Source organism: Crotalus tigris, unplaced genomic scaffold (genome assembly GCF_016545835.1).
Source record: "Crotalus tigris isolate CLP2741 ecotype Arizona unplaced genomic scaffold, ASM1654583v1 scf7180000017658.5313226, whole genome shotgun sequence".
Lineage (NCBI taxonomy): Eukaryota > Metazoa > Chordata > Lepidosauria > Squamata > Viperidae > Crotalus > Crotalus tigris.
Genome location: NW_024096545.1, coordinates 2,654,305 through 2,715,252, shown reverse-complemented (window position 1 = coordinate 2,715,252; position 60,948 = coordinate 2,654,305). Strand labels below are relative to the sequence as shown.

General features: G+C 38.6%; 2 protein-coding genes across 4 annotated transcripts in view; one reads left to right on the top strand and one right to left on the bottom strand.

Annotated features, from left to right (window-relative positions):
- Window positions 1–15,533: 15,533 nt before the first annotated feature.
- On the bottom strand, window positions 15,534–48,120 carry G3BP1 (G3BP stress granule assembly factor 1). 2 transcript variants are annotated; one of them, XM_039335744.1, is made up of 12 exons: window positions 47,965–48,120; window positions 36,605–36,718; window positions 33,557–33,638; window positions 31,990–32,163; window positions 28,678–28,768; window positions 25,743–25,836; window positions 24,488–24,692; window positions 20,073–20,174; window positions 18,917–19,028; window positions 18,136–18,261; window positions 17,904–18,034; window positions 15,534–17,047 (listed from the first exon to the last, which is right to left on the bottom strand). In XM_039335744.1, exons 2-12 carry the CDS (start codon window positions 36,697–36,699, stop codon window positions 16,841–16,843), a joined length of 1,419 nt encoding a protein of 472 aa, XP_039191678.1. In that variant the 5' UTR covers window positions 36,700–36,718; window positions 47,965–48,120; the 3' UTR covers window positions 15,534–16,840. The 2 variants fall into 2 exon arrangements, with proteins under 2 accessions (XP_039191678.1, XP_039191679.1); XM_039335745.1 differs by having other exon boundaries at window positions 17,904–18,013.
- An 11,259-nt stretch (window positions 48,121–59,379) lies between these two features.
- The window catches only part of ATOX1 (antioxidant 1 copper chaperone), a 9,767-nt gene continuing 8,198 nt past the window's right edge, over window positions 59,380–60,948 (top strand). For both annotated transcript variants that reach the window (XM_039335747.1, XM_039335746.1), the window contains exon 1: window positions 59,380–59,538. In XM_039335747.1, coding sequence (XP_039191681.1) covers window positions 59,533–59,538 — 6 coding nt within the window. In that variant the 5' untranslated portion in view covers window positions 59,380–59,532. The remainder of the gene's footprint in view (window positions 59,539–60,948) is intronic.

Below are 60,948 nucleotides of genomic sequence, written 5' to 3'. Positions count from 1 at the left end.
TATAAATTTCTGTTAAATGTATATAGAAATATATTTATTCAACCATACATTCATGCCAATTCAAATTAAAAACAAAAATAAACATTTTCTGACATTTTGTTTTGGGTAGTGTGTTACTTATAAAGTATCTAAAGTTAGCTATGACAGTAGCTGTGACAATTCAGCTTGCTCTTTATTACACTCTTGTTGTGAAGTTCATAAATATTAGTATTAGTATTCATTTGTGCATCATTTGCCTAAAGAGATAATTAATATCTAATGTTGGCATCAGAAACTTTCATAAGTATGGGATTGTTTTCTTACAAAAGGTGACTAATTAAAAGTAATCACAAACAGGTGGAGAAATTTCCCTTATTAATGCGCTCCTTTTCATTTAAGCTCATCAGAGTATATTACATAAAAATCAGAGAAGAAAAAAGAAAAATGATCCCCTATATAAAATGTTTAAAATGCAGCAAGAAAGACAAAAGCAATAGAAATCTAGTGGATAGCAGATTTTAAAATGAATTTCCTAAAGATGAACACAAAAGAAGCCTGGCTTATTCCAATTTAAAAATCTCAAAAATTGCCCTTCAAATAAGCCACCAATATGCTAGGAGTTCAGTACTTTGATTTCCCCAACTCCAGAAAACATCATAGCAAATTGGAGCCAAGCACCATGCTAGAAACCAGGAAACATGTGTTCTAATCCCGTTTTAAGCATGAAAGCCAGCTCGGTGAGTCTCTCTCTCTCTCTCTCTCTCTCTCTCTCTCTCTCTCTCTCTCTCTCTCTCTCTCTCTCTCTCTCTCTCTCTCAGCCCAACCGACCTCACAGGATCCTTATTGTAGGGAAAGTAGAAGGAGGAAGGAGTACCAGATACGTTTGCAACCTTAAGATATTTATACAAATAATAAAGGTGAGTTATAAATACAGTAAAACCTCTGAAAATGGATCCCCTCCCAAGGGACTGAAGGAAAGCAGTCAACATATGGATATGGTCAACATACGGAACAACTGTACTGATATGTACACATGCCTCATTTTATTGTACAGCTTTTATTAGAGAATGTCAATCAGAAACACACCTAGTGAAAACACAGGAAAACACAGGAAAATCATTCACACAATACTGTAGCATACAAAACCAATGCACTTATGTATGTATTTTTTTCTCATGGTCTGATCATTCTTTCTGTAAAAAAAAAATCAATTTTAGCCTGTTTCTTATTCTTTTTATGAAGGTAAAGCGGGGAAAGTACTCTCAACGCTGGCTCTACCACGCAGCGTATCTGGGCATTTTTCCAGAGCAAATGACTTGAACTACATTGTCAAATGACTGACATCCTCTTCTTTTGGAATATCTGCAATTTCTGTGTCTTCTCATTCAATTCTGAAATGGTATAGGTTCTCCTGTTTGAGCAGGGGGCTGGACTAGAAGACTTCCAAAGTCCTATTCTACTCTACTCTACTCTACTCTACTCTACTCTACTCTATTCTACTCTACTCTACTCTACTCTACTCCTTCTGCTTCATCAATTGCTTCCAACACTTTTCCACTGGGTTGTACCAATACTGATTGGAAAATTGCTTCTGGGTTAGGTTCATTGCAAATTGCCACATTGTCATCCACTGCAACAAAATCTTCAAAATCAACTCCCTCAAATTCCGACACAGGAGATGGGCTGTCTAGGGGCTGTAACATCTTGCTCTTGGGTTGTAATAAATCCAGCTTTCTTGAAGCACTTCTGTATTGTTTCAGGCTTCTTCTTCTTCATTTCTCACTCAATACCTCTTGTCTACTCCTTAAATAGGGCACCAGTCATCCATGCAGATTTGTTAGATTTCCAGGTGATGGGAAGCTCTTTGGGCTGCAGGTTCTTGAATGAGCCTGGCTTTGCCGATTTACCCATCACCAAAGGTTTTGGCTTCTCTCCAGTTAAGCTAGCGCACAGCAGAACTATGAAACTTTCTTTAGAAAGTTTTCCACTCTTACATTTGTCATTCCCTCATAACGAGGCTGCTGTCAGTCATCGCTTTGGAAAAGAGTCCACACTCGTCAGCATTAAAGGTGTCCTCATATTTGAAGCCACTGGCGAAGTCTGGAAACTTTTCAAAGAACTCTTAAACAACTTCTACTGGAACTCCATTAGATTCACCACACAATACTTTCTGGCAGATCTCTTGTCGCAGTTTAAATTTCTTGAACCAACCACTTGATGCTTGGAAATCTGATACCCTGAGCTTCTTGCAAACTTTTTAGCAATTTCTTGAATCATTGGCCCAGAGATTCAAGTGTTAACAGCCCTCATTTGTTTGAACCAATGTAACATGGCTTCATTGACTTCATCCAGCAAAGTTTTTCTCCTTATCCATTGTAAATCTCCAGTTCCTTTATCGTATCTCTCCAGGTACTCATCCTTATGTTTTTTGGATATTGCTACTGTTGACCCCAGAATGTTCCATTGTCTTTCTTTGGATACTGTTTTCTAGAAAACGTAAAAGATCAACCTTCTCCTTTAGTGTCAGCTCTTTCAGTTCCTTCTTTTTTACCATCATGACTCAGCTTGCATAGAGAAAAGACAAAAGAGTAAAACCTGGTACTTTCTCATATGACTTCTTTGTAATTCTATCTAAACATTGTTTGTTACACTTTAAAACTGTGTTTTTCTTTCCTTCACAATGGTAAATCATACGCTGTTGTTGGCGCTTTACTTTAATGGCTGCCGCAGGGTAAAACAAGCAAAACACCTTGCATATGTCTGTGTTATGTATATATTTGTTTCATTTTATCATTGGCTATTTTTTATTGATCCTAAAAAAGGGAAAAGAAAAAAATTTTGAAGTGGAAAAAAAATTAAGTCTTTGTGCAATTTGTATTAAGAAATGAATCCATAATTATCATTGTTAAACTGCCAAATCAAAGTCAAAAATATTGTATTCTTTGATATTCTTCTTCAAAGAAATTCATTGCTACCAATTCTGCATTTCACTTTTTTTGCCCTTGATGCAGACTGGGCTCAACTGGTCAAGTTATAGAGTAGGGTTGTCAAACTACCAGCCTGCAGGCCAGATGTGTCACATGGAAGCCGCACCCACCCCAGCTCTGGGAAGGGGAAAAAAGTCACACTATGTCGTGACAGGTCATATGACATGGCAAGTTTGACACTCCTGTTATAGAGACTAAATTAATGTGTCAAGGTCCAGGTGATCAAGATACAACTTACAGAGGTGGTCAAGGTTGGCTTTCTTTTGTGTACATTTAGTGTATGTACTGTCTACAAAAATTAGGTCACTGAATGGAGGATGGTCAATGTAAAGAGGTGGTCAGCTATGGAGGTTTTACTGTAAATAGGTTATGCTGATTTAAAAGTAGCCATCAAAAAGGTGGTAGGGTTAAAATAAAAATTTATCACTGTAACATTCAAAAATGTCAGGGAAAATCTGAAGGGAACAGAATCGTATGTATCTTATAGAAGACTGTGGTTTAAGATTCCTACACCCATCTCAATTTGCCAGTGAAAAGATCTAGTCAAGACATGACACAGCTGCAGACTTTGATCAAACAATGGGCAGACCTTCTAACGCCCACAGGTAGTAGTGGGATTCAAATATGTAAACAACCAGTTTTCTATGTGGATGCCGCTTCCAGAAGTCCGTTCTGGGCCTGGGCAACAGAAAAATTAGCTAACTAATACATTAGCAAACTGGCTGAATCCCACCACTGCCCACAGGCTGGATCACTATATTGCTCCATTGGAAGCAGGTCCCCCCTTATTGAAAGATTAGCTTCATGAAGTCTTCTAAATGTGCTTCATTCCAAATAATCAAATCCAGACCTTCACAAGGGTTGAACTCTTTTGAAATGTATTGACATGTATTGTTAATCATCATCACATGTAAACCCTGAGGGTCTTCAACTGTGTCCTCTCACTAATTCTAATTACATCCCATTAGTTGAATGTATAGTATCTGATTTTCTGCAGTAACATGGTTAGTGTTTTGCATCATAATAAGTTTCTTCCTTTAATACAAGAATCCATTTTCAGTTCTACAAAGTCCTCAATGGATTTTCATTAGTTTCTAGAATAGCACAGTCAGATTACATGTGGAATATAAACAGATACAGACATTTCAAATGCTTAAGCCAGAAGTGATTAAGCAATTCATAAAAAGTGTATTCAGTTTAACTTTCAGAGGGTGATATGAAGGATAGAGTCTCTTGAATGTCACAATGACATCAGTAAAATCTGTGACCTGGGATTTGATATAGACTGCTCAACAAGTTCCTCAGGGGCATCGTATCATTCAATTAGCTCTTCCTAAATAAGATTCAGATCCAGCCTAAATGCAATTATTTTAGCCCTCTCAAGATTGTTTAAATTAATAAATCATATTAACTGGATTCTAATTACAGTATAAATCATATTACATTGCATTAGTATTACGTTACAAAGTCATCTTCAAAAGTATGAATATCAAAATATTGCTACCTGTATTTACAATGTTAATATGTTCTTTATTAGGATTCCCGTGTAATGCACAAAACAGTGAATAACAATTATTACCCTAGAATTCATCTAGATTCTCTTCAGCACAAGAGAAAACAAATCCTACAATAAAAGAAAATGCAACTGAAGAAACATTGTTCCTCTCAAGAATTTAACAAACTATTTATGAGACCGAAAACATTTTCTAAATTTTAAAATATAAATAAGCTCATATGATAGGCCTAGTGCAAATACAGAATTGATCTGTGCTGGAGTTTAGGAACGAAAACAATCTGATTCTTCTTCTCATTTCTAAGGCAACAAGATAAGAGTAAACAGGACAATCTGTTTCAGACATTTGTAAGTTATTTTTTATTTATTTATTTTTATTTATTTATTTTGCAAACGAACTTTATTTTTAATAAAGCTACATAATATCATTTTCCTTTATACAGTACATATTCAGCAGACTGTGTCATTTTTATATACTTTGGATCAACATTCTGTACCATATATATACACTCTGTACATTCGATATCTAACCCACAATAGCCTTATGTATATTTCCAATTTTTGTTTCTATTGTCTGTCCAAATATACCATTTTTCCCAAACCGCGTAAAATTCCGAATCATCTTTTTCATTTAATTCTAATGTGAGTTTGTCCATTTCGGCAGATTCATATATTTTCTGAATAATCAATCCCTCTGGTGGTATATTACGTTCCTTCCAGTATTGCGCAAACGCAATTCTTGCCGCAGTTAATATATGTAAAATCAGATATCTTATTTTCTTATTCAATTTCTTTTTAAATATTCCCAGGAGAAATGTTTCCGGGTTTAATTCGATTTGATATTTTGTTAAGTCTTGTAGCCACCCTTGTATCTTGGTCCAATATTTTTTCACTTCAGGGCACAGCCACCAAGCATGAAAGAAGGTACCTTGATGATGGTTATATTTCCAACATTTTGGGCTTTGATTCGGATACATTTTGGCCAATCTTGCAGGGACTAGGTGCCAACGGTATAGCATTTTATATTGATTTTCCTTATATGCAGCGGATTTTGTTATTTTGTAATTTTTATTCCAAATTCTTTCCCAATCTTCTAATTCTATATTGTGCCCTATATTTTTTGCCCATGCGATCATCGGTTCTTTCACTATCTCCTCTATTCTATCAAATTCTAATAAATAGTTATATATTTTGGATATTAATTTTCCCTCAGGGCCTATCAATAGTTTGTCTAATTGTTTTAGTTCCATGTCAATTCCATACTCTTCCACATATTTCTTATATCTAGATTGCAATTGTAAATATGGCCACCAATCAATAGTTATTCCCTGTTCTTTTAATAACTGACTGTTTTTGAGCTTCCCCTGTTTATCTAAAATTTCTGAGTATCTGGGCATTTTGCTTATATCCAACGTGTTAGGGTGGATCATTGCCTCCATGGTAGATAGCCAGCAAGGAATTTTCCTAGTGTTTTTTCCTTATATCCTCCCAAGTTCGTAACAGTGCATCTCTTATTTTATGTCTATAGAAATATGAGTGTATCCTATTTCCTTTATCCCACATGAAGGCAAGCCACCCCTTCTGTAAATCGTGCGCTTCCAGTATTAAGATTCTTCTTTTCTTTAAGTTAACCCAATCTCTTATCCAGACCAGAGTTGCTGCTTTGTAATAGATTTCTCATGCCAGAAGTCCAAAGCCACCTCTACTTCTGTTGGTGGCTTGGAGAAAGAGTAATTTTATCCTCGCCTTCTTTCCTAACCAAACATATTTTGTAATAATTTTATTAAGTTCTCCAAAAAAATTCTTATCTAATGATATGGGAATTGTCTGAAATAAGTATAATAATTTGGGTAGGATATTCATTTTGATAGTCGCGATCCTACCTAAAAGCGATAGTTATAACCTCCCCCACTTTTCCAAATCCTTCTTTATTTGTTGGACTAATACCATATAATTATCCTCCTTTAAGGACGAACATCTCGCAGTCAACCATATCCCTAAATATTTTTTTTTTTACAATTTGTAAATCCATTTCCTTTTCTAATTCTTTTTTTCTGATTTGTTGTTAAGTTTTTAACTATCATTTTGGTTTTCCTTTTGTTAATTTTAAGTCCAGATATTTTCCCATATTTTTCTATTTCTCGTATTAGAATGGGACCGGATTCCAAAGGTTCTTCAATGATAAATACCATATCGTCCGCGAAGGCCTGTGCTTTGTATTCTTCTTTTTTAATTTTCGTTCCCTTTATTTCTTGGTTTGCTCTAATTCTGATGAATTCTCTAATTCATCTAGATTCTCTTCAGCACAACAGAAAACAAATCCTACAATAAAAGAAAATGCAACGGAAGAGACATTGTTCCTCTCAAGAATTTAACCAACTATTTATGAGACCAAAAACATTTTCTAAGTTTTAAAATATGAATAAGCTCATATGATAGGCCTAGTGCAAAAACAGAATTGAAAACAGTCTGATTCTTCTTCTCATTTCTAAGGCAACAAGATAAGAGTAAACAGGACAATCTGTTTCAGACATTTATAAGTTAATTTTTAATGCTTATGTCATCTTTCTCAGGTTAGGTTTTAAAAATAAAACATGGTGGAATTGCAGCAAGACATGGGGCCAAAGCCATCCTGAGTAGGTAACGATGATCAGAGAAGGAGTCTGCCATAAGTATATGTTACAAGGTATGATTATGTTAGATTGAACATAAATTACATATGCATCACAATATTGCTAGGTAGAAGTAGAACTCTTAATTTTTTTTCATTCTTGCATCCTATCTTGTCTCTTCAGAATTTGAAATGGCATAGAGATTTCCCCCTATTTTATCCCCCCAAATAACTTTTTGCAAATAGGTTGCAAAAAAATGACTATTCCAAAATAAGCTCTATGAATAGTGATCCCAGTTGGCTCTAGTTTGGTTCTCAACACAAGAATTATTACTTTTTAAAGATTTAATTTTACACAAATCACTGCAAATCCCTCACTTCTGAAATCTAAAGAAGTGTTCCCATATCTGAATTCACATTTTGATATTAGGGTGTAATGTAATTGGTAATTGTTTTGTTAATTGCGGAGTCGTGTCCGACCCATCGCGACCCCATGGACAACGTTCCTCCAGGTCTTCCTGTCCTCTACCATCTTCTGGAGTCCATTTAAGATCACACCTACTGCTTCAGTGACTCCATCCAGCCATCTCATTCTCTGTCGTCCCCTTCTTCTATTGCCCTCAATCTTTCCCAGCATTAGGCCCTTCTCCAGTGAGTCCTTCCTTCTCATTAGGTGGCCAAAGTATTTGAGTTTCAACTTCAGGATCTGGCCTTCTAAAGAGCAGTCAATTATGCAAATGATTTTTGTGCAAGATCAGCCTTTCTCCTCTTCCATTTTTAAATACTTCTATTCCTGAAATTCTCAAGCAACATCTGGACATCTAAAGCTGTTAGCTAAAGCTTACTATCACTTAAAGAGAATCCACATGCTGCACTAACCAATGTACTGCTCTTTTCAGATAATTTAGCTAGATTGTGTTGGAAGCAAAAATGTTCACTAACTATAGCGTTCTGTTCTTCTATTCAACGATATCTGATTCTCGAAGTCTGCTTGCACAAGTCCCTGAAGTTTTCCTACCAAGGTTTTTCAGAAATGGTTTGCCATTGCCTTCTTCCATGAGCTGAGAGAAAGTGATTGACCCAAAGTTACATGGTTGGCTTTGTGCCTACAGTGAGAGTAGAACTCAGATCCCTTAGTTTATATCCTTAACCACTACACCAAATTGGCTGTTTACAACATTCATACTGAGGATCAAATCTAGAGCTTTAGAAATATTAGTCTAGACTGAACCACACATTTTCTAATTTGTCCCAGTGCCTGAATCTAAAATGTTGACATTTCCACTTTAATTAATAAGCATAAATGAATGTTTGAGTCAGCAGAAAAATATTCTGCCAAGCTCCATTCCCTCTCACTGATGAGGCTGCAAGTGCTCCTGTTCTTATTCTGTTAATGTTAAGGGCAGTAATTGGCAGATTCTCCTGGCTATTTCTCTTTCCATCACTAGCAATGGAAAAAGCAACCACTGTCCTTAATATATGGTGGGCAGGCTGGGACAATTATGGGAATGGGATGGAAGTTTTAGCCACCATTCAGAAAAATATGGGTTTGGTAGTTTTCTGAAAGATCACTAAACCTACAATGCATAAGATATCTTGAATCCGGAGCAGCAGGAAAAGAAGACAAATATTTTGATTAGGAAGGGGAAAAACTTGCTTTGCTTCATGTACCTTTGGGGGAATTTAACTGTATTGTACAGCAAATTAAGAATAATAGCTATTATTATCTTCAAGCAAAAAGGGATTATATTAAGGAAATTGCAATCAACTGCACATTTGTACAAAGAATTTGTGACTGAAAAACAATAACAAAATCAGCCATGTCTAGTAACAGCAGATATACGTTGATACTTATAAAAGAGGCCTCTTGCCACCTTCCTGGATTGGACCTTCTGAGGGAAGATATATGTCCATTTGTTAAAAAGTTGATCTGATAAATGTAACAGTCAGAATGAAGGAACTGAGCTCTGAAAGACAGATCCGAGGGTACATATTCCTGGAAGGGAGAGCCACATTTTCAATTTTTCGGAGACCACAATTTGATAAGTAATGAATGCTGAGCTTCCCTAAAGTGGCTTCATTTCCCACTTGTGAATGTGGATCTAGCTGGCAAGTCACTTTGGAACTGGAAGTGCAGATAGCCTGGTCTCTGTTCTGCTTCCATGGGACAGTTGTGTATTGGGACTAGCATTCCACAGATATTGGTGAAAAGACAAATCAGAATTGTAGCCAGAACCATGAGGGAGATGGAACCTGTAGGGGCCATGAAGAAGACAACATGTGCTGAGGATATGCCGATACCCAGTCATTTGTAGGAGAAGAACCAGACACCTTCCATTTTTGACAAAGCACTTTAAGCCTGCAACCCTATTTACATTTTCTTGGAAGTAAATCCTGTGGGATTTAATGAGGACCTTTCTAAGGAGACCTGCACACTTTGGAATTATCTTTGGAATGGATTGTGTATAATTTAGGCAAGGTTGATTCAGCATAAGTGAAATCTGAAGGGTTAACTGGAGTGACACCTAGCTTTGTTATCTATGTATATTTCTGGCCTGTGGTACTTCCATGGAATAGAGAGCATTCTATAGGATGACCATTGCATCTTGTAGACTGGACCTATATCCTTCTTATCTCCTATATGTCTTGAGGAGAAATGGTGATTGAGTCCAGGAAGTTGTCACTATAGTACCTTACTTTGGGAAGGGATAATCCCAATCACATTGAAATATATCTTACAGGGTCTTCCCTATTTCTATCTACTTGTGATAACTATGGAGGATGTTTTCAGAGAAGTGGAATATCCAGCGTTCATTCAAACCATGACAGGCACAGGACATAAAAAGCAGTGGTTTCTCTTGTCAACCTTTGTCAGGACTTTGGAAGGAATGTGGCCCTTCAGTTCCTCTTGGCACCATGTGATACCATCAGTCACAATATTCTCATGGACCATCTGTGATGCTGGGGATCCGAACAGTTCCATTTATTCTACTCCTTTCTCAGGGAACAGTTTTCTGTTAGTGATCGTCAGGAAGATGAACTTTATGGTCAGTCCCATATGCAGGGCACAGGGTTTGATCCTGGGCCCTATTTTTTTAACTTTTAGATCAAGCAGTCATCCATCAGTTCATAGCGCAATATACAGATGTTTTGTTTTATGCCACTACCTCAGGTGCCCAAATCAGAAGATTTCCTGCACTTATGGGTTCTATTGGATGGGCAGCTCCTGGCCAGGAAGACCTACTCCTATCTCAAGCAACATTGACAACAGTAACTTGTAACCTTGCCACTACGTGGTCGAAGTATTACAATGTATTCAACATGCTGCATTCCTTTATTCACAGAATAAATTTAGCAATATAGGTAGCCCTTGCCTTAACAACCATTCATTTAGTGACAGTTCAAAGTTAAAATGGCACAAAAAAAACCGTGCCTTATGACCGCTTTTCACTTATGATCATTGCAGCATCCCCATGGTCACACAATCAAAATTTGGGCACTTGACAATTGGCATTTATGACTATAGTTCCCAGGACCATGTCATAACCATTTGTAACCTTCCCAGCCAGCTTCCAACAAGGGTAGTCATATTCGCTTAATGACTGCAGTAATTTGCTTAGCAAATTTTTGTGGCAAAAAAAGGTAAGTTTCACTTAACTGCCTTGCTTAGCAACAGAAATTTTGGGCTCAATTATGGCCTTAGATCGCGGACTACCTGTGCCAGAGATTTTGTGCCTAGCCATTTATCTATGAACCATGGTTTTGTTTTCAAATTATTTCCCTATAAATGAATCCTTTTTCAAAATTAAACAATTTAAACAATCAAAATTATAATGCAATATATTTAAAAATGCCATCTTTGAAGGTAACCCCAAAGGAGCAGTTGATCTAAACTACAAAATATTAGCAAACCATATTCTTCCTGTGAGGTGACAGTAGTAACTCCAATTCCAAAAATGGAAGAGTTGAGGCCTGAAGGCAGATTTTTGGAGCTAGCACTTGTTCTCTGGAGCAGATTCTCAAGAGAGGTTAGACATGTGCTATTGCCAACATCTTTAGAAAATGCTGTAAGTCAAACTTTTCCAAAGAGCATTTGTTAAATGTATTGACATGATCTTGAATGTCTGCTGCATTTATTTTCATTTTTTAAAAATTCTGATTTTTAAATCCTTCTTGATTTTATTACTTACTACTCTTACTATCAATGTCTTGATATTGTTTTCAACTTTTGTGCTATTGTAAACTAGAAAGTTTGAAAATATTTTGATAGTATACTGCTCCCCTTTTCACCTATTTCTTTTTACCTATTTTCCAGTTTTAATTGTGACGGGAAAAAGTGGGGGGGGGGACTTTACTAGCCTTGACATATGCTTGGACTAGGAGAGTGGCTCAGTCTACAGCAGAAGCAAACAATCTTTTCCTGGTCAGAAATCCAACTCAGCTTCCAGACCAGACAGTAAATTTCAGGATACTTCAAGATGTGAAGACAAAGAAGACGGGGCCAAAACTGTTTTATGACTGCATATTTGTAGAGCTGCAAGGACAACCTGGACATCCACGTTCATCCTGTATTTGGGAGCTGTGCACCATAAGCTGTACTGACTCAAATCAGATATTTTGCCATCCAGCTCAGCAGCAGGTGATGGATCGCAAGTACCTTGAAAACTAACAGTGGGAAAGCTGGCCCTATCTATATGCTCATACATAAGCATTGACAGCTTCCAAAGATGTGACTGCTTTTCTTCTTTAAGGAGAAGCGCATCCCTTGTGCTGATGATGCTTTGTAGTCAAATGCTTTCCATTGCCCTGAGGCAAAGATAGCTGACAGAAGTTGATAGAGCCAGTGTTTCTCAACCTTGACAATTTTAAGGCATGTGGACTTCAACTCCCAGAATTCCACAGCCAGAAACACTGTGATAGACGGTGGCTGTATCTTAAACATGAAGACTGACTGTAGTTCTGCTATTACATGAAATGAAAGTTTAAACAGAAGACAATTGAGTCTATAAACAGCATGCCATGCTTCAGAAGACCACCAGCTAACATGGCTACAATTGCATGGCAAATGCTGATTTCCAGTTTTCTCCGAAACCTTATTCTGAAAAATATTAAAAAGTAAACCACAAATCCCAGTCCAATGCTTTCAAACATCCCACCACTCAGATAATGTCACAGCACCAAGTCTTCTGCATTCCTGTAGCCAGAATAAATTGTTATCTACATTTCAACAATCTTAAATTGTTCATTCCGGATTTAAAATATTTTGGAGATGCTGGGCTTATGAAAACAAACACAAGAATGGAACTAAAAGATTAGAGCCATGGAGGTGCAGTGGTTAGAATGCAGCAGTGCAGTGGTTAGAATAAGTCACTGCTCACTACAGGTGTTCTATTGAGTGGATCAAGGCTGACTCAGCCTTCCATCCTTGAGGTTGGTAAAACAAGGACCCAGATTGTTGGCAGCAATATGTAACTTTGTAAACCGTTTGGAGAAGGCTGTAAAGCACTATGAAGCGGTATTAGTGCTATTGCTATTACACCAGGGGGTCAATAACCTCAGGCCAGCGTGAAACCATCCCCTCTTCTCCCCCCAACCAGAAAAATTGGGGACCGCTGGATTACACTGCTAATGACTCATATAAAAAGACAGGTTTTAAGCTGATTTGGGGAGGAAAGTAGTTGTTGGGGAGCATCCAACTCAAATCTTTTAAAACAGCGATAAACAAGATTTAACTTGATAAATCTCCAATTATATCTTGTTAGAAACAGTTCAGGCATAATGCAAGCCAGCGACTGAGAAGGCTGCAGCAGTTTAGTAGAGGATCACTTATGAGCAATGCTGGAATTTGCAGCATAACTAACTGCAGAAGGGGAATACAGGTAATCTTCTACTACAGCCACAATTGGGACCAGAATTTATGTCATTAACAAGGCAGTTAAGTCACAACCAAATTCATGATGTTTTGCCATAGTTAAAGTGAATCACGAGGTTGTTAATTTCCCACATTGATTGTCAGAAGCAAGCTGGAAAAGTCACAAATGGTGATCAGTTGATCCTGGGATATTGCTGCCATCATAAATATATGCTCGTTGCCTGAATGTTGATCGCATGACTGTAGGGATGCTGGGAAAGTGGCTAGCATGAGGACAGGTCAGTCATATTTTTTGAATGGTCACCATATAAATGGTTGTTAAATCAAGGACTATCTCTAACTAGTGGATGTGGTAAACTAGAGTAAAACTAATACAAATTCAAAGAATGGATTATAGAAAGGAATTTCTTCTATACATACTATAAGACCTAGAAATCTGTAAAAATACATGCAAGTCTGAAGAAATATCGCAAGAGATATCATTAATCTCAAAATAATTTAGTACTGGGGATGTAGTTTCTTTCTCCTGACCTAAATACTCAGGATGATCTAAAACGAAATCAGGAAAAGAATCAAAAGAGCATTGCAGAAAGAAGTAACTTCAATTAACTTCACAAAGCACTGGATAAACATCAATGTACAACAAAGGAGTTTCTAAAACTCTTCAGAATAAAGATCATTTAAACTTTAAATTCCTAGTACAATTCTCAGCTACTATTAGATGCAAGTTATTGAACTATTGGAAAGAAAACAAAAATCACATTTCATTTATTTGTCCATAGAAAATTATCATAGCAGTTCACTAAACCACATTTTATTTCAAGAGGAAATTTCTGAAAACTTAGGGTCAGTAAAAAAAGAAATTTAAAGGGAAAGTTGTCAAGTCAAATAGTTCTAGAATCTTTAAAGAATAGTTAACATATAAATGCCTGCAAATGTATTAGTCCATGAAGCTATTAGCAGATAGTAAAAGCCTTCTTCAAAAACTGGAAGGCTTGTTGAAACCACAGAAAGAAATTAAATTTAACCAAATAAATGGAAATTTAGAATGGATGCAAAGTATGCCAAGAACAAGTAATCAGAACTTTAAACACACTGGAAGTCAGTAATCTGGCTAGAATGGTAATTAGAATATTGGATAAAGAATGACTTAATGAGATTGCAGAAAAATATTTTGTCTTCATTACTTACCAGGTAAGGTAGATGACTTTGTCAAAACTTGTTGGTTTCTAGTAAGGGTTTTAGGAACTTCTATAAACAATAAAAAACTGAGATATGGGGCTGGGTTTGGCTTTTTTAGAGAAATGATAAAACAAATCCGAAGGATAATGAAGCAATTAGTTTTGCTATTTTTTTACAAAATGTCTCTGTGATTGTTTGCAAGACAGGAAAGTAGGCAACCTAATTCAAAAGAATTTGAACAGGCATGCCTTTATATTCTGTTCTCAAATGATCTGAAGTTAGGGCTAAGCAATGAGTTTAGGAGTCGACTCCAACTTTAATACATTGGTTGGAAAAATAACCAGCAGTTCCAAGAAGTTATCTCCAAATTTTAAGAATGCATACTAATATTGCCCAAATGTAAGCAAAAACTAATTGTTCACACTTAATACAGCATTAGCTGAGATATATCAATAGTAAACATGTCTTGCGATGGGCAGCACAGTAAAAGGTAAAATAATTTGTGGCTTCAGGGAGAAAGACCAAATTGAACACACTGAACACATCTAGTTCATATAGATTACAATATTATTCAAGAATCAGTAAAGATGCAAAAAGGAGCAAGCAAAATGATCAAGGAAAGCACAAATACCATACAAGGAAATGTTAGAATGTGGAACTACTTGGGTGCAGAAACCAGATTTGTTTAAAATACTTCACTTGTAGAGTCCTTTTCACATGTAATTTGATACAAATATTCACATAACACACAATCATGGATCAGTGGAGAATAAAAGCCATCAATAGCTATTAATCTAAAGGCTTTTCTCTCAATTGTCATAAACCGTATTCTTCTACATGTTATTTGCTAGGGAATACTTAACACTTGTTTATGGCCTTCCCAAATGTTAATTGCTCATTGCAACAGAAGACTGGATAGAAGTTTGTTTTCCTTTATACTGCTGCCATGTCCTTAAATAAAATATCAAATGCAACTTACTTAACTGAAATGGACATTCAAGGAATGTATTTTCAGTCCAGAGCAAAATGCTGTAGCATGATTCGTGATAGCTACTAAATCAGCCTCTTAAGCTTAAATCATAGTTCTCCAAAGCCTCAAATTACAAATCTAAGTTTAAAACTATCAAAAGGTAATTTGTCCCCTTTATCAACTACAGAATACCAATAACTGAATTCGGCTACAGCATGTCAACAGGCGTGTCACCATCTCAATACAAATTGTAATTTTAAAATTTTCTAGTATGGTGGCCTATGAACAATGTTCAGCTGTATTCTAAATTAATATGATTACACCAGCCATACTGCTTTTAAATAGGTACTGCAGTTGGTTTTCTAGAGGCCATGCACAGTGTGATGGTCTTAATATATAGTGGAGAAGACTATCAGGCATTCCCACAGCTGCAATGTTGTTTTATTTTCTTTTATATACATTCAGCAAAGACAGATGTCTCATAGCTTATCCAATGCCATGAATATAATCACAGTGAAAAATGGGTATTATCAGAAATTGGACTTTATCGTTTCCCCCTTATTAGAGCGGCAATTTAAAGCCAATCTAAGTCTTAACACATAGCAACATACTTTGTAAATTGAACATGTGCATATTATAAAGATTTATGATTTCATTTCCCACAGTCATGTAATAGTGGAAGGCACTCACTTCACAGCTAATGACAGTGTCAATACATAGCTGGGCCTCTGAAACTCCTGAAAAGCATTACATAAATATATAAGGCTATTAAAAACAAAACTGTGCAACTATAAAACCATGTGACAGTGAGAAAGAGGTCAAAAATCTCATGAAAGATTTCAACATACTCCAAAACTGAATAAAGCAAATCTATACTTTTTTTTTATTTTTTTAACAATTTGCCAAGACTGGAATGAGAGATAAATAGAAGGCACAACAATTTTGTTTCGGTTTTAATACAAATACAAACTAAACATGAAAAAGTCCCTATTTCAATAAAAAAAATTTTTTTTTACAAGTTCAGGAAGAGTGTTTTAAAGAGTCAAGTTCTAGACATTTAAAACCTATCCCACAATCCTTGTAAGTGGTAAAACAGTAGTGAGAATTCCTTTTCGTGATCGTGTACCAAAAGAAAATATTCTATGAATACCCTTTATTCCACTTTTACAACGCCACAAAAAAAAAAAAAAAAGGGTAACGTCGATTTCCAAACAGCAACATCTCCAGACTGGGAATGAAGAGGTCCTATGACCCCCACCTCCCAAGGGGTGTACAGATTTCCCTGCCCTTGAAATGTTTGTCAGGTGCTAGATTTTCCTATAGGCTCCAGAACACATGCAGGTAAAAAGGGTAATTCCACTGACTAAAGCGCACCTCATGTCAGTAAGGAAAAAAAGAAGAAGAAAAGCGCCACACTTCCATTAGGAAAAAATCACTGGTACCAAAAAAATATATATATATATCCAGTCCATATGTCTGCAGCAAGCGAGCAAGGATTTGGTAATTCTTTCTAAAATCCATCTTTTCCTGAAATATTGTTCCACAAAGCTGGAATCTGGGACAAGGACTAGGAAGAAAAATCACAAAACCAAACACAAACAAAATGAGCCAAAATTGTATCAAACGTAGCAGTCTATAACAGGGTAGGACCACATTCCAAGATACCCAAGGCTGAAATTCACAAATCTGCAGGAAGAAGGGTTTGTCTCCTCTCATCATCCATTAATCACTGGCGTTGCCCGATGCCCCTTCCAGTGCCAAATCCTGGTTTCTGAGACATTCCCCCACGTGGAGGGCCTCGAATCCCACCTCCCAGCCCCCCACGGGTGCCACCAGGCCCACGGGGTCTGTTGTCTCGGCGATCACCCTCCCTGGCTGCTCGTGTTTTTTTCTCTTCAACATTCAAGCGCACTTCTCCTCTGAACATGATTGGCTATAAGAGAAACGAGACAAAAATCAAGAGACCAAAAAAAAAAAAAAAAAAAAAGCCATTCAGAAAAGTGAATAACAGAAGTACAATCCAAGTCTATTCAGAAGCAAGATTCACTAGATTCACCATGATCTCTTTCTGAGGAATACAGGATTGCAACCTAATTCATTTAATCTTCCAAAAGGCTAAAAGATAAGGCTGTGGATCCTACCACCTGTTTCGAAATAGGTATGTGTGTTTCTGTGAATTTAAACCATCCCGTATTCCTTTATTTTTTAACAAGTTGGGATTACTTATGAAGTTCCTGTACAAAGCCTAAGAACACTGGATGCTCCCCTGTCCATCATACTGGTCTCATTTCAACATATAATAGGGTATTGTTTAGGAGATAAGGGCTATTGCATTTCCTATTCTGTCCTTCAGAGCTTCCTGAAAATCCAAGGGAACAATTTCGTATGTGGGGTCCAAGCAATCCACAATTATTCACTAATCTGGCAAACCACCCTCACACATTTACTATTATGGTTTCAAAAAGTACCGAAGAATCCTAATATATAAGATTACACAATAGTGCTTTTAAAAAATCTTTCTGAATAACTAGAGTATGAAATTGATATTTAATAATTATTTTAAATGAATACTGCACATTAATTGCAGTAATAATCTAATTTGTAACTATGTAACACTCTTGTTAATTCCATTTTAACAATCATTTGCCAACATAAAAGCAGAAGCATTCCAGTGATTATTTTTTTGTTTTTAATACAAATATTTTCTGTTTTACTTCAAAGGGATAGATATTTAGCAAAGTTCAACATGGTCATATCACTTAAAGTTTATTAATTTCAATGTAATGTACCCTATTGCCGAGGATCTTCTGAACTGGTTCTGGATCATCAAATACCACAAATCCAAAGTTAGGGAGTTTTCCTCCACTGTTGATACGCAGTTCTACAACGTTTCCATAGCCTGCAAGAGAGTTTCCAAGTTCTTTGATCATACATTAGACTGTTCTGTGAAAATAAGCATGTACTTTTAAACGCCACCAATAGCAAACTCCAACCAATAGAAAAGCAATGTTCACAGCTTACTTTGAAAGAAGTCCTTTAGTTCCGATTTATCAACATCATGAGGAAGGTTCCCAACAAAGAGCTGGTGACTGTCTGGGTACCTCACAATCCGTCTGGTTTCCATGTCACCCTGTTCTCCTTCCCGTACTTAAATAAATGATAATTATGGCGTAAGAATATCATGAGGTTAAAGAAAATGAAACAGAATCTATCTTAACCTTTGTTTATAGTAAAAAAAATGCTAAAGTCATTAATTAGGCAAATGAAATTACAAACAGGATGCAACAATTGATCTAGTTATTCCTATTCAAGAGGCTTCATTATTGACATGTAAGTGGCATCTTACCAAAGCCTTCAAAGTAGAATAAAGTAAAGAGCCGTGGTGGTGCAGTGGTTAGAATGCAGTACCGCAGGCTACTTCTGCTGACTGCCTACTGCCAGCAGTTTGGCAGTTCGATTCTCACCGGCTCAAGGTCGACTCAGCCTTCCATCCTTCCGAGGTTGGTAAAATGAGGACCCAGATTGTTGGGGATGATATGCTGACCCTGTAAACCGCTTAAAGAGGTCTGTAAAGCACTGTGAAGCGGTATATAAGTCTAAGTGCTATTGCTATCCACATAAAATTAATTTGGACTCATTCTTTCCAACTCTTAAGCAATATTTTTGTATTTTTTTAGCCTAAGCACAGGAGTTGGGAAGTTTTAATTATTTTATTTAAATAATGAATTCCCTTTTAAAAACCATACAATATCACCACCATACAATTATTCTGTATGCCAAACACAGAATTTAGTTTTCTTACTTGTCCTAGGGCCTCTTTGTAGTGGGATGTTTGTCCGTTGCTCTCTCACCCTCTGGTCCCGCTGAGGTCTCTGGGGTGGAGTTTGGGATTCGGGCTTAGATTCAGGACGGGGCTGAAAATGTACCAGCACAAAATGAGAGACTACAAAAGACAAGTAAAATTAAATTTATTCTGTCTGCAACCATTAAGAACCTACGGAAAACAGGGAAAACAAGCTTAAAAGATGGAATGGAGAAAATGAAGCCCTTTCTTTCATTTAGCACACTTGAGCATTGAAGCCGGCAGAAGTCATACTGAATTGGAAGCACTGGTGATAAATGCTTCCTTTCCACAGTGTTTTTCATCCATTTCTGGTGATAATAGCAATATATGGTTGCATTTTATCTTTAATGTGGCAATGTCTCTTCAAAATGATGAGGAGAAAACAAGTCCAAATGATATGGCCAGGAGACAATTTTATAGTTAGAAGCAAATCCCTCTAGAGCACGGGTGTCGAACTGCCGGCCCGCGGGCCGGACGCATCACAACAAAACCACACCCACCCTATTGCCGACAATAGGGAAAAAGTTCCAATATGTCGCATGACGTCACGTGACATCGCAAGTTTGACATGTCTGCTCTAAAGCCTAGTGTTTTTAACTAAAAAAATACCCATTCCCATTCTTCTTAATCAAATTTTCTCTTCAGGAATTTTAGAAAGAGGCTACAGTTATTGGGAGTGGGAGAGCCAATAAAATTGATGTGAAACCTATTATTGCTACTTTTTCTTTTAATATTGTGTTTACTTGAAATCCCCAAGTTAAGAACATCCAACTTACAGATAACTTGCGTAGTCTGCCTCTTACTAAAAATGGCAGATGGCACTCTCCTTAAGCCAACGAACTGCTGAAGTTGTGCAATGTTTTCATGAATTGCTGAAGTTGCATATTTTTAATATATAGTCTGTTATCAGTGATTTTCAACATTCATTGAAACAGTGCGCAACTTCAGCAGTTTGCTGGTTTAAGGAAAGAGAGTGCCATTTGCCACCTATGCTGAACACGCCATAAACAACTGACTAATGCTAAAAATTCAAATTAATTCTAAATTCAAGGCATCTATAGATTGTATTAAATCTGTTGATTACTCTTGCATGCATTTGATGGGCGGTTCCTACCTGTGATGTAGGCAATTTAACAACATGGGGTGGTATGCCCGATACTGGAACTGCTCCACTGGGCGGTAAATTCTTACTGGTCACAGATGCCCATGAAGATGTCTGGGAGAAAGAAAAGCTTTATTAACGATAGAAGATACCTATTCTTCAAGGCTGCCCCTTTCAACTTCTAGCTTTTTTTTGCAATTCCACTAGTACAGTCTCATTTATTTACATGATTAAGTATATACTCAATATTTAGTATTTGTCACCATTTAAATTTTTCCTTCAAATTATCTCAGCAGTTAAGAATAAAACTTAAAAAATAATTGGTTCTAAGTACTGGCAATTAACAAGACCAAAGATCATTAATTTTGCCTACTAAAGTTGCCTTTCAATGCTTTGTTACTGCATAGCTCTGGGGTCTTCAAACTTGGCCCTTTTATGACTTGTGGACTTCAACTCCCCGAATTCCCCATCCAGGCACGCTGGCTGAGGAATTCTGGGAGTTGAAGTCCACGTGTCATAAAAGGGCCAAGTCTGAAGACCCCTGGCATAGCTAAACCATAAATCGGAAGATTTATAGACATCTGTTTCTTATATCATACTACATTTCGATGCAAATACTGATGCTTACATCGGAGTTCCTTCCCGCTATGGAGTGCTTTCCATAAGCGGAATGACTAAATCTAACAAAGGCACGATACGTTAAAACAGTTCTCTGTGTTGTATAACCATAATCTCTTAGCTGCAAATAGGACTTAGATAAATCTCATTATCACACTGTAGGTCACAGTAATGAATTGCAAGTGATTGTTTCAAATTTCCTCAACTGCTGGTTGGTTTCCAGAAATATGGTATATTTGTCACTGGGTGTCTATGGAGATATTGTCATTTTGTCGATAAGCTGTAAGTGAAACATCTTATAACTGTATAGCAGGAGTGTCAAACTGCCAGCCCATAGGCCGGACGCGTCACACGGAAGCCACACCCACCCCATTGCCGGCAATGGCAAAACTGTCCCGATACGTTGCACAACATCACGTGAGGTCACGAGTTTGACATGTCTGCTGTATAGGAAAAATGTGAGGATTTTGGTAGTGCTTTCAGTTCACACTCTATTTTAAGGGTATCTATTAGATTGGGTGACACAATAACTTTAAAAACAGATTTAACAGTAATTAATTTAGTGGTGCAATTTTAGGGAACTAAAAGTTCATGGAGAAGGAAATGGCAAACCACTCCAGTATCTTTGCCATGAAAACCCCATGGACAGTACTAAAAGGCAAAAAGATATGACGCTGGAAGATGAGCCCCTCAGGTCGGAAGGTGTCCAATATGCTACTGGGGAAGAGCAGAGGGCTAGTACTAGTAGCGCCAGAAAGAATGAAGCGACTGGGCCAAAGCCGAAAGGACGCTCAGCTGTGGATATATCTGGTGGTGAAAGGAAAGTCCGATGCTGTAAAGATTTTTTCTCCATAGGAACCTGGAATGTAAGATCCATGAATCAAGGCAAGCTAGACGTAGTCAAAAAAGAGATGACAAGACTGAACATCGACATCTTAGGAATCAGTGAACTAAAATGGACAGGAATGGGTGAATTTAACTCAGATGACCATCAGGTATACTACTGTGGGCAAGAATCCCTCAGAAGAAATGGAGTAGCCTTCATAGTCAATAAAAGAATAGGAAAAGCAATACTGGGATACAATCCCCAAAATGACAGAATGATCTCAATTCGAATCCAAGGCAAACCATTCAATATCACAGTAGTCCAAATCTATGCCCCAACCACTGGTGCTGAAGAGGATGAAATTGACCGGTTCTATGAAGCCCTACAGCACCTTATAGAATTAACACCAAAAAATGATGTCCTTATCATCATGGGGGATTGGAATGCTAAGGTAGGAAGCCAAAAGATAACCGGAATAACAGGCAAGTTTGGCCTTGGAGTACAAAATGAAGCAGGGCACAGGCTAATAGAATTTTGTCAAGAGAATACGATGGTCATAACAAACACTCTTTTCCAACAACCCAAGAGACGGCTCTACACATGGACATCACCAGACGGTCAACATAGAAATCAGATTGACTATGTGCTCTGCAGCCAAAGATGGAGAAGCTGTATACAGTCAGTAAAAACAAGACCAGGAGCTGACTGTGGCTCAGATCATGAGCTTCTCGTTGCAAAATTTAGGCTTAAATTGAAAAAAGTAGGGAAAAGCACTAGGCCACTCAGGTATGAACTAAATCATATTCCTGATGAATATACAGTAGAGGTGACAAATAGATTTAAGGAATTAGATCTGATAGACAGAGTGCCTGAAGAACTATGGATGGAAGTTCGCAACATTGTACAAGAGGTAGCAACTAAAACCATCCCAAAGAAAAAGAAATGCAAGAAAGCAAAATGGCTGTCTGAGGAAGCTTTGCAAATAGCTGAGGAAAGAAGGGAAGCGAAAGGCAAGGGAGAAAGAGAAAGATACACCCAATTGAATGCAGAATTCCAGAGAGTAGCTAGAAGAGATAAGAATGCCTTCTTAAATGAACAGTGCAAAGAAATAGAAGAAAACAACAGAATAGGGAGGACCAGAGATCTCTTCAAGAAAATTGGAGATATGAAGGGAACGTTTCATGCAAAGATGGGCATGATAAAGGACCAAAATGGCAGAGACCTAACAGAGGCAGAAGAGATTAAGAAGAGATGGCAAAACTACACAGAAGAACTATACAAGAATGAGCTTAACATCCCAGATAACCACAATGAGATGGTCATTGACCTCGAACCAGACATCCTAGAATGTGAAGTGAAATGGGCCTTAGAAAATCTGAGCAACAACAAAGCTAGTGGAGGTGACAGTATTCCAGCTGAGCTATTCAAAATCTTAAAAGACGATGCAGTAAAAGTGCTACACTCAATTTGCCAGCAAATTTGGAAAACTCAACAGTGGCCACAGGATTGGAAAAGGTCAGTTTACATTCCAATTCCAAAGAAAGGCAATGCCAAAGAATGTTCTAACTATCGCACCATTGCACTCATTTCACATGCTAGTAAAGTTATGCTTAAAATCCTACAAGCTAGACTCCAGCAGTATGTGGATCGAGAACTACCAGAAGTACAGGCAGGATTTCGAAGAGGCAGAGGAACTAGAGATCAAATTGCCAACATACGCTGGATCATGGAGAAAGCTAGGGAGTTCCAGAAAAACATCTACTTCTGCTTCATTGACTATGCAAAAGCCTTTGATTGTGTGGATCACAACAAATTGTGGCAAGTTCTTAAAGAGATGGGAGTACCAGACCATCTCATTTGTCTCTTGAGAAACCTATATGCGGGTCAAGAAGCAACAGTGAGAACCGAACACGGAACCACTGATTGGTTCAAAATTGGAAAAGGAGTCCGGCAAGGCTGTATACTGTCGCCCTGCCTATTTAACTTATATGCAGAGCACATCATGAGAAAGGCAGGGCTAGATGAATCAAAAGTTGGAATTAAGATTGCCGGGAGAAATATCAACAACCTAAGATATGCAGATGATACCACTCTAATGGCAGAAAGTGAAGAGGAACTAAAGAGCCTCTTGATGCGGGTGAAGAAGGAGAGTGCAAAAGTTGGCTTGAAACTCAACATTAAGAAAACCAAAATCATGGCATCCGGCCCTCTCAATTCCTGGCAAATAGATGGGGAAGAAATGGAGGTAGTGACAGATTTTATTTTTCTGGGCTCCAAGATCACCTCAGATGGGGACTGCAGCCAAGAAATTAAAAGACGCTTGCTCCTGGGGAGGAAAGCTATGGCAAATCTAGACAGCATACTAAAAAGCAGAGACATCACCCTGCCAACAAAAGTGCGTATAGTCCAGGCCATGGTTTTCCCAGTTGCAATGTATGGCTGTGAAAGTTGGACCATAAGAAAGGCTGAGCGCAAAAGAATTGAGGCCTTTGAACTATGGTGCTGGAGAAGACTCCTGCGAGTCCCTTGGACTGCAAGGCGTTCAAACCGGTCAGTCCTAGAAGAGATCAACCCCGACTGCTCTTTAGAAGGCCAGATCCTGAAGTTGAAACTCAAATACTTTGGCCACCTAATGAGAAGGAAGGACTCACTGGAGAAGGGCCTAATGCTGGGAAAGATTGAGGGCAATAGAAGAAGGGGACGACAGAGAATGAGATGGCTGGATGGAGTCACTGAAGCAGTAGGTGTGAACTTAAATGGACTCCAGAAGATGGTAGAGGACAGGAAGACCTGGAGGAACGTTGTCCATGGGGTCGCGATGGGTCGGACACGACTTCGCAATTAACAACAACAACAAAAGTTCCCTAAAATAGAAAGTTCCCAGAAAAATAATTGGTGGGATCCTGTTTCAAATGAACATTTTTTTAAAAAAGTAAAAGAACAACTTTATTGAACGACAACATAGAAAAAATTCTTGTATTACTCTAGAGTCTTCTTGCACAACAGGTGTTGGATCTGCAGGAACTGGAGAAGGACTCTTTTCAATAGTTTCCTCAGGAGCTGCTTCCTCTACCACTAGGTCAGGTTTTTCTTCTTGAACTTCTACTTCAGGCTCTTGTTCAGGTTCAGCTTCTGGTTCCGGTTCTGGTTCTACAACCGGTTCTTCTAGCTGTTCCTCCAAGTCATTGCTGCCGATGAAAGATCTTTTCATTATAGGCAGCAATTTGTCTACACAGTTCAATAACCATCTTAACTCTTTCTAAATCCTACATAGTAGGGCAGTGGTGGCGAACCTATGACACACGTGCCAGAGGAGGCATTCAGAGCCCTCTCTATGGGCACATGCACCATGCCCCAGAAGATGGCAACCGTCCTCTTCAACCAGCCGCCTGCTAACTTGCCAAGGTCCCACGTGGCCGGATGCATCCCATCACCCATGTGCTTGCTGGCCTTTGTGTGCAGAGGCCGATGGTGTCAGGCAGCAGCCGCCCCGGCCCCTGCCTCGCCTTGCCCTGCGACATGGCACCCCCACCCTGCCTCGCCTCATCCCACAGAACCAGCCTCCTGCCCACTGCCCCACCCGCCAGAAACCCCTGGATCTCCCCCAACCCTGCCCGGCCCCACAGGCATCCCTCCCCAGGAGCAACATCGAGCTGGCCATGCCCATCCTGGCCACGCCCACCTGTCTGCCATGACCACTGTAGCCACGCCCACCCAGCGGGCCATACCCACCCGGCACTCAGCAATACATAAGTGGGTTTTGGGTTGAAGTTTGGGCACTCGGTCTCTAAAAGGTTCGCCATCACTGTAGTAGGGTATTTATAAAATGTTCAGTTATTTATAAAATGTTCAACATAATAATTTAATTCAATTCTATACTGGCCTGCAAAAATGTTTTCTTGGATAAAGTCAGTAATACCTCCATTTAAAAAAATAAAAGATTCTTTCATTCTTTTTCTTTGAACTACATACGGAAAATATGCCTTCCAAATACATTATTTCCAAAAATGAAAGGAACTGGTAGGTGTTTACATATTCTAAGAACAAGATTGCCAATGACTGCTGAATGGTGAAAATTTGACTCTAGAATTAACAATGGACTTCTGTTCTTTATCAGCAGTGCTGTGAGAGGCGACTTGTAAACAAAAGTGAGGTTAGACTGGATGTTCCGAGAACTGGACTTTTATTTCAGCTAGAGCAAGAAAAGACAGGATAACTGGAATGTTGGGTTGACTTACCTGACCGACTGTTCATAGTAAGCTGCTGAATCATCCGCAACTGCCTCCGGAGTCTGTTGCCTTTCCTCAGGCTCTTCTGCCTCTTCCTCAGATTCTGGTGAGGGAGGAAAAAAAACTTTGTACCCTACTTTGTACCAATTAAAAGGAAAAGCTCATAATGTTCATTCAATCTTTTATGGCTTACTAAATATATGTACATTTTAGATACATGTACATTTTTAATAGACAATAATGGGGTCAAATGCACACATGGGAAAGAGGTTAAAGGTTTTTGGGTTGCTCTGGTTTCCAGGCATAGCAAAATCTTGAGAGAATAAATAAAATAACGGAATAAAAGGAATAAGCAAGGAAGGACATGTTGTCTGCTCTCCCACTCCTCCTCCACAGAGACCAGGGGTCCCCAAACCATGGGCCGGGAGATTTGCAACCAGGCAATGGAAACAGCGGGCAAGTGCAAGCACATGCATCTTCACTTGCGCATCAAGCGAGCGCGTGCACGCCATTTAAATAAGCAGCAGGCACGTATGCATATTGCTTGCACAAATGGAGCTACATGCATGTGCACAAGCTTGCCAGCCACTTGCATGAATCAACCCCTCTCCCCCCCCCTTCCCAGTCTGCAAAGCCGGAAACATTGGGAACTTTGACATAAGGTACTAGTCAGCAAATCCCAATTATAGGTAGTCCTTGATTTACAACCAATCATTTAGCGACAATTCAAAATTATAATGGTACCGAAAAGTGACTTATGACTATTTTGCAGAGCATCCCCAGTCACATGCTCAAAATTCAGATGCTTGGGAACTGGCATGTATTTATGACAGCTGCAGTATCCCAGGCTCAGGTGATCATCTTTTGCAACCTTCTGACAAGCAAAGTCAATGGGGAAGCCAGATTCACTTAACAACTGTGTAACTAACTTAACTGTGGCAAGAAAGATCATAAAATGGGGCAAAACTCACTTAACAACTATCTTGCTTAGCAACAGAAATTGTGGGCTCGATTGTGGTTGTAAGTCGAGGACTATCTGGACACAGTGACTTTCTTCTCTTGCTTCATATCCACTGATGTCTCAGGAAGGCATATCCTGTCAATCTTTTCATTCATCTTCCTAGCAACTTTCCTCTGACTCAATTCCCAGACTGATATATCACACCAGACAAATCCATCCTTATCTTCCGGAGCTTCCCTTTACCCCCCCCCCCCCAAGCTGCCAATATCCTTGGCTTTTGCTTGACTTCCCCCACCCGAAAAAGAATTTTCATTTCATGGATAGATCAAAACACTCAAAACTTTTATTTTTAACCTTGGTACAGAACACCCAAAACCTATTGTCCCATGCATTCTATTTCTGCCTATCCTCACCACCAAAGTTTGGCTATTTACTGAATTGCCAGTTTCAGAAAAGAGGCTGAACCCATTAGTGAACTGAAAAAGGCATCCCTCCAATATAGTCTTTTCCTATTATTATTTCAGACTGTATAAAGATTTCATCAACTTCTCTATCAGGCTTACATCAATTAATCAGACTAGGACAGCAACACAAGTAATCTATGACTTACAATTGTTCATTTAGTGACATTTTGAGTTATAACGGTACTGAAAAAAATGACCTATCACCATTTTTCACACTTACGATTGTTGAAGCATCCCACGGTCATGTAATCAAAATTCAGATGCTTGGCAACTGACTCATATTTATGAATGTTGCAGTGTCCCGGGGTCATGTAATCACCTTTTGCAACCTTCTAACAAGCAAAGTCAATGGGGAAACCAGATTCACTTAACCGTGTTACTAACTTAACAACTGCGGCAAGAAAGGTTGTAAAATGGGCTAAATTCATTTGACAACTGTTTCACTTAGCAACAGAAATCTCGGGCACAATTGTGATCATAAGTCAAGGACTATCTAGAAAGGTCTGAAAATATATTACAATGTAAAACAACACGTTCATGAAGAAAGCATTTCTAATGATAATTCAGTTTATGGTAATTTAGCTTTCTTACAACTTAACTATAGAAATACCTGACAGCTAAATAGAACAACAGAGTTGGAAGGGAGATCGGAAATCTTCTTGTCCAAGCCCCTGCTCAAACAGGAGATATCTATAACCATTTCAGACAAATGGTTGCCCAATCTCTTCTTAAAAACTTCCACCCACAACTTTCTGAAGGCAAGTTGTTTAATTGTTCTGTCAGGAAATTTCTCCTTACTTCTAGGTTAGTTCTCTCCTTGATTAGTTTCTATCCATTGCTTCTTGTACTGCCTTCAGGCGCTTTGGAGAATAGGTTGAAAATAGAGATAAACCAAATTTGGCTAACTCATTAATTCTATTAATACACAAATACAGCACAGCATCTGACTGTAATAAAACGGCAGGTTTAAGTTAAGTTAAAGATTGAAATCAATAGCTGTTTTTAGTTTAGTATTTTAGTATAGAAAAACAGAATTTCTGATCAAAGGAAGAATGATAAAGTACAGATTTTCAGGGTCCTATTTTTAGATCTCACAAGTTTTAGGTAGCATTATCCTTTTTCTCGCTCATATCTTTTCACTGATTTTCACTGTTATGGTAAATTTAGTTCTGCTTCCTCTTTGGAAGTATAAACAGGTGCTGCACTTGGGTTTTATACCTAAGCAGAGTCACACATGGTTAATACTTTTATGGAGACATCAAGGGCTGTAAACTAGACTAAAGTAAAGTAAAAGGTAAAATCACCAGAAGCTTAACAGTGGCCACTTGTATAATGCTACCATGTAAATAGCACGGACAAATTCACCAAATCATTAGGATTTGAAAGAGATCCTACCTTTTTATTATTCAAAGGCATCTTTAAATTATGCAGACAAGTCATGATTTGGCCATTTCACTATTTAGAGGAGTTATTAACCAAAAAACAGTCATAAACACAAAATTAAGATTATGGAGCTTACCCTCTGGAGGTTCAGCATTCAAATCACCAAAAACTTCATCCTGATAGCGAAATATGTCATTATGGACATAAAACTTGTTGGCAACTGATCCCTGTTGACAATACAATGTGAAAAATAAAATTCAGCAGTTTGCTCACCACATATATTTGGTTCCATTCTGTCATCCCAAAATCATTTGCAGGTAGTCTCGACTTACAACAGTTTGTTTAGTGACTGTTCAAAGTTACATTACAACGGCACAGAAAAATGGAACTTGTGACCATTTTTCAGTTACAACCTTTGCAGCATCCCCGTGATCATGTGATCAAAATTCAGATGCTTGGCAACTGGTTCATACTTATGGCCACTGCTGCCAAGGCCATGTGATCACCTTTTGCGATCTTCTGACAAGCAAAGTCAATGGGGAAGCCAGATTCACTTAACAGTCTGGTTTCTAATTTATCAACTGCAGTGATTCATTTAACAATTGTGGCAAGAAAGGTCATAAAATGGGCCCAAATTCAATGAATGTCTCACTTAAAAACAGAAATGTTGGGCTCAATTGTGGTTGTAAATTGAGGACTACCTGTACTGGAATTTCAGTCCAAAACAGTTTTAGCTATATGTGCTATTCAGAAAATACAAGGAAAGACTTGCACAGCTGACTTAACCATTGATTTCTGAACTCTCTCAATCACTTCAAGCAAAATACAACAATCGAGCTCAATGACTAAGAGACAAGAATGAATTTTCTTAATTTTAGTGATAGACATTCTACTACCGTGTTTCCCTGAAAATAAGCCCCACCCCAGAAAAAAGATCTATCCTGATTTTTGGGGTGGGCCTAATATAATAAGCCCTAATTAGGACACCGCCCATTCCATCCCACATCACTGCTGCAATGTTGCAGGAGGCCACGCGGCACATCGCCACTGCTACAAGGCGAGATAGGTGGGGGAGGGGTGGAGTTGCCCCATGCGCCCCGCACTCGCTTCCTTCAGCCCCCCCCCCCAGCCAGGTCATTCCTTGCTCGGCGACCTTCCATTTCACTCCCTTCCCCAGCCGGACTGCCATGCTAAGGAGGATGGGCGAGGTAGGCCCGGTCCCCCTCCAACGTTTTGGAGCCAACGAGAGAGTGATGGCAGAGGCTCCACTGCACTGTGCGCCGCTGGAGGGGTTTTTTTCATGCTTCGCCCAACAGATTACCTGCCTGGCGGCAGCCACCTCCTTCTCCTCTAACTCTCCCCTGGCTTGCGCCATGACGGAGTGGCACAAGCCTCCCCCTCCACCTCCCTCTGCCAGCCCTCCGTCACCACCACTGGAGAAAACAGAGAGCAGAGCGGCTCTGCGCAGCTATGCAGAGCAGAGAAAGAAATGATCAGTCTATAATTTTAATGGTAGGTTTATTTTAACAGTGAGACAGAATAACAAAAAAATCCAGAAAAACGCATTTCAAAAAAGTTATAAATTGATTTGCATTTTAATGAGAGAAATAAGTATTTGATCCCCTATTAATCAGCAAGATTTCTGGCTCCCAGGTGACTTTTGTACAGGTATCAAGCTGATATTAGGAGCACTCTCTTAAAGGGAATGCTCCTAATCTCAACTTGTTACCTTTATAAAAGACACCTGTCCACAGAAGCAATCAATCAATCAGATTCCAAACTCCACCATGGCCAACACCAAAGAACTGTCCAAGGATGTCAAGGACAAGATTGTAGACCTACACAAGGCTGAAATGGGCTACAAGACTATCACCAAGCAGCTTGGTGAGAAGGTGACAATAGTTGGTGCGATTATTCGCAAATGGAAGAAACACAAAATAACTGCCAATTACCCTCAGTCTGGGGCTCCATACAAGATCTCACCTCATGGAGTTTCAATGATCATGAGAACAGTGAGGAATCAACCCAGAACTACACAGGAGGATCCTGTCAATGATCTCAAGGCAGCTGAGACCATAGTCATCAAGAAAACAACTGGTGACACACTATGCCATGAAGGACTGAAATCCTATAGTGTCCGCAAGGTCCCCCTGCTCAAGAAAGCACATGTACAGACCCATCTGAAGTTTGCCAATGAACATCTGAATGATTCAGAGGAGAACTGGGTGAAAGTGTTGCAGTCAGATGAGATCAAAATCGAGCTCTTTGGCATCAACTCAACTCGCCATGTTTGGAGGACGAATGTTGCCTATGACCCCAAGAACACCATCCCCACTATCAAACATGGAGGTGGAAACATTATGCTTTGGGGGTGTTTTTCTGCTAAGGGAACAGGACAACTTCACCACATGAAAGGGACGATGGATGGGGCCATGTACTGTCAAATCTTTGGTGAGAACCTCCTTCCCTCACCCAGGGGATTGAACATGGGTCGTGGTGGGTATTCCAGCATGACAATGACCCAAAACACAAGGCTAAGGCAACAAAAGAGTGGCTCAAGAAGAAGCACATTAAGGTCCTGGAGTGGCCTAGCCGGTCTCCAGGCCTTAATTCCACAGAAAATCTGTGGAGGGAGCTGAAGGTTTGAGCTGCCAAATGTCAGCCTCAAAACCTTAATGACTTGGAGAGGATCTGCAAAGAGGAGTGGGACAAAATCCCTCTTGAGATGTGTGCAAACGTGGCCAACTACAAGAAACATCTGATTTTTATGATTGCCAACAAGGGTTTTGTCACTAAGTACGAAGTCATGTTTTGCAAAGGGGTCAAATACTTATTTCTCTCATTAAAATGCAAATCAATTTATAACTTTTTTGAAATGCGTTTTTCTGGATTTTTTTTTGTTGTTATTCTGTCTCTCACTGTTAAAATAAATCTATCATTTCTTTGTCAGTGAGCAAACGTACAAAATCAGTAGAGGATCAAATAATCTTTTCCCCCACTGTACAAAGAATATCTAAATAAAAAGAGAAGATTAAGAATGTTAGGATTCAATGAACTGGAAAAATACTCAGAAAGAAGTATTAGAAATAAAAGAATAGGCGATATGTGAATTGATATACAGATGAAAAAATGCAAGTAAGATTTTTCAAGAATAGAGAACTATGAATTCATACAGTGAACAGTGGAATAAACTAGATTTAATTAATTTCCTTCCCTTTTTCCTAATTCATGTCTTCAATTTCTTTCATTCCCCACTTCTCTCTTTTCCACCTTGCAAAAGATGTCCTGGCAACATTATAGGTTTTTGGTTTAGCCGGTAAAAGCCAGATAGTGAGATTTCTTATCTACAACTTGTTAGAGACAGACTTTTATGGTGAAAAATGTCTTACAATAACCTAGCAATACCTAGAATACAAATATGTAGACAAGTATTTCCCTGGCTACGTACCTCAGGAGCAAGGACAAAAGTTTGCATGAATCTCCTCATTGGCTGAGTGTTATTAGACAGCTCACCCATGACCTGTACAACAACACCATCATTAATAGTGGCATGAGCATCCACATGACGGATCTTTGTGCGGCAATCCTTAAAATTCAGTGACAACACCTTCTTGTGGATATCCTAAAGAATAAAATGGGGTCAAGGAAAAATACAATAAAATAAAAATACAATAAAAAAAGATTCTCAGAAATGAAATGCAAGTAGGGATGTGTATATATAAGGAAATATATTTTGTTTTAAATCCAAAACAAATCATTGAGTTCTGGAAGTTCTGACGATCCATTTAGATTGGTAGTAGCTCAGTAGAAAAAATGTAGTACATTTTGACTATTCCAGGTTTCACGTGAAATAAAATCAATAGAAATCTCAGAGCACTAAACCAAAAATCAGAAAACTAGATCATTCTCTCTCTCTTCTCACCCTACACATTTTCCCAGCCTCTTTCTGCTGTCTCCCCCACCTTAGGCATCACTACTTGTGGCTGTCCTGGGGGCCTATTCTTTAATGTAATGATCTCTGCACTAAGAAGCAAGCTTCCAGCACCTTCACTGTTTCACTCTCTTTCTTTCGGCCACTGCCAAGTTTCACATCTTTTTCAAGGAAGACCTAAGTTTTGCTTTTCCTACACCTATCTCCTCCCAACCACTTCTGCAATAGTGTGCTCCATATATGGACTAAACCAGAAGTCCCCAACCTTTTGAGCACCAGGGATCTATTCTGTGGAGAGCGTTTTTTTTCTGTGGATCAGAGGGGGCATGCTTTCATATACTGCCCTGCTCAGGGGTGGGGCGGCGGTAGCGCCGGTGGGACCTTGGGGGTGATAGGGCTGGCGGGATGCCGGGGGGGCAGGGCGCTCAGGGGCGGGAGTAGCACCGGTGGGACACTCGGGGTGGGGCTAACGCCGGCAGGACACTGGGAGGGGCGGCGGTAGCACCAACGGAATGCTCACCACTAGCACGAGTGTGGGGGGGTGCACTGGCCATCTCTTCATGCGGCCCGGTGGCCAAGCAGCCGTGGCCAGGTAGTAGGCCATGGCCCACAGGTTGGGGACCCCTGGACTAAACAAAACTGAAAACTGAACAGAAGATTTTATGCATTTTAGCTTCAAGTATGAGCACAGTATTTGTTTTTAAAAAGGAAGAGACCAAATTTATTCCTTTGTTAACCCAATCCTCTTTTACAAAAATATATAGTTTGATTAAGCTTTCCCATTTAAATTAGATATTTGTGCCACTATATCCAAAATTCAATCTCTACAGAAGGGTAAAGTATAACCAAGTCCCTGAAAAGTATACAATATTTAATTAAAGTAACTTAGCAAAAACCAAGAGACACCCGGGATTATACTAATGCGTAAAGCCTAAGAATGTAGAATGATTTATATCATCTTGTTATTGGCTGTTGCAGTCAAATAGGAAGTCCTGATCCCTACATCCCACTTTAAAAATCAATTTCCAAGTTTGAAGTACTATTTTTTTCTAGACATTTTACATATGACTTTACAAATGCTTACAGATTGTCCGTGAACGGCATCTGCTGGTTTTCCATTTGAATCCAAGCCACCATGAACATATGAAGAATTCTTTCCATAAAATCTGTGAGACAAAAATTTACAAACACTGTATTTACATACAATTTCAATCTACCAGATGCCTTTTCATAACATTTTATCTATTGGCATTAAGCAAGAGATATAGGCTCTTGTTTAATTTGGATCTATAGACAAACAACGATTTATCAAACCAACTTCTGCAATAGATATTGGTAAGGCTCAATCTTTCACCTGCTATGGGTAAGAAATGCAGAAAGAATTTTGATATTATTTCAGGCTTGTCACAATAAAAAACTAAAACTAAATAAAAAATTTAAAGACTAAAAATTGGGGGAAATCAGGTTTTATTTAAGTCGTTAACCTCACATATCTCTTCTAAGTATGTTCAGTTAATTGCTCTCATTTAAGTTGTTTAGTATCTAAAGTCTTCAGCTCTTTTGCAGAAAATTTGGATCCTACTTATATAATTTAAAATATAATAACTTACAAATTCCATCAACTCAAGTAAAGCTAATGAAAGGAGTTGTGGGAATTGTAGTTTGAAATAATGCAATCGATTAGTTTGGGCTTGTTGCCTGATTTTTAGTTATGCATTCTTTGCAAGCTCTTATACCTTACTGCTGTATGTTATAATGTATTTATATAATTAAGAGACACTAGCACTCACTATTCTTTTTTTAAATAAAAAGCTACTTGCAGTCTAAACAAAATATCAGCAAAAAACATAATTTATTTTCCCTTGGCTTGTGCCAAGGAGATAAAGTAGAATTCTGACCCAAAATCTGTAGTTTAATCTTGCTGAAATCAGTGGAGGGATAGTGCCCATAAGGTGATGGATTTAAAATAAATTAATAAATATATGCATACATATTTCATGGGAAGGGAAGGGAAATCTTCAGACTGAGAAAGTCCCTAATTGAAATAAATGTTATATTGGGGTTTGTTTGTTTGTCTTGTTAATATGTTGGCTATGTGCCTCAACGTTTATTGAAGGGGGGGGAAACAGATTCTAATTTTAATTAACTGATTTTCCATCATCAAGTGAGAGCAGAATAAAATCCCTCTTGTTTTTTAAAATAGTGAATTATTCTAATATTTTCAAAAATTATTTTAAAAAATATAATTAGGTCAATTGGAATAGCATGGTCTGCTATTCCACCTATTTTGTGACTGAAATGAAAAATGAAGATGTTCAAGTTCCCATTGTTTCATACGGTCTGAATTCTTGCATCACTTTGAGTTTTGTTCCACTAGAACACTCTATTTCAATTTTTGCTCTGTCAAAACCCAGCCAAACTTAAAATATGAAGCTGCATGTTTGCTTCATCCAGGTACTTGATAACTTGAATTCCAAATAAACTACTGAAAATGCCCCCCCCCAAATTGATGTTTTTATCCTAACATGACAAAATGTACATAAATGACATGACTACATAAGTATTTCCTAACATATGCAATTATTATTCAAGACATACTATCAAGCAGTAAACAACAGCCTAATCAAGAAGCTACCAAGGAGAAAGTAACATCCCACCAACACTGAAAGAGCAACCTATGGTATATAAACAGAAAGGAAATCGCTCTCCTTTCTACCAGTGAAGAATTATCTAGTCTGGTAACAATAAGCCTGCAAACAAATAGGCAAGCTCAGAGTAAGGACTCCACAGTTCAACCCTGAGTACATATATTCTCTTCTACTGATATTATTTATGAATTTGTCCTGACACATTTTTTATCAAGGGCATCATCATAAAGATGAAAAAAACTGAACTATAGCTTCCTTCTGATCTGCATATTAATTACAAAAATGCAAATTAGGCTGGTTAGCATTCAAATATCAAAACAATTTCTCCACATCTTTACTTTGGTATGAAGCTGAGGGGAATTCCAGAAGTTTTTAAAAAAGGCATCTTACTTCACAGAATAGTACCTCTAAAATACAACATAGTATATTTTCTGGTAGAAGTGATACAGATCATCCTCTACTTATGACTGACTATTCAGAATCACAACAACACTGAACAAAGAGATTTATGACCCATGCCCAAAGTTACAGATGTTGCAGTGACCCCCTAGTCATGTGATCAAAATTTGGGCACTTACCCTGCCTACACTTAGGAATCCAGGGGAGCATGCAACTTTCCCCTGATCACCTGACTCTCTCTCATCTATGCTCTTTTGGCCCCTGCTACCTTACCTTGCAGGGCAGCAAGCTAACCCAAAATGGTGTGGCTCACCCAGCTACCTTCTGTCCTAGTTCTGCACCAAACGTTTGCAGCCAGCTGCATTGGCCAAAGCAGAAGCACCTCCTTCCCTTTGCTACCTCCTTTTCATACCCTTTTCATTGTTCATCTACTTCCTTTTTGGACCCAGCTTCTCCTGCAGCCGTTTGCTACACATGGCTAAAGCCAACAATAGTTCAGGAAAGCTTTTTGTTGCTTGTCTGCCTCCCTTTAGGACCCAGCCGAATGCTAGGCCTCCTAGAACCCTCCCCATCCCTCTGAAACACCCAGGCATTCCTTACCTGGGACTCATCTGCTTAACACCCATTATTCTCTATTAATGATCACAATCAGAAGTGCCAGGATTATGGTCTTTGAGCAAAGCAGCCACATGACATCTCGCTTAATGACTGCTTTACTCAACAATTGTCATTTTGGCCCAATTGTGGCTGTAAGACTAGGATTAACTGCAATAGAAAGGAGTGAGGCAGTTCGTGTTCCTTTTAAAATCTGCATCAAATAATTACACAATTGTTGAGAACATATTTTAGAGTGGTACAGAAAAAGCATGTAAATAAGAAATCTGCTTGCATACTACCAAATTTTAAGGGGTAATTGTTGTTCTTTAATGTAGCAGGCAAATTACTAAAAGCATAAGAGTAAGGGTAAGGAGCTGATGTAAGAAAAAGGAATGAAACACAAGGGCTATGACATACACAAATACCAAACAGAAGAACAGGTTAATTTATTGTTAGAAAAGCTTTCAAAGGTAAGTTGAAAACTGTACCTGTGCAGATAGTCTGGTGCTTGATTCAGCAGAGTATAATACTGTCTCACGAACTCCCGCCCAACCAGCAGGGGACTTGGCTTCTCCATCACCATTTCTTTGGTCAACTGAAAACTGAAGGCCAAAATCTTCATGAAAATCTGAACCCACCTAAAGTCTTGCAAATTAAGTTTAGCTAAGTTAATGTATTATTTATTTCATATTTTATTAAACTATCCTAAAACTCAAGCACTATTCAGGGATATAAAAGTATTCTATTTTCTTCTTCCCAGGCACTCCTTAGGGTCCTTAAGCACATGAGAAAGCTCAGTCTACACTGGCTTTGCATAATCAGCCCGAAACGTAGGAGTTATGTCTCACTTCCAGAAATAACTCATATGAAAGGAAAAAGTTATTGCCATTCAGGTTCTTCCAATACTCAAAAGAATATGCATGAAAGTGACAAAAGGTTTCATTTTACCTCATCTACACCGAGAGAAGCAATAACAGATCAATTCTTAATCCAGAAGTCTTCAAACTTGGTCCTTTTTATGACTTGTAGACTTCATGGCTGAGGAATTCTGGGAATTGAAGTCTACAAGTCATAAAAGGACCAAGTTTGAAGACCCCTGTCTTAATCAATCTCTTTTCTTCTAGAAAAGTCCAGCAAAATACTTTCCTCTCCCTTCTGTGGATCACACAAAATAGGACCCTATGAAAAGACCTAGATAGATGTTTCATTTTTATCAATATTTTGATCAAAGTTATCTTGCCTAGGTAGTGAAACAGTGCCTTCTATCTATCAGATATCTGACCACTTTGCTGGCCTTTACTATTTTCTATAGTTGTATGCGTAGGACTCTTTTACCAAGATGCTTTAGCTGTTTTCATGAATTCTGGAGGAGGGGGCTGTATGTCGCCCATTGGATTCAGGTTGCTATAATTTAAATAATAGTTTAAAAAATACAACACTTCCATCAAAATTCTGTCTGGATTTTCCAGAACTTGTAAAATACTCATTGTTACAGCTTACACATTAAATCAAAAACTAAGTAATAGGCTTACTCTTTGAAATATGGTTTACATACAACGGGACAACAAGGACAAATATATCTAAAGAATAAGGGAGGGAAATGTAAATAATAGAAAATTACGGTTACAAAATTGCTGTTAAAAAAATGAGGAGTATACACTATGTGTGTATGTGTGTTATGTTTTGTTGTTTAAAATTTTTTTAAAAAAAATAAAAAAGAAGAAATATGGTTTACATAAATTAGTATCTGATACAACTAGTCAAAAACCTATCTACTTCAAATATTATTGTAATATCAGGTATAAAATTGTTCCTGAGTTTTGAAAATATATGCTACTACCATAATAGGTTAGCCAATCTCAAAATCACATAGAAATGGTTATCATTGAAGCAAAAGTATTCTCTGTAAAATGTAATTTGCTCACATGAAAAGAATTAAATTTTTACACATTCATTAATCTGGATGAAATCTTAGAGGGCTAACTATGTGAAATAACTATATAAGAAACAATAAAAGCTCTCATGGCAACTCAAATACCAATATGTTTCTCATTGTGAACACAATACCTCATCAGAGGCAGGAAAGATCATCTTGATTATTTTCCTACCAAACACATGAACCAACAGGATTAGCAAACATCAAGAGGTAATGAAATACTAGCAGTGAATGTAGATAAATTAATAAATGTAAGAAAATTGTCTATTATACAATGAAACAATTATGGGCATTCATCCACAGATAAGTTTATTAGGGTAAGCAGTATATGAAACAAACATAGTATTCTTACTAACCTTTGGGGAATGGTTATTTGAGGGACCATCTCTCCCTGGTTACATCTACCTATCCCATCAGGTCCAGCAGAAGAGCTCAACTATGGGTACCGCTTATATAGGGGGTTTCATCTGAGAGGACTCAGGACGAGAGCCTTTTCTACCTTGGCACCTGCTGTCTGGAATGTCATTACCCCTGAGGTTAGACCAGTGGTTCTCAACCTTTTTAATGCCGCGACCCCCAACCGGTCGTAAGTCGAGGACTACTCAACCAGCAGTAAGTCGAGGACTACTCAACTGGTGCAGTGTTTGCAGAATGGGACTTTTGGCGGGCTCAGCAGGGCAGAGACAGCCTGGACAATTCCTATTGGCTTTTGAAAGCCAATAGAATTAGACTCTATTCAAGAGAGTCTATTCTATTGGCTTTCAAAAGCCAATAGAATAAAAGGGAGTAGCACAGCTAAGGAAAAGGGGGACAAAAATGGCGGACTGCGTTGTTTGGCGACCCCCGTGAAATGGTCGTTCGACCCCAAATGGGGTCCCGACCCACAGGTTGAGAACCACTGGGTTAAACTGACCTAATCCCATTGGCCTTTCAGAGGAGCCTGAAGACATGGTTCTGGCCTGGGGACCAGTGAAGATATGGAGCTGATAAGTTGGTTGTATTGTTTATAAACTGTTGGATGGTACTCTCCTATATTTTCCAATTGTTTTTTTTTTGTTGTTGTTGATTTTTGTTACTGTTGTTTTTTGTTATTCATTTTTTTTTGTTTTTAACTTTGTGAGCCAACCAGGGTCACATGTGTGAGATGCCTGGGATATATACATTAAATAAATGATAGATGAGAAATATTAATATTCTGAATGGATTCTAGATTAACTGCTTGAAAATGGCAGCAACTAAAGGACTGAAATGTATTTGTTTTTGAATGGTGCATTTCACACTGTTACCTGTTTACTCTTTTTCTCAGAAACCAAAATAATATAAAATATAAAATACAGTTTAACATAAATACTTTTTAAAACCTAGTTGAACTACATAATCCATGTTTTTCTGCAGCAATACAAAAATATCATTTAAAAAAAAAGAAAATATGTCAATCCATGTTGATACTAGGTTACTAAGTTGTGTAACAATATTATAAAGACAGATTTGGCTAGGACAAGTTGAAATCTGGATCTACTGCTTGATCTGGCTTGTATATCTGAACTGTTCTATTGCAGTCTGTTATTGTGTGTAAGCAAAGAAGTCCAGATCTATTATCAAAGGCCCATACAAGGCAACATTGACCAGAATAAATACTAAATGATCCGTGAATTCTTTTAGCTAGGAATTATAGTTAATGTACACAACTCTACCTTTGTTAAACTAATATTTAATGAAGCTAAACAACTTAACAAATGCCTACTTAAAATCACTTGAATGCATGACATTTGAGTTTGAACAGATACATTATATTGTAGGAATCAGATATAAACAATAAGTTATATGATATTCTAAACTGAAATTGGAAACATGCTTAGCAATTGGTTTCTGATATAAAAAATCTTGTAACTTTAAAGTAATGTCAAGAAAATTATTGTGAAGTCTGGCATAAGGTTCATGAAATCTCGAGAGAATGTTGGTATTCTAGCACTCCCTAAAAAGAAACTGTAGGTACTTCTCACTTAACAATAATTCAGGCCAGAATTTCCATCACTAAGTGATGTAGCCATAAAGTGCAACATGATATGACTGCACAGATTAGCGATGTAAACTTTAGCATTTATGCCTGCTATTGTTAAGCAAATCAGTTTGTGCCATTAAGTAAGGGTGTCACCACTGATAACCTCCTGCTGGATTCCCCATTAACTTTGCTGGTAGGAAGCCAGCAAAGGTTGCAAATGGTGATCTGTACACTCTGATGTTGTAACTGGAAGCTGGGCACTAAGGGCCCAGACCCCAATTGTGCAATTATATGCTGCAATCAACAGGAGTTCAAGGCTGGGTGATAACTGTCACTTGTTCAGCACTATTTTAAGTGTAAGTGGTCACTCAGTGAGGACCACATCTACTGTAATTCAACCTGGTGGCAGAATATCAAAGTTTAATAAGTGATGGCCCAATCAGTAATGCTTCTTTTTTACACAAATAGCAATACCACTTCGGCTTATATACCACTCCATAGTGCTTTACAGCATTCTCTGAGCAGTTTAAAAATGTCAACATATTGCCCCCAACAATCTGGGATGGAAGCCGGAATCCACCTTGAGCTAATCAGGATCAAACCCCCGGCTGTAGGCAGAGTTAGCATGCAATTCTGCATTCTAACCATTGCACACACATATACACGCCTCATAAAAATCCACTTTGGGGGTTTAAACCTGTGCAGGAAGAAAATCCATGATATCCAGTATATAAACCAGCACACTGATAACATGTGCTCTCAGAATAGAATTCATATACAGTATAGGAAGTTCCCAGATTAAGAATGAGTTCTATTCCTGACTCTTTTCTTTCGAAAGTCGGAACTTGTACTTACAGACTATGTATTACTAAAAACGGCAGACAACATTGTCCTTTCCTGAAGTGACAAAACATTGAAGCTATGCAATACTTTCACAAACTGACGAAAATGGACAGTATATTAAAAACACATGGCTTCAGTGGTTCCTGAAAGCATTGCACAGCTTCAGCACACTGTTGGCTTGAGGAGACAGTACAGGCAGCCTACCTGTATTCAAGGTTTGTCCTTCAGTTGGACATTCTTAACTGAGGGACTGCCTGTAATTGAAAGGCTTACAAGCCAAATTAAATTCTACTACCATTTTAAACATTTCTATAGCATAATGCTATATTCAACATAGTAAATAAAATTCTAATCTATTTCATTAAACTTACAAGATACACTTAAGTTGGACCACAGGATTCCATCATCTATGGGGTCTTTGGGATCCCTAAGATACTACATCTCTCCTCCATGAATTTCACCGGCTACTGGTCTGCTTCTGAGGGTAGTTCAATGTGTTAGTTATAACCTTTAAAGCCTTTAATGGTGTAGGTCCAGGCTATCTGATGAATCATCTTGTCCTGGTAGGACACATCTGTCCTACTCATGTTGGCACAGATAACCTAGTGCAGATCCCATTAATCAAAGAATTCTGACTTTCCGGATCCAGAAGAGCCTTCTCTGCCACAGTGCCCACCCTTTGGAACATCCTATCCTCTATGCCAAACCTCCTACCCTTCTAGAGGAGCTTGAAGACCTGGGTCTGCCGGTTGGCCACCCACCCATCCATCTTTTCCATTTTTTATTTTATTGTTCTATTATTTTACTTCTGTTTTGTTTGTACTCTTTCATTTCTTTATTGTTGTAAGCCACCTAGAGTACCCCCACAGTGAGATAAGTGGCATATAAATTTAATAAATAAATAAATATCATCTTTAAAATATTTAAATCGATTTATAAACAATTTAGAAACAAGGGCACTGTAATGCCATTCAGTACAAAGACTTCTGATCTATACCAAGAAGAGGATCAGCTTTCAATGTCAACTTATCAACTGTAACTCAACAGACCCGGACACCACCAGTTGCTGAGCTCCTAAAGAAATGAAAGCTTTCCATGGTAACTTATTAATGTCGATGAGGGGTGGATGTAAGAGGTGTGTCTCTTGAAAGTGAAGAACATATTGTGAGCACTCTCACAAAATGACTGACAACAAGAATTATGTTAGGAAGCCAGGAGCTGCATGTCTTTGATATAGTGCAGCAAACAATATTACTGAGAATTCATCCACTTGCTTCCCACTTGGTCAAATAAGAATGATTATAGAACACCTCTTAATAGAAATATTGAAAAGCCACTGTAATGCATATTTAATTTTGGTAACTGAAGCTATTTTGGGGGAAAGTGCCTTTCTTTATGCTTGGTTTTTATTTCATATATTTGAAGCAATATATTTCATCTCACTTTCCAGACCAATTAGGATACATGATTAATCAGGTCAGAACCAAACTACTGTTTCTATTTGTGGAAGGGACAGAGTAGATGAAATTTCCATTATATGTAAACTACCTTGTTCCATTCTCCCCAATAATAATCAAGAACATTACTGAGAGGGAAAATAGGACATGGTAGCTTTCACAAATCTTGTCTTCAGATTTCAGCACTATTTTCTTTACACCTTCATAACATACACCTTCAAAACTTAAAACAGGTTTTCAGTAATGTATGGGCATAGCAACAAAATCTGATTCTGTATTTCCCTTCACAAGAAAATCCTTTATAGACCCACCTTGCTTAGTGACTGTCTGAAGTTACGATGGACCACCAAAAAGGTGGAGTTTCAACAGCCACACATCCCCTGTCTTGTGGTTTCATTTTGGGCACTTGGCAACTGCTCACATTCATAGCTGTTTACAAATCAGCATTTGTTTCTGGTTTCCAATGTTTACTTCTGATTTCCAATGAAAAACATTTAATGACCAGCACAAAAAAATAATAAAATTAGGCAGTCACATGGCTACCATGACTTACAACCATAATCCTGGGCTCAATAATGGTTGTAAAGGGGCGTTGTCTTACCTGTACACCTTTTCTCAGCATGATGATGGAGAATTGAGGATTACTATAGTCAGAAATTCCAATATGTGTAACTGGAAAGTTATAAAAGTAAGATCATACTCAGGCACCAACTATCTAGGAACTAGAAAAAATGGATCTGTCTTTTACATCTAGAGTCAAATGTTCTAGAAGACTCCAGGGAATTCAGCTTCATGCACATAATCTGCAAGTACTCCTACCACCAAATGCATGGGAATAACTAAATAGATTTAGTTTACCGTAAAATATTACAGGTAAAAGAATTATACCCAACAGAAGTTTATTTGAAATATTATTCTTCAAGCCAGTGGATTAGTAGAACTTATTTCAATCTGGCATGCAATCTGTGTTTTTTTCCCCCGTTGTCACATTTTTAAAACTGTGAAATAGCTTTCATAAGCTGCTTAGAGATTTTGGCCATCCAGCAAGGAGGAATGTGATGGTTGCTGTATGGTACATTTGCCAAAAGTGTTAGAGAAAAATACAGAAGACCTTTTCTGCTAGAGTTGATGGGACGGCCAGAGATAATCAGGGAGAGATGGTCCTTTAAACAGTATGGTTCATGTCATAAAGGGCTTGTCATAAAGGTGGTCCTTTAAACAGTATGGTTCATGTCATAAAGCCAAATCAGCACCTTGGTTTTGCCATGGAATACATAATTGCCTACACCATCACATTTTGCACCAGATGGATGCTTCATGATACTGTTCACGTGGAGTGTATTACAGTAATCCATCCTAGAGTTGATCAGAACATGAGTGATCATGAGAAGAGCCTCCCAATCCAGGAATGGGAGGAACCAGTATACAACATGAAGCTGTGCAAAGGCCCTCCTAGCCATGGCTGTCATCTGATGTTTGAGTAACTGTTGCAACTCTAGGAGGACCCCCAGACTGTATAAAGTCTGTTTGGGGCAGTGCAAATCTATCCTATAACAAAGATGGCAAAGTTCCTGAATTGGAGGGACCCCAAACCTTGGAGCCATTCAATCTTTCCAAGGCTCAGCTGAAGCCTGATGTTCCCCATCCAGTTCCTTATAACCTCCAGGCATTGGGACACAACATCAATAGCATCATTTAATTCCAAAGCAGAAGAAAGATATAATTCGATATCATCAATATGATACCTCACCCAAGGCAATGGAGGATTTCACCCAGCTGCTTTATGTAGTTTTTGAATAAGAGAGAACACCAAACTCTATAGGGCACTACATAGAATTCATGTCAATTTCTATGAATTAGATAGCAAATGGGTGAGCTAATTCAAGGTCTAGCAACTTATACCTATTACTAGCATTTTCAAAAAATGTGTTCATTATTATGATTTTTTTTATATTTACCATTAACGGTAGTTATTTATATTCAACTAATGTTAACATCTGATACCAAGATTAATCACCCTTTTTCATTTTAGCTAATACCAATTAATTTTAGCCTTTTCAAATAATCAGAACAGTACTTTTACATGGATGGCAATCACATTTATATTCTCTAGTACAGTGGTTCTCAACCTTTTTAATGCCGCAACCCCCAACCGATCGTAAGTTGAGGACTACTCAACCGGTTGTAAATCGAGGACTACTCAACTGGTGCAGCGTTTGCAGAATGGGACTTTTGGCGGGCTCAGCAGGGCAGAGACAGCCTGGACAATTCCTATTGGCTTTTGAAAGCCAGTAGAATTAGAATTCACTGCTTAATATTCACCTTATATTTAACTATGAATTGGGGAACTTTGGACTTCAGATTATCAAACACCTAGTAGCCTTTCCCACTGAGCCAGGCATGTCAAACTGCCAGCCCGCAGGCCAGATGCATCATACTGAAACCACACCCACTCCATTGCCAGTAATGGGGAAAAAGTCGCGATATGTCACATGACATCATATGACGTCGCAAATTTGACATGGCTGCACTGAGCATAGGGTGCTAGAAGTTATCATTTATTTATTTATTTATTTATTTATTTATTTATGAGACTTATATACCGCTTTAAGTGCAAGCACTCTCTAAGCGGTGTACACCAGTAAGCAATGTATATATATATTTACATTGCCCCCAACAATCTGGGTCCTCATTTTACCTAACCCGGAAGGATGGAAGGCTGAGTCAACCTTGAGCAGGTGAGATTTGAACCGCTGACCTGCTGAACACAGTCAGCTAAAGTGGCCTGCAGTACTGCACTCTAACTGCTGCGCCACCTCGGCTCATATGTTCCCCATCACTGTGAAAGATCCTCCTTTTTGCAGATGGGGATTTTTTTAATGCATTATTAAGCTAATTTTTACTCTGACATCTTAACAGTTAATAACAGCTATAGGATTAAACAACCTGTGAGGGAAACCTGGTATGGAAAGCCTTAGTTTTGAAGCAGAAATCTCCATCTCTGCAGCCAGTGTTCTAATAGTAAAAGTTTTGCAAATCTTATCCCAGAATAGGAGAAACTACATTCAGCTGCTCCTTCTACTTGCTATGAAAGGAATAAACATGTCAGGAAAGGAAAAATTTTCCTTTTCATCCTCACTAGAATAAACTCAACATGGTTGACAAAATGGCAGTTCCCCCACTATGAACTCTTCTCCCACTACACACTGGTCTCCATAGAAATGTCCTACCCATGGCTTTCCCTTGGTTATATATACAACACTAACACAAATAAAAGAATGATTTAGCAATACACTCCCAACATTTAGAAATTCACAATAAAATTCTTTGCCAGCAAGGAGAGGGATATAAATTCAGTATCATTTGGTACTGTCAGTTTTGTATTCATAAAGAAGCTATCACATATGTCCCAATTTTAAAAAATGAAGGAAAATAGGTGGTTATTTACACCAATTCCTCAATCAGTTGGAAGTTTTTAGTATTTTTCTGTGGCAAATTAGTAAAGAGTAATTTTAGAGCACCACTGCTCCTTTCAAACCTATTCTCAAAGAAAAGCTAAATGAAGTACTTATAAAGTACCACATCACAAACAGATGCATGAAAACTTTTCTTCTGTTCCCTTCATATAAATTATTCTTTGATTTTAAATTAGGAAGGGAAAATGATTTTTTTTTGCTGCAGAATGCATGTTACCAAGCTAAGTTTCCCAAAAAACATTTTGCCAAACCCAGCAAGAAGTCAAGCTAGATTTTTTTTCTGTTGCATATAAAATTTAACCTTCTCATAGTAAAAGTCTTTTTAAGCTTCATAGGAAAACTTTTTTTCTGTGAAAAATGTTCTGTGACACACATCTACAGCATCCCTTATAAGACAAATATTAAAAAGCACAATAGGGGGGAAAGAATCAATTTTCCATACGCACCCAAAATAAAATTCTATTCAGACAAAATTGTTTGGAATAGGATGTATAAGTACTGCTATGTCAGGCTCCAAGAATCTCTTGTGTCACTAGTATGTAACACCAGCACAAAGATCAAAATAACCATTAGGATATTTCATTGTAGTCTTTAACTTAAGGGGACATAACTGACATTCCCAAAAGAAACTGCGGTATGTGAGTTTTATAGAACTACATTCCGTGTATAAACCACAACTCTTTTGGCTTCCAAATAGCAAGTTATAAAGGAGTCATATACATAAAACCTAGAACCATCTACACTTCCTAAAGGTAATGCTGCCGATAAGACAAAAATAGCACTGACTGGAAACATGGCTACTCTACAATACTCAGCATCAGATTATAAAGCTCCCACTTGACCCAGTTTACATATTAATTACAATGTTCACCACAGATTTCTGTTGCCAAGTGAACATACATATAAACGATTTCTATTAAGACTACTGGGGCAAGAGTACAACTGAGTGACAGGTGAAACATGAAGGGCTCAAAACTATTTGAAAATTCATGCATACGATTTAAATGCACATATTTTCTGCATAGTTATCTGCACCCAAACAGGCCTGACGAAGGGGGGGTAGTTATTATTAGCACTTCAACAAAATTGCATGGATTTTTTTTTTTATATCCCAGCCTAGATCTGATGCTGGTGGAATGAAATTGTCATTCCATGAGGCGACAGACAAAGCTCGTAGCTGTGTGCCAGGGTAGCACAATAAAGCCGCAACCCTGGTTCACTTTATAAGAGCTGCCCGCTTTTTACCCATGGCTTTTTTTTTTCCTTCGCTATTGAACGACACCATTGTCCTCTACGTGCAGTTATTTCTGCTACGGTTAAAAAAAAAAAAGGCCGGCCTCTCAAGCTTCTTTCATTTTATTATTCTCCCACTCCTACACCGCCTAAGACGGCTAGTGTCGCGGATTTTTGTCCTTTTTAACGGGAAGAGGAAAGCCGCGGCGGCTTTAGCGTCCCGTTTCCTCCCTCGGCAGGCCCGCGGAGCTTTACAGACCCGCTAAGGTACCTTCTCGCTGAGCTATTCAGGGCGCGGGGCCACTTTTTTTTCCCCCTCAGGGCACAAGAAGGGGGTAGGGAGAAGCGAGATTTGGCACCGATAACTACCGTCTCCGGGGCGGGCTTAAAAGTCGCCCCCGTCAGTATGAAAGCACCATCCGCCTGGCCACGCGCGTGCGTGAGGCCGACCCTCCCAGTCCTTCACATCCCTTGGCCGGCCGGGCCTGCTAAAGCCGCCAATTGGCTACCGCAGGCATGTATTCCCGCACTACAAAAGGAGCAGAGGGAGAGAGAAAGGTTCATTCGCTCCTTCGTTGTCGGCCCTCCCGCCCTCGCACCCCACGGATGTCCTCATTCCGCCACTTCGAAACCCTTTGGCCGTAAGCCTCCTTGCAGGGCCGTTGAACAGGATTGATGCCTCCAAGCAGTAGTCTGCGGCATCTCCCTTCTCCGCCCCGCTCTGGAAGCAAAAAAAAAAAAAAAGGCCGTAGAACCCGGGAGAGCCCGAACCGGGATTAAGGAGGGGAGGAGGACCGCAGCCACCGCCGCTCGGGCCCTCTGCGCATCTATGGTGATGGTGACGACGGAGCCGTTTGCAGTCCCATGAAGGACGTGACCCGGCCTACCCTGCCAAACCAACCTGAGGGCGAGGCGGAGCTGGACTAGAGGAGGTTTCACTCCGAACGAGGCAGACACGCACGACGAGAGACGGGAAGCACCTCACGCAACAGCGTGCTCAGCCGCCGGGTAAATATACCCGTTGCGCAGCCTAACCCTATTGAAAGGCCACGTCCAATCAGCTGTCGGCCAAGTTCCCATCTCGGAGATCGATAGGCCATAAGAAAAAAGGGGACGGACAGCTTACAGAAAGGCAAGGAAATAGTCCAATAGCGTTAAGGGAAGCCCGGGAACGAGGAGCAAGATTGATGCCTGCAATAACCAATAATTGCCGGCAAAAGGCCTATTAAGGCAGGAATAGAAGAAATAGATTCAGGGGAAGACCAACGAGACGACGCTATCTTCATTATTAGGAGAAAGATGCCGCGGAGGCGTGGCTAGATAGCCCGCCAAGGATAGGTGCGCTGCACGGTTGAAACTCTAGATAATCAAGACTCGGAAACCCCGTGTAAAAAAGGGCGTTGCTACGGATCAGTACCGGGCGCAGAGTCCAATTACAGTACGACGAACGGTAATATATGATTGACAGAATTGGGATGTGGACCGATTAAGGAAGGAAAGCACCTACCGTGAAACGAGTCCGGTTCCGAGTGAATAAACGGGAGGGGGAAAAGTGGGCGCCTTGCATCATGCCCCTCTCACAAGCCAGTCTTGGGCTGCCTTCTTGTTCGTTGAAAGTTCAAGTCTGTATTGCTGGCTCTGATCCGGCTTGAACGAGTGAACTCAACGGTGGTCGCAGAACGCGGACCTGATAATATCTGTTCTCGAACTTTAATTAACTTCACAGACGGGCGCCGAGACCTGTAGAAGCAACCGATGTGCTCACGCCCCTAATAGACTTTTATGCTTGTCATAACAGAATGAAAAGTTCGATCAAAGTACACCCACAAGTTTCAAATGAAGATTTAGGCTTTAAAAGTAGGGCTTGCCCCAGTCTCTCAAATGGATTTCCCATTTTAATTTCTGTTCACAAGTAGTAAAGCTTGTGTTATTCCAGGGCCATCTTCAGTATGATGCTTTTGCAGTGGTAACTACTGCCGGTAGACTAGTATTGACAGCAATCATATACAAGTAGTCCTTGACTTACAACCACAACTGGGACCAGAATTTCTGGGGTTAAGCAAGACTATTGTTAAATGAGTCTTGCCTGATTTTATGACCTTTTCTGCCATAAGCAAATCTCTGCAGTTGGTAAGTTAATGAAGCAGTCATTATGGGGCAATCCAGTTTTCCCCCCATTGAGTTTGCTGGTCAGAAGCTGACTAGGAAAGTTGCAAATGCTGATCACATGACCTGGAATACCGCAACCATAAATACATGCCGGTTGCCATATGCCTAAATTATGATCATGTTATCATGAGGATGCTATAATGGTTTAAGTGTGAGGACAAAGTCATAAGTCACTTTTTTCAGTGCCGGTGTAATTTCGGGTCATTAATTTGTCTAGTCATTAACTTGTTGTAAACAAATGGTTATGAGTTTGTTTACGAGACAAGTCAAGGGCTATTTGTATACAGAGACAAGTGTAAGGATCTCCAGCAGAGCCTGTAGAGTGCCCTGGGGCTTAAAAAAAATTAACAACCCAGCTGTAAGGTGAAAACAGTTCTTCTTTAAATCTTGATAAGTTAAAGTACAACCCTTTGAAAAATGTGTTCCCTCACTTTAAAGAAGGCTGCTTGCACTCTAGAGCAGTGTTTCTCAACCTTGACAATTTTAAGGCATGTGGACTTCAACTCCCAGAATTCCACAACCAGCAATGCTGGCTGTGGAATTCTGGGAGTTGAAGTCCACATGCCTTAAAATTGTTAAGGTTGAGAAATACTGCTCTAGAGTAATATTGTTAGAACTCATATATACACCTGTTGTTGCCAATAATGTTTTATATATTATAGCCATACACAGACTTTGGGAGGATAAATTTAAAAAATCACACATTACTGTACACTACTGTAATATCAGTTGTCCATGTATGATCAATAAGATAACTAAAAATGATAATGCCACATGTATAATTTAAATGGTATGTTCAGCATCAGAATGACTACGTGCAAGAAAGATCAAACCTCAAAAGTTACACAAAAGTTTCAGGAATTGTGCTTTTTCAACAAAGTAAAATCCTGCCAAACAATAATATAGAAATTCTGTTCTGCCTTACCTCTGATCAACTCTTGTACATTTTAACCAGAGCTGTATGGCCCTTTGCAAAAAGTGATCAAAATTATTTTTGTATTCTTGCAACTAAATAATAAAAAGCTCCACTAATAGAAGCAATCTGATCTGAATTAAATGCTACTGAATAATACAGGGACAAAGATAAGTTTTCCAGTTGATAGTTTAAAATGCTGTTACTTAGATTCTAGTTAATGGGAACGTATAACTTCTCATTCATCCATTATTTATCATACTACTGATGTGCTACCTTCATCAACTTTTTTAAAAAAACAAAATAGTTCTTACTTTTTCTACTATAAGTATATGCCCCCAATATTCCAAAGTGCAGAGAATAATAGACATTCAATAAATAGCATACTGGCTATTATGATTTTAAATTGTGTTCCATCTACAAATTTCCTGAAAAATTCACTTGTATTGATCATCAGCACATGGTGTTTTTTTAAAAAAAATCTTTTCCTGCCTACCTAGGTTTGCACCAAACGTGGAAAGATGAACATAACTTTAATATGTAGATGTAGGAAAGGTATTATCAAATAATAAACATTCAGTCAGAATGTGTTCCTTAATGTAATTTTTCAGATGCTTAATATTCCCTTGCTTTAAAATTCTTAAAAATACAGAGTTTCTCCAAGCAAAGGGTCCTCGTGGTGCCAGCCATCAAAATATATTGTTTAGCATTTTCATCTTTTCCTTCCTTAATGGATTTTCAATGGGAAGAAATGCCACTTCCAACTCTGTAATTCAATAGCTATTGTTCAAGAGTATTGAGGTATCAGGATGTTAAAAAGGGTCTAGCATATCGTACCTCAGGAAACAAAGGTACTTTGGACAATCTGGAAAATAATTGGATAGCATAAAGGTTGAAAAAGGCAACAAAATGAAATAACAGTAGCACATAAATAGTTTTAACAGGGTGTTCAGTGTAGAATCAAAAATAACATCCTGAAAAGCCATTAACATTTCTAACATTTCTATATTTATTGGAAGTTGAGTAATTTTGGATGAAAACAAATTGATTTTGTGTGTATCATGATAGAAGCTCCTGTTATTTTAACTTTAACTTTATTGTCACTTTGAATGTACACTAATCAGTGTATGTTAAAATGAAATTTCATTGCATACAGCAGGGGTCTCCAACCCTCGGTCCATGGACTGGTACTAGGCCATGGCATGCCAGCAACTGGTCCGCACAAATAGAGCCCATGCTTGGGATGCAGGCAGCACACAAAACCACGCCCCCTCCAGTCTGTGGAAAAATGTTTCTCCAGGGAACCAGTTCCTGAGGACCTCTGGCATACATCTCTCAAGGATCACCACCTCCCATATACACTACATAAATATGACAAAAATAAATACAGAATTATGCATATACCCACATATATGACCCATAGAAACAACAGTCTAGTTCGGGTTATGTATACATGTGCTTGGCGAGAAAAACAAATCTTGTGAATTTACCAGACGGATGGCATAGGTAACAAAGTTGTTGGCTAGTTCTGCTATACCAGAGGGGAGAACAGAAACAGACCGTAAAGTAGGTGTGTGGGGTTTCTAACAATGCTTTGAGCTCTAAGTAGCAGCATCCTGGATACCAAGGAACAAGCTTCTTATGATCTTCTCGGCTGTCCATACCATTCTCTGTATGGACTTTCTATCTGAGGCACTGCTGCCACCAAACCAGACAGTGATGCAGTTTGTTAAAATGCTTTCAATCATGCCTCTGTAAAAAGTGGCTAGGATAGAATGAGTAAGATGTGCCCTCCTCATCCGACACAGGAAATGCAGATGCTAGTTTGCATGCTTCACTAAGGATGACGTGTGGAGAGACCAATTCAGATTGTTAGTTATCTGCACCCCTAGATACTTAATACTGTTGACCACCTCTACAGCTGCTTCCTTGATACTGAGTGGAGTATGACTATGCGAGCTCTTTCTAAAATCTACAATCTTTGTTTTATCAACATTTAGAACCAGGTTACTTTTATTGCACCAGAGCCTTTACCTCTTCCCTATAAGCATCTTCATTATCATCCCGGATAAGACGGAATGTTTGATGTTCTCTCCAGAGCATCTGATAACATTTATTTAAAATAGGAAGTCAGGTATATATCTATGAAGCTTTATCCTTCATTTATGGCAAGACAGATATATGACACATTTTGATCCTTCCCTTCACTTGGAGTAGCTCTCAAAGAGACTTTGTTTTCTATTAGATCCTTGAAGACATTGGACTGGCATTTTGTTATCTCTAATCCTCTCATTTGTTCTCAGATACAAAATACAGCACACTGCACACTGCTAATTCATAAATCGGTAGCTTGGGACAGGCATTTACAGATGAAATAAATGATCACAGAACCTACATTCCTTTTAAATAATCTGAAACCATATCTAATTATTAACCTTCTAGTATAAAGATCACTTACATCATAGCTTCAAACCACAACAAATTAACCTTCCTCCTTCTGGTAAGGGATCTTTGTCACAATCTGGTAACTTCTAGAGCAAGGGTATCAAACTCAATTGTGTCACGTGACGTATCGCGATATATTGTGACTTTTTTGCCTTTGCGGAGCTGGGGTGGGTGTGGCCTGCGCATGATGCATCCGGCCCACAGCCACCAGTTCAACACCTCTCTTCTAGAGAGAAACAGACTGCACTTCAGAATTTCCAGCCCACATGGCCTTTTGAAATTTGGGAATCCAGCCTTTGTGGAAGAAGCTTTTATTAAAAGAATTGCCTTCCTCTAGCCATGGTCATTCAGCATTTGCTCACTGCTCCCACCCTAAATTCTGCATTTTTAAGTGTAGAAAGGCTAGGATCCCCATATGCTGAATTTAATCATACCATGTGCTTTGTTTGACAACAGAACATAATTCTTTCCTATTGCCTTCTTCCAGATGTCTCTCAACTTCCCAGTCATGCCAATGGTCCTGACATTTTCTAGTGTCTCATTGAATTCTAAAGGTCAGCTAAATTCCTACCTGCTATAGCTATTGTAAGACTATAGCATAATCCTGTAAATCTCTTCTCTGAACAACTCATTTTATTTACAACTCATAGACAGCTAAATCAACTTTCCATGCTTTTTTAAAAAAAAATTAAGGTGCATATTATTAAATTGCCTTGTCTTCAAAATAGCTTAAGAATTTCAAAGAGAATTTTCAAGTACAGCTTTTAATGTAAGTATATTCAAAATAGATTTAAGGTGTTTTAATGATTTTTAATAAAATAGTTTAGATCAAATGTCAAGATATATTTTAAGATATCTTAAATGTAAACATTGTAAGATATTTAAGATTTACATTTACATATTTACATTTAAGATATGTATAATGTAAAATATATAACATTGCCATGGAGTATTTTTAACAATTTTTTTAAAATGTTCCTTTTATTAAGTATTAATTATTTTTTTTTTTTATTAAAAGTTTTATAAATTTTACAAAAAAGAAAAAAAAATACAAAACAAGAGACAACATATACAAAAAAATAAAACTAAACAATACATATATAAGAAAAACCCCCCATCCCCCACCCCTCAAAGCTTCCCAGAGCAGAATATAGGCTTAAGATATATTTTAAGATATCTAATAAATGTGAAAAAACTATATAATATTTTTGTATACCCAATCTAAATTGTATAAATTTTATCCATTTATCCCAAACAGCAAAAAATTTACATTTTAGCTACTTTATTCCTGCAATTAGGCAAAGATCTTAAGATAACATGTCAATACAATGTATCACAAATAACAATACCTAACAAAAATAATTGCGGAGTAAATTTTACCCTCCTTCTAAAAATTCTCTGGATATTCCACCATATTTTAATCCAAAATGCTTTTATCTCTCTGCATGACCACCAAATATGATAATAGGAAGCCTCCTTATAACCACATCTCCAACATTTGGGTTGCACGTCAGGGTACATATAAGACATTTTTTGTGGATCAAAGTATTAATTATTAAAGTCAAAGGAACATGCTAATTTAAAATCCCAAGGTCTTAATATTTTATAATGTCTTATAAAATGTTCAATGTTAATAATAATTTCTAATATACTTTAAGTAGTTAAACTTCACAAATTTTGAAGAATTTTATATCTGGCAAATGACTAACGATGTGAAAGTTGAGAATGTCATTCATTATGGAATTTACACTAAGCAACTAGCTCTGGATGTACAGTATTGCTCTTTTGACAAATTATAAGTAATGTTTTTGAATATTAGCATTCAGTTTTTCTTTAGATGTAATTAAATGTAATTATAGGTTTCCACTATGCTGCAGCACAAATGAAAACACCAATTATAAAAACAGCATTGAAACTACAATATAAATGAACTCAGTTAATAGGATTTAAAAAGCTGATATATTTTTAAAAACGTTTGCCAGCATGCAAGCTTCTATTTAAGCTATTTATAATTTTGCTTGTATTTCAATTACCACAGATTTTAACATGCTGTAGGATTGTTTCTGATAACACTGGCAAAAGTCAGAGTTGTCTCCTGCAGGTGATTACCATAAAGTTCCAAAATTAGCAATAAATACATTATCCATTTTGAAAATAACACATTATCCATTTTGCACATGGCAAACAGAGATTCCTGTTAAGTCTTTGGTAGCAAAAAATGAGTCTGGTAGAATCTTTTCCAACTAACAGAGTTTATTAAAAGATGATTTGAAAAGCTTCTCCCAGATCCTTGTCTTGATATCCAAGGTTATTGCATCAGTCAAGGAGAATCTGACTTTTCCTGGAAGAGAACCATATTGAAAGGTCCCCACAACCAGCAATGGCAGAGAGGATGGTGAAGAAGCAGCAGCAAGCTCACATTTTAATAATAATAATAATAATAATAATAATAATAATAATAATAATAATAATAATAATAATAATAATAATAATAAAGTTGGAAGGGACCTTGGAGGTCATCTAGTCCAACCCCCTGCTCGGGCAGGAAACCCTACACCATTTCGGACAAATGGCTGTCCAGTCTATTCTTAAAAACTTCCAGTGTTGGAGCATTTACTGCTTCTGGAGGCAAGCTGTTCCACTGATTAATTGTTCTCACTGTCAGGAAGTTTCTCCTTAGTTCTAGGTTGCTTCTCTCCTTGATTAGTTTCCATCCGTTGCTTCTTGTCCTGTCTTCAGGCACTTTGGAAAATAGCTGGACTCCCTCTTCTTTGTGGCAGCCCCTGAGATATTGGAACACTGCTATCATGTCCCCCCTCATCCTTCTCTTCGTTAAACTAGACATACCCAATTCCAGCAACCGTTCCTTATATGTTTTAGCCTCCAGTCCCCTAATCATATTTGTTGCTCTTCTCTGTACTCTTTCTAGAGTCTCAACATCTTTTTTACATCGTGGTGACCAAAACTGGATGCAGTATTCCAAGTGTGGCCTTACCAAGGCATTGTAAAGTGGTATTAATACTTCACGTGATCTTGATTCTATCCCTCTGTTAATGCAGCCCAGCACTGTGTTGGCCTTTTTGGTAGCTGCAGCACACTGCTGGCTCATATTTAAGTGATTGTCCACTAGGACTTCGAGGTCCCTCTCACAGTTACTACTATTGAGCAAGGTACCCCCTATACTATACCTGTACATTTGGTTTTTCTTGCCTAAATGTAGAACCTTACTTTTTTCATCATTGAATTTCATTTTGTTAGATAGCGCCCAGTGTTCAAGTCTGCCTAGATCCTTCTGTAAACTAAGCCTGTCTTCTGGAGTGTTGGCTATTCCTGCCAGCTTGGTATCGTCTGCAAATTTGATGATTTCCCCATCAAACAACTGTTTGGAATGACTTTCCTTTTATTTTTCCAGCATTTTTTACTATTTTACTATTTTTAAGTTGGGAGTAAACAAAGAAACAAGCACCCTTTCTTCCATTTTCTGACCCCCTCTGAGCTTTTCTTGTTGATCATTTTACTGAACATCATTGTTCTTTTGACTTGTGCTGTTTTTGTGGGGGTTTTTTAGTTTGTTTAGCCCAAAGGATAGCCAACCAAAGAACCTAAAAAATATATCATATGGTCAGTAAATTTAATATTTTGATACATATTGATCAGCTACTGTAGAAGTTGGTAGGCTTGCTACATTGTCTGTGATTCAAAGATAAGTTTTCAATCTGGAGAATAGTTGCATTGGATTCTTCCAGAAAACATCGGGCAAAACAAGACTGGGAAATTAGAAAACATCCCCAGAATAAGGCAATGGCAAATTATTTGAGTAGCACTGACAAAACTACCTGGACCTGTTATGAACATGCACAACAACATAAAAAGCAAGCAACATTATCATACACATCATGAAAATAAAGTGGCTTGCCCTCTTGCATCGTTCCATCTATTTCATTTACATTGTTATGTTAATATCATTGTGTCTTCTTATGGATGTCTAAAAGAGATGCCCATAAAGTCACCAGGAATCATTTGAAAATATTTTACCTTCCTATTTTTTAATTTTTAACTTTCTTAAGAACAAATAAAAAGTACAGCACTTTGCAAATAATTTAAATAAGATTAAAGAATGCTAATAATTAAATTATACAAACTAATAGCATAAGTATCAGAAAACAAAAGTGAAACAAATAAAAACCAGTGAAATTCAGTAAAATTAATCTACTTGTTGAATTATGTAGGTATCATACATGTGGTGATGATGATGATGATGATAATAATAATAATAATAATAATAATAATAATAATAATAATAATAATAATTTTAAAAAGTTGGAAGGGACCTTGGAGGTCATCGAGTCCAACCCCATGCTCAGACAGGAAACCCTAAACCATTTTGGACAAATGGCTGTCCAGTCTCTTCTTAAAAACTTCCAGTGTTGGAGCATTCACAGCTTCTGGAGGCAGGTTGTTCCATTGGTTAATTGTTCTGTCAGGAAGTTTCTCCTTAGTTCTGTTTCTGAAAGCTGAGATCAGTGGTTTTGTAATACTGTAAAGGATACTCCAATTCTTCATTCCAACTATCTTGCATATTATATCCAGTTATTATGTTTAAGAAACTCAAATACTTTGGCCATCTAATGAGAAGGAAGGACTCACTGGAGAAGGGCCTAATGCTGGGAAAGATTGAGGGCAATAGAAGAAGGGGACGACAGAGAATGAGATGGCTGGATGGAGTCACTGAAGCAGTAGGTGTGAACTTAAATGGACTCCAGAAAATGGTAGAGGACAGGAAGACCTCGAGGAACGTTGTCCATGGGGTCGCGATGGGTCGGACACGACTTCGCAATTAACAACAACAATTATGTTTAAAACTGCTGATAAAACTGTTCAATATTAAACCAGTTTTTCTAATCAAATAATTGACCTGATTCAAATATATTTGTTAGGACACTACTACAAATATACAGGGTGAGTTCAGATGTGCTAACCCATGAGTGAAAAGCAGTGGTCGTGTTCATGCCATACTAAGCCCAGACAAATGTCTATGGAGATTCTCAGTCATCCAGGTCAGTTATCCCAAAGATGCTTTTTTCACAAAGTGATTGGACTTTCTTGTTTTTTCTTAGAAGATATTTTGCTTCTCATCCAAGAAGCTTCTTCAGTTCTGACTGGATAGTGGGGAATGAAAAGATTTATACTCCTTGCAGACAGCTGTTGAAAGGATTGTATTGTAGACTGGAGATAGATAATGTCATATCCCTCCCCTCTGTTGAGAGAGGGCTGTTCAGTATTGACATAGATGCCTCTTTGACCCCCTCTTTCAAACCAGCAGTCCTCCCTGTCCAAAATGTGAATTTTGCCGTCTTCAAAACAATGGCCTTTGTCTTTTAAATGCAGATGCACTGCTGAATCTGGTCCTGAAGGGTTTGTTCTCCTATATTGTTCCACACGTTTATGAAATTGTTTTGTTTCCTCAATGTACAGATCTGCACATGGCTCACTGCTTGTACTGCATATACCACATTGCTCAGTTTGTGTCTGGGTGTTTTATCCTTGGGGTGGACAAGCTTCTTCTGCCTTATTCTTGGGTTTGAAGTGTGCAGGAATACAACAGGTGAAAACTCTGATTAGATCCACTGTGATATTTGACAGGACACAGTTGTATAACAGTATTTTAGGTTCTTATGGTTGCTAAGTTGAGTTTATTCTATGGTACTGACTTACAAAGTCATGTAAACTTGGTATAAAAATAAAGGAGATATGTTGTAATATAGAGATACAAAGCATTACCCCTTCCAAAACAAGCACATGTATTTAAAATTAAATTTCACTGCATTCTTTGCAACTTGCCCTTGAATAAATCTGCTTTGGAAATCAATATCATTAAAAGTTTTTTAAACACTGCAGCACAACTCTGGAGAAAGCATGCTCCACAGCATGGCTCTCTGCAGTGTCACAGGTTGAGAAAGGATGGAGTGTGGCCTACCCATTGATGTCCACCATTTTGAATCTAGTGAACGTGCTAACAGATATTCCTTCCCATTATCCAAATCCCATGGAGGAGACCTCAGACTTTCATGGTATTTGGACTGGTCAATTTTGGCAAACCGTAGAGTCCTAACTACCAGCAGTTTGAATTGGGCCGTATTAGTTACGTGTACAGCGACCTCAAAATCAGTGATGCCCTGAAATGGCTTTTGAGCTTATTTGGAACATTGGTAACATGTTGTTGATTACTCCCACAAACCAGTTGCCACTTGCAAAACACCAGTAAAACAGAAGGCAAACGAAGCGCTGCGCTTAAGTTATCCTTTAAAAAAAAATGCACCCACAGCGAATTTTTTTCCCAGCCTTTTTTTTTCTTTGTTTCAATTAAAAGCGTATTTACAGATTAAGTTGCTAAAAGCAAAGCTCTTGCAGACACCAAGAAATTTTTTTGCGGGCGCACGATTGCTTCCCCAGGGTGACGCTTCTCTGCGACGATGGCCGAGCTGAGCGCCTTAAAAAGGGAAGAAAGAAGCGACTGTTGGTGCTGGGGGATTTGCCGGCTGCGGGTTTTTGATTTTTCCTTTTTCCTTGCCTACAGAAGTATGGCAGAAATATGGCCGTTCTGGAAAAGGGGCGTAAGATGCCACGCCAGCCTTGGCTGTTGTTGCTGGAACCAGCCACCCCCTCCTTCCCGAGCCGGGCGCCCACCCTGCCTCCCAACTGAGGCGCTGCCCTCGACTCCCCAAAGGAATTTCTCCCTCTGCCGGAACCAAGAACACACGGCGCCCCGCTTCTTTCTTCCCCGCCCTACCAGCCTACGGCTTAGAAAGGAGGAGCCGCAGCCTCGGCGCAGGGAGGAGCAAGCTGGGGTCTGGTCTGCAGGCCTTTCGCTTTGCTGAGGCTGGACGAACTGTCGGCTAGCCGAGGAGCAAGCGAGAAAAGGTTTCTGGAGGAGCAGCAGCCATGCCGGTAGGTACTTGCACAGCACGCTATAATCTGAGACTCGGGTTGGGGCGGCGTGGGAGAAAAAAGAGGCCGAGCCCAGAAGGAGGCGCTGAAAAGGAAGTTTCCTGGCGGTCTTTCTCGCGGTGTAGCGGGACCAGCTCTCCAGTGCCCCTCTTGTGATTTCCTATTTTTGGGGAAGAAGCCCTTCGCCTTTCGTGGGGACAGTCCTGTTTATCTTGCTCCCCGGTTTGGTTCTTCCAACGCCCCCCACCTGTAAGATCTCCTAAATCGCGTTGGGATTCCAGAGGAAGGATGACCCATCGGCGCGGTAGTTGCCCCTGGGCGGAAGGACGGGCGAGGGGGGTTGTCACGGAGCTTTGCTGATAACTGATAACAAGAGGCTTCTTCTTAGCCTTTCCCAGATTGACGTCCTCCAGAATTCCCGGCCAAGTCCTAATACTTCTAGAGGCATCAGTTTGGTAAAGGTTGCTGGCAGCCTTTTTTAAAAATGAAGTGTGTTATGAGAAATTAATCCTTTTGGCCAACGGGTTTTGCAGATGTTTTTTAGACCTCGTAATGGTATGCTACCCTCCCCCCACCCCCCCAAAAATAACCTGGAAAATTGTGCTTGGCCAAGCGTCTTTCGCACACAAAATCCTGCACTTCATTTTTCTGACGCTCATGCATTTGCATTCCACAGAACAAATGAATCCTTGAATATGTGTGCATGGGTGTGTGTCCTATTTAATACATTTTTCTCCAGCTTGGTACTCTTCTGATGAGTTTCATACTATCTGGAGTGTTTTAGCCCAACAAACCTGTCAGATCGAAATGATTTGTCACCAGGATTGGGAGAGAAAGCCTGACGTCCTCCAAAAACATTTGACAATTGTTCTCATAACTCGAGTATTAACTATAAAGAATTCATTGTCATTTATGTAAATACAGTATACATCTTCCTGGCCGTGTTCATCTAGGACTAACAGTATATCTTTGCTCCAATTCCATATGAAAGAGCATGTTTTATAAAGTTGCCTAATTTGCCTACCTTCTCAAGCTTCACTAAGGGTATCTGCCGATAAACTGCTTGATTTGAAGTATCAGTGTCAGCTCCAGTCAAGTGAAATCTTCTCTATCCATTGGTTTTTGCAGATAATTGTGGCCTTCCAGATAGAACTGCTCTGGATGCTTCAACTATGTATATATACACACTTTATGCTTATGTATTTATTATTGAAGTTATTAGGCACATGAGGAATACTCTCCTTAAAACAGCCACTTCATGATGATGACAACTGCTGCTTATAAAATAAGCAGCAATTTCTAACTAGCCATGTACAATACAAAAATTATAATAACATTAATTTCTAGCTAGTAGTCACTCTGGCTAGGAGTTCTTATAGTTAAGAGTCTTAGGATAATGCAGGAACATTG

Bases quoted from the DNA above. Each gene is read 5' to 3' on its own strand.
- G3BP1 (XM_039335744.1), bottom strand. From the start codon at position 36,699: ATGGTGATGGAGAAGCCAAGTCCCCTGCTGGTTGGGCGGGAGTTCGTG. The intron at 32,164-33,556 runs GTAAGCATTTGT...TTTATTCTTTAG, and splicing joins ATGCCGTTCACGGACAATCT to GATATCCACAAGAAGGTGTT. The intron at 25,837-28,677 runs GTAAGCTCCATA...CTCCCTCACCAG, and splicing joins GAATGCTGAACCTCCAGAGG to AATCTGAGGAAGAGGCAGAA.